Genomic DNA, 72,089 nt, shown 5'->3' with positions numbered 1-72,089 from the left:
CGCGAAAAGGGCACAGGACCATAAAGAACACGTGCGATATTCCACTTTCGGCGACGCACGCGACATCTTGGAGCAGAACAGGGTCGAGGCGGGGGTGGGGGGTCTGTTGGCGGCGCCGCGCTAAGTGGCGCTGACCCCAGCTCACCCCCACTTTACACCTCAACAGTCCTCCGCGCCAATCCCGCTACAATAAAATGTCAGAATTACGCCCGCACTTAAATTCCTAGCCTGCAAGGAATTCCCGTGAGCGCTATACGGCCTTTTAATGGTCATCCGCGCGGTGAGGTCTAACACTGCACGATGTGCGCAGAAAGCAACGCCCAGCTGTCTCTCCTTCCATGTTTCAACCCAGGAAATTCCTTGAAGAGTCGGGAACAGGTAAACGAAGTTCGCAGAAAGTATTCAAAAATCTTATGACGTTGCTGTATTTTACAAAATTTATAATTTAGGAAACTGCGGAACTCTGAATTTTTGAATGCTAGACTACCAAAAACCAAATTTTTGTTAACATCTGAAGGACTAAGCACTTGGGGCGTACCACTGGTTACTAAGATGCCAACGTGCCACATCTTAGTTGACCGCATTTTAGGTTCTGACAAGAGGATAGCAATTTTACTTGGAAAGATTTGCCCATTCTGTTAAATAACAATGAGTTGGGTGTTGAAAAGGTCATGAGGTTTAGTGTCGTGTAAGGACGCCTGCCCACACAGTTGGGCGGGTTATTTTAATTTATCTCACAGTGGATAGTTGATCTTTTTTAAATGGTCATCACGCCTGTCACGATTAGTGCATCAGTTTTACAATTCTAATACCATGTCCATACCTCTTTGAATTAAACTTCTAAATTGAGACACAGGCATTTAAGCACCTTTAATGTCCATGAGCACAAGCGTTAATCTACAGTACATCTACTTGTTCTCATAGTGGCTGTTACTCTCCGCGATTTATTCGTGGTCAGTCAGCCATAAGTATCAGGGAAATAACTTCTAGGTATTTTATCAGTTAATTAAAATTTGATATGGCATTTTATGTCATGAATATATTATACTTTTATTTAAGCGCGCATTAACGTGCCTGTAGATATGCATACTCCCACTGTATTATCCATTTTGATACATGGATAAGCAATCAGTATGTACTGTCATTGACAGACGGTCATTCCACTGTGTCTATGGACCACTGTCTCAAGAAAATTTTATTCTCGCTACGAATTTAATTCATTTTATGCAATGGCGTTGATAACCATGCCGTTGAGAACTCTGAAACCAATACCATCATCATTGTCGATGCCATCTCGTTGCTAGACAATTTCACAGAGCTGTTGAAGGGAATGAACTTCTTGCCGTTGCACAATGAAAACAGTGTAACGAACGAGTTGTCAAGATCGGGCACTCGTATTCGGGAGGAGCCGGACGTAAATTCTGGTCACTGAGAATTTGTAGCGCAGGCTACTTCATTGATGATCTCATTTGAGAAAGATGTTAACTCTTAGATTCCTTCCTATTTATTCCTGATATCTTCAAAATAAACATTTATATACACACTAAAAAGATCAATTAGTTGTTTCTAACTTATTGTACTTTTTAGTGGGTCTAGGAATGTTTATTTTGAAGGTATCAGGAAGTAATTGGAGAACAAAGATGCGCTTGAAGGTGTTTCCTGAAAGCTGTTTTCTTCCAGATCTATAATTCAGTGATACACCCGAAATAAGGAACGTACTGATAGGTCAGTTTCTGAAGGATAGCAAAAGTCACGTACCCCATCTGCGACTTTTACATTGGAGCAATAAATATAAACATTCTCACTGCAAATCACCAAGGACAGACGTTTCCATTTATTGGTTAGCTCCCGGAGACTCGTGGCCACTGAAACACTTAACATAAAAGTTTTCGGGGTATGATGCTGAGCCATAATATACAATAACTATCACTGGATACCACGCCAGTAGATTCAGAAGAAGGGCACTGTAACCGTGGTCGAAACGTCGATTTTATCCCGTGATTGTTATTGTACATTATGATGATTGTTGTTATAGAATATGATGCGACACCACATATAAAACTTTCATGTCAACTGACTATGGCCGCTGCATTGTACGCAATTATAACTGAAATAGTTGTTAAACCAGAAAGTCCTTTTACCGGTTTTCCAAAGATTTGTACATTCATAATCATTGTAGTTCACAGAGATGGCAGGGAAATAATCGGATATTAAATCAACTATATTAAAGCCACGAATGACACATAAACGTAAAACTAATCACACGTAGCGTACATAAATCCACAATTACAAATACTGCAGCTAGTTTTCATAGCGGTTTCATCTCTTCAACGGTTTCATCATTCCACACTGTGCTACACAAATATTATGCGCACATTTATTTTCCTGTCGACAAATTCCTAACCTGAAGTACCAATGCACTCCCTGTCCTATATAAACACTAACCCGAAGAACATCCTGAAATAATACGTGTCTCAGTCGTTTGCCAGTTTTACCGTCTCGTATTAAACGGGCACTGCTAAGTCTATTAATATTGCCTGATAAATAGTTCCTCAGTAAAATTATTCGGTGCTCCTATTCCGTCTTGTCTAGTTGCAGCACGCGGCTCGTCCCCACTGCGTGTAACTATTGTGTGTCCCAAAATTATCGATGTAAACTGCTAGTTGACTGGCTTGAAATTGTAACTGTCTGGAAGGATGGCGTCTTCGCATACTAGCATTAGAGTGCGGTAATTGCCCTCTGTGTTCTGCTAACAGAATAACATTTCCATTCATTGTGAGCAAGTAATACGGCGCACAAAGTTTGTTAAGCTTCCTGCGTCTTGAAGTTTACCACACCCATAGAATGCCTTCTCGGTGATATATCCCCGAGGCTACAGGTCGCCTGTCCATCGCACCTCTCCTGTCTTCAGTTCATTCAATATGTTGCAAGTGATATAATACATCATCGCCAGCTGCAAGTTTCCCTCTGATAATCTCGGATTGATCTCCAGAAGCGGTACTTCACAGTACAAACTTCCATAGTAGTAATGCAACAGTATAGCAATAAAATAAACGAGGACAGATAGCAGTATGAAAGATGTAAGAAGACTTTTTCCATTTCGTAAAGGGTTGGTACAGCAACCAATATGTGTGATATGAAGAAACAAGCAGTCTTGGTTGCAATGTAATATATTTTTTAATATTTCCCAATGAAGCGTTTTACCTTGACGTACGCATCTTCGGATTGTCTGATATTTGATAGCGATGGGTACATGGGATAACGCGCATAAAATATCCCAGCGGATAAATACCCGCTGGCAAAGCTTTAAAGACACTGCACGGTGTCCATGTTGCGGCATGCGGAGGAGCCCAATGCAAACCAAACGAGATCAGACCTATAGTAAAGCTTTACATCGTAAACATACCAGACGTTTAGTGCATATTCTTGTTGCAGACATCACGCAGTGTGTCATAATAATCAAAAGATTTCAACACTGTAGCCAAGACTGCTTGTTTCTTCAAATGTAAAAAGAGTTATGTCAGCGTTGCGGATAATTTCTGACTTACTCTAGTAGTTGAGGTACAGTTAACTTGATTAACTTCTGGATCCAAGTTCGTATTATGAGGCTTATTCCGGAAGTAAGATCCGATCGGTCACGAAGTGGAAAGCACAGTGAAAATCAAAAGTTTTTTATTTGCAATAGTTAGCCATACTTTCCAGCAACGTCTCCATGTAGTCGCCGCTCCGTCTGAGACATTTGTCGTAGCGTTGTACAAACTTCCCAATACCCTCGTCATAGAAGGCAGCCGCCCGCACTTTTCGCAGGCTCTTTACGCTGATCTGCAGTTCGTTGTCTGTTCCAAAACGTCGACTTCATAGACAGTGGTTCATGTCAGCAGAGGTGAAAATCAGAGGGAGCAAAGTCCGGGCTGTATGGAGGGCGATCAAACACTTCCCATCGAAAACGCTGCAGTGGCGTCCTCATTGCCCCTACAGGGAGTGTCTGAGAACTGTCATGAAGAAGGAAATGTACGACAGTTATTTTGTGTGGGATGCTTCAAATGATGCCAAATGTCTCACGGGCACTCATACCTGGCGGGAGACCCTGCTTTCTGGGCATCTTTACGCGTTCACTTGAGAGGTTCCATGCCCTCTTTTGCATGTCGCCTCTCACTTTCATGAATTTTATTGATGTTCTGTGTCATTGCACGGTAGTAACAGATCATATTAGCCGGCCGGAGTGGCCGAGCGGTTCTAGGGGCTTCAGTCTGGAACCGCGCGACCGCTACGGTCGCAGGTTCGAATCCTGCCTCGTGCATGGATGTGTGTGATGTCCTTAGGTTAGTTAGGTTTAAGTAGTTCTAAGTTCTAGGGGACTGATGACCACAGAAGTTAAGTCCCATAGTGCTCAGAGCCTTTTGAACCAGATCATATTATCCTAGGTGCCGGGGTGGAGAAGAGTTTGTACCTCATTAATTCAGACGAATTTTGCATGAGAACGAGACATGCTCTCGACCTCCTCCTTATCTACCAGCTAATTAATCACGAGCACAACGTGAACGGAAGGAAATGATGGTGGGCCCTGCTAGTTGGTAAAGTAAGGAGTGCACACTCACAATAATTTAATATAAATTGTAATATACTCAAAAAAAGAGAACTGTATCATAATAAACAACAGGAAATGGGATTCTACCTGTATCTATGAAATGATATGCGGATTAAATATTACAATGAGATGTATTATACATCAGGACATAAATGCACATGATTGTCGACACACAGTAAGTTAAAGGATAGGGTATACTGAAATACTGTATTGTGAGAGTAAGAGTTGGCTCGAGAACAAGGGGCTCCTACTCTCTGTGATGCAATAGATTGACGATAATGACTGGAGGTCCTAATGAATCAAATACTAATCTCCCGACTATAAAGCAGTATGGCAATTAGTAGTGAGAGCTCAAATGGGATCACATGGAGAAACAAGCTAGGTGGACTTGTAGCAAAGCGAGCTTGGGGTTCTGCTGATGGATTTAGTATAAAATTGATAGGGTCGTGCAATGCCGGAGCCGTAAAATACTGTACCAGTACTGAAATCTGCAGCACGTCGTCGGTAGGCAGCGTCCTGATGATGTAGGCGCCGACTTCTGCCGTGCAGCGACTCTGTGTCAACCCCTGGCTGCGAAGGCTGTCCGAGAATTCTAAGTTCTTCCGAAAATAGCGACCAAGTCGCAGGACCGCCCGACTCCGAGGAAGATCAGATCCCGAATCCACTGCCCGCGCAACGCAAGAGTGAAGCCAACATTGCTCTACTCCCTACCCTCCTCGAAAAACCGCGAATCAGCATTCAGTTCTGATTCCAAAATTGCCCCACACTGTCTCAGAGTATCATTCGCGCCAATAGTGACCGTTCCCTCCAATTTCGAGAAGGGCTTTATGACGTCAACTAGCCTCAGTTTAAGTTGACGAATGATGCCTCTGCTATTCAGCTGACGGCAATGAATTTGCCGTTTGACCGGCTACTAAAAGAACCTGCCTAGACAACCGGCCATCCGGTGCCAGACAGTCGCACTCAGCAGGGCACGGTTCAAACGGCTCTGAGCGCTATGGGACTTAACCTCTGAGGTCATCAGTCCCCTAGAACATAGAACTACTTAAACCTAACTAACCTAAGGACATCACACACATCCATGCCCGAGGCAGGATTCGAACCTGCGACTGTAGCGGTCGCGCGGTTCAAGACTGCCGGCCGGCAGGGCACGGTCCACAAGTATTCTCAGAATCAGGAGGGCAATGCAGTCAGTCGGTGCCAGAATCTTCGTTCCGGACGCGCCGGAACGGTAAACACATAAAGTGCGGTGACACGCAGACGTCTCGCAGGTCGTTTCGCCCTGCATGCAATAGGCGAAACTCGACCGACGTCAGTCGTTCCGCCAGGCGCTGAAGCCTATTGTACAAACGCCTCAGAATTCAGGGAATTACAGCCCCCAACCGGAAACGCAGTGTGCCGCGTCCTCCGATGCTCGCCTCGCACAAGCCACCCAGGGAAGTGAAACAACATGTTTAGGAATAGAGTGAAAAGTATTTTTTGAGCTCACAGTACAAATACTGTCATTACAATAACCTTATTCGGTCTGTTACTACCGTGCAATGACATAGAACATTAATAAAATTGATGAAAATTAGAGGCGACATGCGAAAGAAGGCATGGAACCTCTCATCACACTTTGCGCTCAGAACTGAAAAGACGTGACGCGATCAACGGGCATACTAGAGACGCTGTCCACGACACATATGCAAAGCTTTATCGGCGTTTCCCTGTGGTTTCCATTTCGCGATCGATCAGACCTTACTTCCGGAATACGTCTCGTAATTTCCAGAAAGACTCCTTCACTTTGTAGTGCTACAACGCGACGCAGCGGCAAAGAGGAGGTTTGACGCCAGCTCTCCGAGTCGTAACCTGGTGATCTCGGCGCAGCCAGTAACAAAAAGCGCGCTGCCAGAGTCGGCGAAACTCAAAGGCGGAGCGTGGCGACCTGCTACGGCGCGGCGCCGTGATCGGAGCGGAGGCGAAAAGAAGGCGAGACTGGAGCCTGGAGCTTGCCGGCGCGGCGCGGCGCCCGCTCTTGTGCCGGCCGCTCTGTATAGCGGCTGATTGGCACGCGCGGCGCGGGCGAGGCGAGGCGGCCGGCCTGTTTGCAGCGCCTTTGTGGCCGCTGTGTTTGGCCGCCGGCGCCGCTCAATGCGGCTCGTTGAGGCCAGCCCGGCACACTCCGCGGCGCTGATGAATGCGCAATTAACAATATGTGATGCGCCATTGTGGGCGGCGACGGCCCTTGTGCTCCCCTATGTCCATTTTGTTTCCTCTTCAGCTGGCTCACAAGCCATTGTGTAATGAGGCGTCACCTGAGAGAAGCGAGTATAGATATGCTCTGTAATGATCGGTACCTTTCCCTCCTCTTCTTCTCAGCTCGGTGTTGGCCAAACAGACGCCACACGTGTTCTCTCTGCCCGTGCACCACCAGCAATGACGGGTGTACCGAAGAAGGGCGCAAGGCGTGTGTGGCCCAAGTCTTCTAAAACCACAGGGCCCCATGTTGTAGGCTCTGAGCACTATGGGACTTCATATCTGAAGTCATCAGTCCCCTAGAACTTAGAACTACTTAAACCTAACTAACCTAAGGATATCACACACATCCATGCCCGAGGCAGGATTCGAACCTGCGACCGTAGCAGTCTCACCGTTCCGGACTGAAGCGCCTAGAACCGCACGGCCACCTTGGCCGGCTCCCATGTTGTGAAACGTCACACTCGCCCAAAACTCTTTCTATTGCATGCCCTGCATAAGATAAACACCATCTGGTATTTTGTAAAATTATCAGGAAGTCGTGACAAGATTTTCCGCAAATGATGAAATTACGCAAAGGAACGAGCTTTTTACGTTCTGGTGTTTTCCATTAAAGTTTTGGGACTTTCCTGTCTTCTCTTTCCTATGTCCGCATATAACGAGAAAGTTTCGTGTACGATACAGTCACTTCATGTAAGAAGTTTACTTCATCTTAGCCTAAAAGCCGGCCGCTGTTGACGATCGGTTCTAGGCGTTTCAGTCCAGAACCGCGCAGCTGCTACGGTCAAATGGTTCAAATGGCTCTGAGCACTATGGGACTTGACATCTGAGGTCATCAGTCCCCTAGAATTTAGAACTATTTAATCCTAACTAACCTAAGGACATTACACACATCCATGCCCGGGGCAGGATTCGAACCTGCTACCGTAACGGTCGCGCGGATCCAGACTGATGCTCCTAGAACTGCTGCTACGGTCAGAGGTTCGAATCCTGCCTCGGGCTTGCACCTGTTTGATGTTCGTGGTTAGTTAGGTTTAATTAGTTATATGTCTAGGTGACTGATGACCTCAGATGTCAAGTCCCATAATGCTTGGAGCCTTTTTTACGCTTAAAATAAACAGCGTAATTACGCCTGATGACGCTAGCATTGGCCACAATGACTATTAACGTATGATTTTTAACCTTTACTCGAGGGAGTAATGGGGGGGAGGAGATTAGTGTTTAACGTCCCGTCGACAACGAGGTCATTTGAGACGGAGCGCAAGCTCGGGTGAGGGAAGGATGGGGAAGGAAATCGGCCGTGCCCTTTCAAAGGAACCATCCCGGCATTTGCCTGAAGCGATTTAGGGAAATCACGGAAAACCTAAATCAGGATGGCCGGAGACGGGATTGAACCGTCGTCCTCCCGAATGCGAGTCCAGTGTGCTAACCACTGCGCCACCTCGCTCGGTTTCGAGGGAGTAATGCAACACATTTTTTTTCCCCTGAAGGCAGGTCGGTTTTCTTCAAGATTCCAGTATATCGTACTATTCCCCACTCCTTTGACTACAAGACTCTAATTTTCAACATAACCTCCGTTAAATACGACGGCCTTACGTCATCTTATTGGGAGAGCCTGTATGCCCACATGTTACCACTTTAGTAGTCGACGTCGGAGTCAACGTCTTGCGGCAGCAATAACCTCCCCATTATCCACGTATAGCTGCTCGTGGAGTGCACCTCTGATAGGACGTCTAAGGACTGACATCAGGGCTGTACTGTGGATGAGGAATAACTATCCAATAGAAAAAAAAAGTTCAAATGTGTGTGAATCGTATGGGACTTGACTGCTAAGGTCATCAGTCCCTAAGCTTAAACACTACTTAACCTAAATTATCCTAAGGACAAACACACACACCCATGCCCGAGGGAGGACTCGAACCTCCGCCGGGACCAGCGGCACAGTCCATGACTCCAGCGCGTGAGACCGCTCGGCTAATCCCGCGCGGCTTATCCAATTGAGTTTTGTGAGCTCCTCTCGGGTCAGTACCCTTGCATGAGGCCTTGCGTTGGCATGGAGAAGGACAAGTTCGTTTTCATTTTATGTGGTGATGAACACGCTCAAGTTGTTTCTTCGATGTCCTGAGGTAAGCACAACACACATCAGTGGTGTTTTACACCATAAGGCAAGACATCAAACAGAATAGCCACTTCACAGTCCCAGGAGACCATCGCCATGACTTTCCTGCTGAGGGTGTGGCTTCGAACGTTTCCTTCGGAGTAGTGGGGCGTGGAGCTCAAAAAATTGTTCAAATGGCTCTGAGCACTATGGGACCTAACATCTGTGGTCATCAGTCCCCTAGACTTAAAACTACTTAAACCTAAGGACATCACACACATCCACGCACGAGGCAGGATTCGAACCTGCGACCATAGCAGCAGCGCGGTTTAGGACTGAAGCGCCTAGAACCGATCGGCCACAACGACCAGCTGTTTTGTTTTCGGTTCGAAGTGATGAACCCATGTTCTCTGTGACGATGTTCGACAAAAAATTTCCACGACCAGCCTCGTAACGCGCAAGCAATTCCACGAAGATTCTCTTCGCTGCTCTTTACGGTCTTCTGTTAGGCGTCGAGGAACGCAGTGGGCACACACGTCGGAGTACCCCAGCGAGTGGACGAGTATGTCAGCACTACCAGCAGAAACGTCCAGTTGAACAGCGAGCTATCTCGTTGTGATCCGTCGATCACCACGAATGAGAGTGTGAGCAGGCTCCAGCAGTGCATGAGTCACAGCCGTGTGCTGTCGGCCGACCGGCGTGCGGGAGATTGATTGGATAGGACTGCGCGACCTTTTGCGATGATGGCAGAGCTTTTCCCTGCGACTCACAGTGCTTCTGTCACGGCCAGGTCTCCTTAGATATTCTGATGGCAACTGTGAATATCTGCGATGCTCTGGTTTTCCTCCAAAATAAACTTTTTGACACAGTGGCCGATTTACAAGCAGGCAAAGTAGGCTGGAGCCTCGGGGTGCAGATTTTAGGGGCGGAAAATTTGGGGCCATTTTCTTACTCTTACAGAAATTAAAAACATTCATATTTATATACCTAAATGTTATTAGGTCCACACAAACAATTCAGCCTGTGATCTGGTTCTCCACTTACTTAATTTTACCTACAATTTGCGTTGTCGCGTTTGGTTGCGGTGCGGGAACTACTGACATGACGGTTTGGCCGAACTGACTACGAACGCAGCCCGCCGCCGCGGGAGCCGAAGCGGTGTCTTGCTGTTGTAGGCAGGCATACGCCGCGTGGTGGCACTGAGTTCGACAGAGGTAGATACAGAGCGACTATACAAACGGGTCAGTTCCGTCCCGTATTTACTTCAGAAACAAATGAAAAGCCGACTTGGTTGGTTGCGTCCTGCAATTTCTAATACCATCTGGCCACGGTAACTTGACGATCTGCACGGTGGGTGGTGGGAGCGGGCTTGCACCCACATTAAAGCTGTCGAGGGGAGAGCAGTGGTAGGGGTAGGCAACATACAGTATCTCGCTTCCAACAGTGCTAGCACCATTACTCTCAACAACGCGTCCAGTACCACTTCGCATCTACGGACAGCTTAACAGTTTCCAGAGCTCTCAGACAAATGAAAATCTTCCTGCCAGTGCCGATTCTCTCTGCTTGTAAGAGCACAAGCGCAATCTTCAAATTATAATAGGCAAGTAACACCTACGAATATTTCTGTGGCACATTTTTCTGGTTGTGTGCTGTAATTTTTCAAAGTGTTCCATGGAATGTGTGAATAATTTCATAACACAACATCACCGGTACGTACAGACTTACAGTGGGTAAGTAATCATAATATGTTACAATATATCATCCGTGACGAATCAGTAAGACGTAATTTAAATGATAAACAGCTGTTTGGGAAGCACAGACATTTCGATTTGTTTGTTATATCATACTTAAATCAATTTATTGCACTTGTTTTAGGTAATTATTCAATGCCTGAATTCTGAACAAAGGATACTGCTAATTAGTTGATGGAAAAATTGTTACAATGAGTGATAGTGATAGGAGATAGCGACTTAGTGGAAATGAGTACAAAGAACAAAATGAAAAAAGGAGAACAAGGAAAAATTATCTTTAAAACGATAAAAATTGACAATTCTTTTCGTAGAAGTGGAAGCAATGTTGAAAGACCAGGAACTGCAACAACATGCACTGACACATTACAGTCCGGAAAAGATTAAACGGATCTGAACTCTGCGGCCCAACAATAGCAGTCATCTGTTGCACGATCTGCTTCTGGAAAAAACAACGAATATTTATTTTTTGGGCGAAGGGGCGATAGAGGAGTAGTCAGTCAGAATAAAGATTTAATACGCATCTCAGAATCAGACGCTAAGTACGACCAAGTGCAAAACAAAAGTAAATCGAAACAAAGATCCAGCTTTATTGGAAATCAACGATACCTTAAGGACGATTATTGCAAGGTACGGCTTCGATCAGTCAAGTCTTGCGACTTCTCTAAAAGTGAAACAACATATGTTGATCAGCATCGCTTCTTGCCAGTGAGTATTTTCCAAAGAAACATGAAAAATAACGAAGTGAATGAGCAAAATTGGCTGGTTTATTCTGAAATTGAAAGATCCATATATTGCGTGCTCTGGTTGGCATTCGGTCTACTGGAGAATAAGACTCAGTTTGAGGATGAAGGATTTAATGACTGGAAAAATGCTCACTATGAAAACTCGGTGCGTCATAAATCCAGTTTCCTTAGTTTGAAAGTTAGAAGTGACATTGATGGCAGTCAGGATAATTTACTGCAGGTCCTGATTGATGAAGAAGTTACTTGTTGGATAAACATTCTAGAGAGTGTTGTTGCCGTAGTGAAGCGTCTGTGTTTAAGAGGACTCGCTTTTAGAGGAAAATATGAACAGTTCGGTGATCCGCATAACGGAAATTGTTGTATGATTTTGGAACTGAAATCGATGCTTTTTTAGCCAGTCGTATTGAACGACTTGCGAATCAAGGAGTGGAACTACCAATTACTTGTTCCATTAAGTTTCGGGTGTGCGGGAGATCCCTTGCGGCTGCCCACCCGAAACTTAATGGAACAGTCTTTGCGCCGCCAAAACCTGAAGATTCATACCAATTAATTGTGAAATACCGTTTGCGATGAGTTTATTCTCTTCATGCGCCATAAAATCTTAAAACAGATTGGAGACGAGGTAAGAAGGGCGAAATATTTCTCTTTAATCATCGATTCAACACCAGATACAGCAAATGTGGACCAACGTAACCTCGTCATTAGATACGTTTTGGAAACAAATAAACCTTGTGAAAGATTTCTCTAGTTTTTACTGTCAGTGGACACAAAACTGAATAGATATCATCTAACATTATTTCGAAAGTTGAAACATTGGGAATAAACATTGAAGACTGTCGTAGACAATCATATACAGGAGAGTTTCGAAATGAATATATGGGTTTTAAGGCTTCATAGCATTTATTGCATTCACTTGACAGTAATAAATAATGCATCAACTGAAAGAGCAACTTTAATAGTTTTCTTTGTGTACCCGTGTGCAAAGGAAAGAATATGGAAAAACCAGGAATAGCTGAAGAACGTGTTAAATGAGTCAGAGTCTTCACGCGTAACTCTAAGAAATCAGTTCGGAAGGCTAGACGTGAATTAGCAATTCCAGTGACGTCTGTGTGAAGACTTTTAAGGAGCCGCTTACAACTTCATCCTTATAGTCTCTAAAGCCTACAGACTGCACTTTACGTGGCAACTTTGCAAACGACATGTTGCTGCATGACGACGAACATTTTCCGAGTCTTGTCGTCTTCATTGATGAGTCAACATTTCACCTAAGTGTGACGAATGGTGCTGAGATTGAACACTTATAAGAAAAACAGTCTGAGTTGCTCTTTCATTTTATGTATTATTTGTAAGTTGAATGTAGTAACTGTTACAAAACCTTAGAAACCGTATATTTATTTTGAAACCCCCTCTATAATACCGCGAACATGTGTGGTGTGTACAATGGCCTACAGGCTAAAATTCAAAGCCCAGCACCTTTTGCTGTTTTAATTCCTTTCCCTGTCCACTCTTTAAATTTAGTGGTAACTACGGCTACAGTATCTTTCACAGAAGCTTGTCGCTTCTAACTATCCCTTTATTTTTTAAGTGCAACACAACGCTGTGAAAATTAGTGACTGAAATCGGGAAACGAAAAACGCTGAAGAGAGTAAACCTGACACTTTGGTCAGCTGGAGGGAACATATGTATAAGTTTGAGAGATCCTTGGCACGAAGGATGATTATACAGAAAAGCCTGTAACGGGAAATGTGACGACGGGAATACTTCCGAATTTAGAAAAACTAGAAACAGCGGTAATGGTTGTTGTGTGGAATGCTTTTTTGGAAAGAATAAACAAAATAAATGCTTGCATTCATGCTTCTACCGTAGATTTGACCGTTATTGCCGATCTTTGCGAATCTATTTGCCAGTATTTCGTAACTAGACGAGAAAATTTTAAGTATTTCGAAGAAAAGGCCATGGAATTAAGCGTGTGGCAGGAGTAAACAAAAAACTTGGGAAAAAGACGGCCGAAAAGGACAGAAATTTACGATGAAACACCCAATGAAGAAATGAGATCGACTGGGAGTAATAATTTCAGAGTTAACGCACCTCTCGTCCGCACTCATAGACGCGTATCCGAATTAAAAGAACGGCAGGAGGTCTACAACGTGTTCAATGAAAAGTTTTCATTTCTGACAAATATGAGTGTATAGTGATGATCAGCCCATACTGAGAAAGGCCCTACTCTTGGAAGAAACGTATCCTTAGTTAAAGAATGCGTACATTTTCAGTGCCACCCTACTTCTGAAAGAATTCTGGTAAAACCAGATTCTGGACCAATGAAAAGTCTATCTTCGTTCCTGCAAAACACTTATCCAAACTTGGATTCAGCAATTCGCATTGGTCTGTGTACACCAGCGACAAATTGCCCTGGTGAGAGAAGCGTTTCTTGCTTAAAACGGCTGAAAAATTAGTACAACTAAAAACCAAAATTGCAAATTTCACTTTTTTTATTCAGTCTAGAACTGGTTTCGAGCCGAAGCTCATTTTCAAATGATCGAAAGAGATAGTCAAACTGGAATTTCGGAAAATTCTAAAACCATGTTAAAAATGTGCAAACGATCAGTTACATCGCTTACAGACAATATGATCTGAAAACGGTCCCGACCTGAAAATAGTGATCGAGAGAATAAAAAAAAGACAAATTTGCAACTTTGGCTGGTTTAATGTAAGCGTAGGCTTCCGCGGCCGCTGTCTTCTTCAATAAAATTCTTCAGGGTATACCCTGGTTTGTCATTCTACTGATTAACAGAAGTTGCTGACCTATAACTATTCCAGCGTGCTGGAAGTTCGGGTGAGAAATCATCTTAGCCAATAAAAACTAAACGCATTACGTCTTTTGTGCAGAGATTCAGAACTAATGAACAAAATTTCGTACGACGTTATAATTGGTGATTATGCGAATAGAAAGTCGCGCAAAAAGGTACTGTAAAACTTTCATAACTTAATTACGTGAAGTTCATCGTCTCAGACGGATTTTACCAGGTAACTGAATGTATTTTTTTAATCTGTAAGCAAGAGTAATAGAAAGTAAATAATTACGTTTGCCGAATGTACATTATTAGCTTAGAAATACACCAAAAAACTATATCTTGTGCGATGTTAACTAAATCGTTTGGTTGTAAAAATGATCTATGAACTGACACGTCGAGCCCCTAGTTAACAATCATACTAATTACGGGAATACGTGGTAGAATTAGGACAACAGGGCACAAATCATAAAGGTACCATTCATTGTAATTAATATAATTATGAAGTATGGTACCGAATTTTAGAGGTCGGTAGGGGCGACCTTTGAACGGGCTACTGGCGGCAAAAGTGTAACTCTGACACTGCTCTGGCAGCTCTCTGCTTGGAACGCACCTCTGTTACGGACACCGTTTTGAAGGTTACATGTAGTAGTGTCGTCACCAATCGGAATTTCGTGGAACTATGGGGTCTGAAGCGGGAATATTCCACAATGTTCCAAATTCTGCATTTTCTTAGCCGATATTGGCCGAGAAAAATATGTGTTGCATTACTTATTGAACACCACTGGTACAATGTGTCTCCATAGCTCAGATTGTTTTCCGCACCAGCAAGCGTTTTATGATGCCGTGAGTATATTTTAAATGATCACTATGTCTTGGACGACATGTTCTTCCTATTTACTCTTTCAGTTTACTCGCCTCCTTCAGACGTTCGTCAAAGACTTGGCTTAAGACGTCTGTTTCCTTAGATTGTACTTAATGGCGTTTTGAATCTGTTTATTGCAGCATTAGGGTGGCTCTTATTTTTCATGTCTGAATTTGTCTTTTTGTTGCCATCCAGTTTAGTTCCATTGTGGGAAAAATATTAGTAGTGTACAATCCATTTCTTAGTAGGGAAACGTAAATTCAATGAAAAACATAAATAAGCATAACATCTTTTTTTCACTGTGGGAAAAACTTCTACAGAGACAGGTGACTACCGACTAACTTGATTATTATAAACGTTTATAAAACAATCTATGACACTGCAATGCATATCGCTTATAAGGAAAATAAAATGAGAGAATCAAATTTTTATTGAAATTATGACGAAACTCAGACAAAGTTTGATGTCTATCTCACCTGGAACATTTACAGCTTCCTGTTTATTATTTAGGTATCGAGCGTTGGCAAAAACTACATTTCTCTACCACTACGACAAATATTTCTCAAAGAAGTTAAGTGATATCTGATAAAAATAGTTTTGCTGTATAAGCATAAAATTGTTCAAACGCGTCACTGATCATTTCTGGAATATGGTAGATTCCTGCTTGAACCCTTTTAATATTTTCGTGTAATAGTTCTCCATCACAGTTCGATCTATTGACTGTCTTCATATTGATAGAAAAAAACCAATAGAGCGTAGAATGCGTGGGAGACAGACGGAGAAGACAAATACCTTTAATGATATATCATTTTTTATTAAGCCACATGAGAAATTCCACTATCAACACCCTCATGTTTATAACGTTTTGAAGGACTGTTAAACCCAAATACGGATATTTGGCTACAGAGGTGGCAAGGAACGACGCTTCAGAGTAGGGTTGTTTGGGGAAGGAGGCCAGTCAACGAGGTCATCGGACTCATCGGATTAGGGAAGGACGGGGAAGGAAGTCGGCCGTGCCCTTTCAAAAGAACCATCCCGGCATTTTCCTGGTGCGATTTAGGGAAATCAAGGAAAACCTAAATCAGGATGGCTGGATGCAGGATTAAACCGTCGTCCCCCCGAATGCGAGTCCACTGTGCTAGCCACTGCGCCAACTCGCTTGATTTCAGTGGAGGTAGGGCCTACACACAGAAAAGGAAAATACAAGTATTTCATATTACGGTCTCTACTTTTGATGTTATTTCATATGCACGTTCAAGCAAGAAATAGCTTTCGCAATCCACTTTACGTGATATCCAGACGTACGCAAAGGTCGCAGTAGCCTTAGCTTGCGAGACCTCACTTAGTGAAAACTAACCAATATGCAGAGACGGCAGTAGATCTTCCATGCTGGCCATCGCGCCGGTGTGGGCATGGAGGTGCTCCACTTTACGTGATGGACCGCCTATGGTGCATCACGGATGGATACTGCACAAGTTCGCATTGCACTTCAATGCACAATTAATTTACACGGTCGCAAGCAGTAAGACTGCTCTTTTCCCAGGAAAGAGAAGGACGAGTGGAGTGGTCCGGGTTAGGCCGCAGGAACGGCGGCTCTGCCCTCTCTCTACCTGGTTTGCGGCTATTGACTCCTCACGTCACCTGACCAGTGTGACCTGTGATATGAGCTCACATTCACTCAAGGAGACCAAATTAGACTTTGTGTCTGTATTAGGAAATGAATAAATATGTCGTGCATAAGTAACATTATGCAAAGATGTTTGAAAGGCGCCTGTTGATTGAGCCACACTATCTTTTGTATTGACGGCGGGAGAGCTCTTTTCTATATTTTCCGATCGCTCGAAGGTCGATTTCGATATCCCTCTGCTACATGGGAAGAACTTACTTTTCACTGATGGTCTTCAGGGCCTGTAACTCGGCCGATGAATGATTAGGACGTGGTCATACCACGTGAGTACGTCTGATTCGAATGAAGGAAAGCTGCAAGTAATAAGTTGACGGTAGTACTGAGGCAGTCAAACTGTTGTGGTGAGACACGGGCAGTCCGCAGTGGCATTGCCATGTAGTGAAGACATTGTTCTTGTGAATTAGCCGGCGCTGAGCAGTTTTACGTATGAAGTGCATGTTATTGTGAGTTTGTGCAGGTTGGCAGCGCTGATCCGGAAAAGGCCGTTTCAACGTTGTTTGTACACAGCAAGTTGTGGCCTGATAATTCTGCTGCCTTTCGATTTAACAGAAGGAGTGCTTAATTTTGGAATTGGTACTGGGAGTGGCTGCAGTATTAATCTTGTGACAGCGAGCTATATATTTGAACTGATTTCGACAACCACACGCCGCTCCTATCAGTTTCGCTCTGCTCAGTCATCCGAGATAAGCTGTTACTGTTCTTTCCTTATGGCTTGGTGTGAATCCAGAGCAGTGCTCACCAAGCCAGTGGGCCGCTTGTGGCCTGAATCAAGTATGCGTGCGGTCTGCCGTATTCTCTAATAATATGCATGTAGTAACTAAAAGCCGAATCCAGAAATCTCAACCAACTTCGAGACCTTCTTAAGTGTGTCGTTTTCTTGCTCAGTAATAAACAAAAACGGTTACAGAGACAGTAATGTCTTACCATGTGCTTCAATTTAATTGACGTTGATGAATTCGGACGGGAGGTAAGTGAAGTTGGCCGTTTATCTCATGGCAGATGAGTTAGTATGGGGGCGGCTGTGGGTTAGAGGATGTGAGACGGGGGAATGTTATATTGTTTGTCTTCCTGTACTGACAACTCCCGGTCTTGTGCGAATCGTACCTGTCTGCTTTTCATACAGAGGTAACACGAATTCGTGAACATGCGTTGTAGAGATGATCATATTTGTAGGAAGGTATATAAAAATAATTTAGGACAGTTGTAGTGCAACGAAGTGCGATTCCCATATTTATGGAGCTTATAAAAAGGCTTTTTGTCAGCGGTTTGCTTCGGAGAAAATGGTACACTGCTGAGTTTTCATGGTTCCGTAGGCAACCGCAAATATTTTTCGACGAAGACGTTGACCGTGTTTTATGACAGAGGGGTATATGTTTTAACAGAGTACTTACTTTTGAAATAATAAACAGTTTACTCACTTTTTTCCACCTCTCTCGTTTTCTTTTGACTGGCTCCTGCAATTTACCAATCTAAGCACGGTGTGGGTTCGGGTTGTTATGTACCGGCGAACTCGTTCCACATACCAACGTCCCAGCCGGTTGTGACACAGTTTAATTGCTGCACTTAATTACAGTTTTGCTGTGATGCAGTAGTGTGGCAATTTCTACCGATCAGAGGGCACGTTGGCGTTAATGTTTCAAAGATAAACTGTCAGACCGAAAGAAACAACAAGGAACTACATTTGCAAGCGAAAAACTTTGTTTAAACACTGATATTGAAAAAAGTTATAATCTGCTCTGATCAGTCATAAAATTATGACCACCGACCCACTGTCGATATAAAGCCGTCCAGCCGATAGCAGCGTCACCTCACTGTTGGTAACACACGCACGGTGCATGTAGTATCAGTGAACCTGCTGTCTGTGTACAGAATGGGGAAGGCGCGCGATCTATCCGAGTTTGGCCGAGGGCAGATTGTGGTGGCCCGGAGGTTCGGCCCGAGCATTTCGATAACTGCATGACTTGTCATGGTTGTAAGTTCCTACGAGACCAAACTACTGAGGTGTTCGGCCCCGACTTGTCCTGTGTTCGTGGAGTGCTGTGGTGAGTGTCTTCAACAGGAGGAGAAACCAAAGTGAAACCACCTCCAGATGTCGTAGGTTGGGCGGCCACCTTTCATTAGAGATGTCGGACGTCGTACGCTGGGCAGACTAGAAAAGCAGGACAGGCGGCGAACTGAACTGGTACTAACATCAGACTTCAATGCTGGGCAGAGTAAAAGTGTGTCTGAAAACGCAGTGCACCCAACACTCTTAACGATGGGCCTCCGCAGCCGACGACCCTTGCGTGTGCTAGCGTTAAGACCATGACATCGGCAGCTACGACCGAAATGGGCTCGTGACCATTGGCTCTGCACGTTGGCGCGGTGGCAGGGCGTTGTATGATGTAATGAATCCCGATAGCTCCTTCAGAAGATTAGATTAGTACTTGTTCCATAGATCATGAATACGACACTTCGTAATGATGTGGAACGTCTCAGGTTAATAAAAGGTGTCTATACAAGATATTACATTAGACAAAATATTACATGACACTCAATCATTTTTTTTTTCAGATGTCTTCTTCTAGGAGAACAGCTCCTTGACAGCTGCACTGCGGGATGTAGACAAGTCGGCGCTTCTCCATTATGCTCTGGGGAACATTCAAGTGAGCATCTATAGGTCCACTGGAGCTCGTGCAAGGCCAAGGAGTATTATAGACTGGTCGCAGATCCCGTACACCCCGTCATGACGATCATGATTCCCGATGCCAGTGGCATTTTTCAAGAAGATAATGCACTATGACACAGGGCCAGGGGTGTGATGGTATGGTTTGAGAAACACAGTGGCGAGTTCCGAATTAGCCGGCCAGAGTGGCCGAGTGGTTCTAGGCGCCACAGTCTGGAAGTGCGCGACCGCTACGGTCGCAGGTTCGAATCCTGCCTCGGGCATGGATGTGTGTGATGTCCTTAGGTTAGGTAGGTTTAAGTAGTTCTAAGTTCTAGGGGAGTGATGACCTCAGCAGTTTAGTCCCATAGTGCTCAGAGCCATTTTTTAGTTCCGACTTACGTGCTAGGCCCCAACTTGCCAAATCTGAATGCGATCGAAGACATGTGGAAGGTGACTGAGCTTATCGCCCCCTCTCCGGAATTTACGGGGATTTGGTTACATGTGTGTGCAGACGTCGTCCCACTCCTCCAGCGACCTATCATGCCACCATGCGTCGCCACTGTTATCCATGCCAAAGGTGGAGAGACCTGTTATTAGGTCGTAATGTTATGACTGATCAGTGTATGAATGGTGGGCTCCATGTGGTTCCCAAGTTGTGCAGCGACCGTAAACCATAAAATTACCAAATATTCAGCAACCAGTCGCAAAATCATATTTTATTTATTGACTTTTGCAAATCGATTTAAACTGATTAACAGCCATCATCGGCGCTTTCAACCAATATGCGCCCTGAGCACTTTATGGTTGGCCTCTGCTTAAGACAGTGTTACTGCTCAGGGCGCATATTGCTTGAAAACACCGATGATGGCTGTTAATCAGTTTAAATCGATTTGCAAAAGTCAATAAATAAAACATGATTTTGCGACTGGTTGCTGCGTATTTAGTAATTTTATGATCAATGTATGTTTAAGTGAGGTAACAAGAATAATACATAAATAACTAACATCAGACGATTGAAAATAAAAAAAAAAAACTTTTACTAAACAATAACAGACTCACTGACAGCAGTGATGGTGTATATTAGAAATAGTCTGACCACTTCTTGGCGGGCAGCAGCATCGTTCATTACCAAATACAGGGTGTTCGGAAATTACCGTTACAAACTTCTAGGACCTGTAGAGGGGAGTGGGTATATCTCTATATTTTCAATAAGAACACATTCCCGAAAACGTACCGTTTCCGTGCTGCAGCCGTTTGAAAACATATTTGCTGGGTAGGTATGCAACAGGGTAGTCATGGCGGTGGGTGCTTACGTCGGATCGGCTGATGTCATTTGGCTTGTGTCCTACTTCTCTGACCTGATTCGAGCCTCATTCACGTTTCTGTGAATTTTAAAATAACATGGTTGAGTACACGTTTGCAGAATACACTGACATGATCCATCTGTATGGCGAAGTTCACAATAATGGAAGAGCTGCTCGTGGCCTTTAACAAGACCGTTATGCACAACGTCCGACTCCATCGCATACCCTCTTCCGGACAGTTAAACAAAGGCTTCCATAAAGGGATACCTTCACCGTCAGCAGACGTGCCTGTGGCGCTCCAAGGAGATGCCGCGCACCCGATCTGTTAATTAAGTTGTTTGGGAATACTGAGTAAGTTTCCTTTCTTTCGTTCTGTTTATTTGGTCATGAAATAAGTGGATTTGTAGAAGAAGCGGTATACTGGTTTACGCCTAATAAATTAATCGTAAAACTAGTCGTATTACCAGTATGGTTTCGAACGATTATAGCACTGGAACGCCGGCCGATGTGGCCGAGCGGTTCCAGGCGCGTCTGTCTGGAACCGCGCGCCCGCTACGGTTGCAGGTTCGAATCCTGCCTCGGGCATGGATGTATGTGATGTCCTGAGGTTAGTTAGGTTTAAGTAGTTCTAAGTTTTAGGGGGCTGATGACCTCAGATGTTACGTCCCATAGTGCTCAGAGCCATTTGAACCAAACGTACTCACCACGCTCTACAAATCCTGAAAGCCTGTAATGGAAATTTCTGAACTCCCACTACCTTCAGTGTCCATTTTTCCCGCCTTGTCACTTTATCCCACCTTCACCTACCAGGCCACCAGTCATGCACCTGTAAAAAAAAAAATAATAATTACGCAACTTTATTTTTTCAAGCTGATAATTAAAACTTTAGGACTACCTTCGTATTACTATGCTGAATGAGAATCAGACTGTAGAACCGAATTTTTCAGTGCCTGAGAGGCTGTGATTGAAGACACCGGTGCTATCCAGCGCTCATGTTACGAACACTCGCCCATTCACGTACACTCCGTGTCGAATCACCTGTCGGAGCTGTTCTTGTGACGATCCAGCGACAGCGACAGCAGGGAGGCGCGAGTGCCCTCTGCCAGCCAGCGGCCGAGGCGCGGCGTTGCGGTCAGCCGCGGGTCGCCGTAATTAAAAGTAATTGCTGTCAGTGGTGGCTGGCGCTGTCTCCCGCGGCGGTCTCCGCCATTAGCGCGCCGACATCAATCACCGCCGATGTGGGTGGCGCCTCGCCTGCCACTGTGCGCCGCAACATCTTGCACTCGGGTGCGAATCTCCCGCCGCAGGCGCCATTACCCTCCACCCTTTGTTCAGCTCAAGCTTTCGTATGTATTCTGTACGGTGTAAAAATAAACTGTCTGAGGCTGCCGAGGAATGTTCTCATCCTGCCAGTGCGTATAGCTTTCACTTCACATGCACATTTGTTTTTCGAAGTAGTCTCCCTTTAGTGTATGCACTTTAACCAACGTTTTCGCAGTGACTGCACTGGCTCTCTGAAGTGTGACTCTGGGAGGTCCAAACGGTATCTATCTACAGTTGGCCTAAAGTAGCCTGGACCAAAACAAGGGTAATGGAATGCAATACGATTAAATATGGCAATGTTTGGCCAATTAGATTAGGAAATGAGACACTAAAAGTAGTGTTTGAGTCTTATTGTTTGAGCAGCAAAGTGATTACTGATAGTTCAGATAAAATGGATGCAAAACTCCTGAAAAAGAGATGTTTATTAACTCGAATAAAAATTTGAGTGCTAGGAAGTGTTTTGTGAAGGAATTGTTTGGATTCAAAAAATGGTTCAAATGGCTCTAAGCACTATGGGACTTAACATCTAATGTCATCAATCCCCTAGAGTTAGAACTACTTAAACCTAACTAACTTAGGGACAGCACACACATCCACGCCCGAGACAGGATTCGAACCTGCGGCCGGCCGGAGTGGCCGAGCGGTTCTAGGCGCTACAGTCTGGAACCGCTCGACCGCTACGGTCGCAGGTTAGAATCCTGCTTCGGGCGTAGGTGTGTGTGTGGTGTCCTTAGGTTAGTTAGGTTTAGGTACTTCTAAGTTCTAGGGGACTGAGACCTCAGAAGTTAAGTCCCATAGTGCTGAGAGCCATTTGAACCAATTTTTTTCGAACCTGCGACCGTAGCAGCAGCGAGGTTCCGGACTGAAACGCCTAGAACCGCTCGCCCACAGCGGACGGCTATTGTTTGCAATTTGCCCTTATATGGAAGTGGGACATCAACGATAAACAGTTCAGACGAGAAGAGAAGCTTTTCAAACGTTATATTATAGGTGAATGCTGGAAAGCTGAATATTATGAGAGATGCCAAACCATTTTTCCTGTCTCATTTATTCTCTTTAATTTCCCTCTCAGATGGTGTCAAGAGGAAGGTGCCTGAGTATCAGGGGCTTTAGTTAAATCAGCTTATGGGCCTTACTCCATTTGCCACGTTTTCCAAGGTCCGCTGGTGGATATAATGTGTGGGATAGGTGCCCAGGACAGAGGAGTTCTCTGGGGCTTCTTCTGCCGAGTTCCAGGAAGGTCGAGCTCAGGTGACAATGGCAGCGTCGGAAGCGTTCTGTAGCAAAGGTGTCCTCAGCAGACCGACGCCACCACGTTTCTCTAGGCCGGATGAAAGGCAACGAGGCCTGCATAGACCGCTGAGTATACCGACAACGTGCTGCACTAATTGGCTTACAATCGGAGACTGGCGCCCCGAGACAGCATGGAATCTGCCAGCACAACGCCGTGGCCCCTGTGCTAGGGCGGTCAGACATTACACTGGTTTTCTCAGAATCGTGACTCGGTGATAGCAGACTGTCCTTCAAACCATCGTCTCACGCTGGCGCAGTATTTTGCTATGTCGGTTATTCTTCCCACAGCACCGTCTTCAAGTACGCACTTTAAAAGAGCAAGCTGACTGGCAGACAGTCGGCGACACTTGCTAAAGTAACAAGGCGCCGCTAATTTTTGGGCCGCAAGCCTCTCATTTGCAATAGGATTTTTGGTGGTACTTAGGAGGCGCGGTTGTGCGGCAGTTCGTATCCGGGTGACTGACTTTCAGATACTCGAAGGGCCATTATTAGCATCCATCCGGCTTTGTGGGGTCGGCGCATCTTAATTTTTCGTAATTTGTATAGAGAAATGAATTCTGTCACGGGTCTTTATTCCGGAGAGAGATGTGGAGTACAGACCAGACGTCTGGCTAAGAATTTTCACTGTCTGAGTAGCCCAGGCATATTTTTGTAAGTGCCGGGCCGGACCACTGGTCAACATAATTCTGTTTCGACATCGAGACTTGCCGGAACTTTGTCCACGGCCGCAGCTCGTCGGGGAGGTCAACAGTCCTGACGCAGCCTGCGATGCGGCCCATCGCTGATAGCTGACTCCACACGTATCGAGCACGGCGTTTAGTGAAGTATTTGGCAACTACGGCAAAGTAGAGGTCAGTCAAGCTATTTTTGGCGCCCTCAAAGCCAGACCTCCCCGCCCTGTGTCCACAGTGGATCTAACTCACATGTGGGGATCTGTGGATGAATTATATTACTCGATCACTATTCCCCAAGTCAGTGGATTAGCAACCTGTTAGGATAATCAGCCCACTCAAAACAGAGGCAAGAGAACTTAATGATTTGGAAAGCTTCCAACTCAACTTCGCCATCTAATTATTCACAGAAACTTGTTTCACTTGTCATGTATTTGAAGAGCCACGTATTGTCATAATATTTGAAGGTTGAATTCATTTGTTCTTTAACATTCTTTTGCATTCAGATATGCTTGGGCAGAGTAGGTAGAATCACAATTCTTGAGCGTGGTGTGTGTCTCTACAACATTAGGATACAGATTTTACTGAGATCAGGGGATTAATTCATCTCGCCACAAGGCATCCTTTCAATAAGATGAAGAGGTTGCATAACTAATGAGGGGGTAAGTTCAGAATTTAGCTGGAGAGAAAAGAAATTATGCCATTACTTGATTAAAAAATTGGTCACTTGGTAGGAAATATCCTGAGGCAATTGGACGTAAGTGTATGGGGTGAAATTGAGAGAGAGGGAGGCGAATTGTAAAGGAGGGGGGGCACTAAGACCTGACTACGGTAAGTGTGGTAAAGTAAATACAGTTATGCAGAGATCAATACTCTTGCATATAACAAGAGTTGCATGGAGAGCTTGCATCAAACCAGTCTTCGGACTGAAGACGACAATGAACCTATGTTGGATTCAAAACGTTTGCCAAAAACAAGTTTTTTAGATACAGGTATAGGAGGAATTGAGTGGATGCCAAGTATAGCGAAAAGGCAAGACGTTGCAACAATTTGTGCTTCAAAGCCCTTAGATTTCCTATTTTCATAGTACATATGTAGGATGGTGTATTATCCAGATGTTGTTCTGTAGTACTGATCGCTCCAACATTTCTGATGCGGTCGACCACTCGCTGGTACGCGTTATCTTTTAAATATCCGCAAAGAAACAATGCCGGCGACGTCAAATCCAACTACCTACCGGCACAATTAATACGGCCACCTCTGCCGATCCACCGACCTGTGTAAACACGGTCTGTTACGTCCCCTGCTTCAGTTGCGTAATGCGCTGGGCAACAGTCATGCTGAAATCACATACGTTGTCGAACGTCCAGGGCAACGTCATGTATTAGTACCGGTAGTTCCTGTTTCAAAAACTTTCGATATCTGCGTTCATTCAACGCACCGTTGATAAAATACGGACTAATGAGTCAGTCCCCACGATGACAAACCATACGTCACCCGATAAAGGACATTGACTATCAACTTGCCGTAACCAGTGGGGTTTGTCTACACTCCAGCAATGAATTTTATGCTGGTTAACCATGGTTAACTCTATCATGGTCTGTGATTATAAACTCATCGAAAACAGCACATCGACAAAAAACATGGGGGTCGTTTGCACTTGGTGACGTCCTATAACACCTTTCCTTCGTTTCCTTTTGCCGGTCTACACGCTGCCATCAGACATAAAGGTGTTCACAACCTTGTAAAAGCAGCCTCTACGTTTCTCCAACATTATACATAAATCACGATCATTTCAGTTTCTTATTATGTGGTTGCAACTTTCATCGTCCTCTTGCGCGTCTGTTCGCCAAGTGATAGGTAGGTGTGCAGGCAATATATTCTGCCGAAGTATTGTAACGTTTAGATCCGCTATCTGTTCTATGTCTGCACGATACGTGAGCTACGGTCGCAGTTTATTGCCTGTTATGATACGTCGTAGTTCGCAGCACGGCTATGGTGGCGCGTCGAGTAGTCCCCTGTTCGACGTGTCGGAGGAATACAACGTTGGGAATCGAGTTTGCAATTGGAATTTATGAACTACTGGCCTGTCCTACCCTCGCAGCAAAGAGGTGGCGTCCCATGTGACATTGGATATTCAAGGGCCATTGAGTAATATGTTGTAAATTACAATTGTGTACCCTATTTCTATGCCTCCGATTACAGGGCCATCTGTGGCGAAACGAAGAAAATGCTTCAGACAAAACGTATGTAGATTTTGTCGTAGAATCGTAATGTGCAATAAAAAGGTTGCCCCCCGCCATTCACACACGGGGTGAGGTGGAGGGTCGAATGTGGTGTCACTGAATGTGTCCTGCGAGTCATACAAATTAGAATTACAACTTTTTGCGATTCGATGTGTAGTTTTCTAGATATTTCAATGCCTTTAGTTCAAATGAACACCATATATTCGGAGAAGAGTTATGCGATTTGTAGCGTTTATTTTCTGAGTCTGAGAGCGTCGCAGAAATGCTCAACAAGCTGAATCTGGGGGACTGTGCAACAGACGATGTGCATTGCGGCGAGAAAATTACGAGAGTGCATCTTCCAAAATGAGTCGAAAACTCTACTAGGATCGCCAACAATCAGCCCGCAGGGTGATAATGGCGCTACAGTTACAAAAAGTCGGATCTGTAGTGAGGGATACCGTTTAGCATCCCTGAATGGAACAGAAGAGGGGGGAGGGGAGATTGAACTGACCTACTATGTACTCTCAGCCACACATAGCACAGTGGCTTGCTGAGTACATCAGGATGACAATTATTGAACTATCTGAAAAAAATACCTAAATTAGTTACAAACTATGGAGTGCACATACTTTATTCAACATGTAAAAGTTACTACAGGTATTCGAATTTATGTCAGACAAAACGTATGTAGATTTCGTCGTAGAATCGTAATCTGCAACAAAAAGGTTGTTCCCAACCATTCACGTACAGGGTGGGGCGGCGGGTCGAATGTAGTGTCGATAAGCCTGCAATCATCGTTGATGATGTGGCGCAGATAAATAGCGAAATTCTGCATGACCCGCTGAAGTTTGGAAGATCGATGTCGTTGATGATCTCCTGAATGACTGTTTTTAGCTCAGGAATGGTTTTGGGGTTATTGCTGTACACCATGTCTTCAATATAGCCCCCAGAAAAGAGTCGCATGTAATCAGATCCGGAGGATATGGTGGCCAATCGGGACCCATGCCAGTGGCCTCTGGGTACCCGGAGCCACAGTGCGGTCCCCAAAGTGCTCCTCCAGGACATCAAACACACTCTTAATTCGATGAGGTCGAGCTCCGTTTTGCGTGAACTACATACTGTCGACATCAGGGTCACTTTGGATAATGAGGATGAAATCATCTTCCAAAACCTTCACGTACCGTTCGGTAGTCACCGTGCTATCAAGGAACATAGCACCTATTATTCCGTGACTGGACATCGCACATCACACAGTCGCCTGCTGAGGTTTAAGAGACTTCTTGATCACGAAATGCGGGTTCTCAGTCCCCCAAATGCGACAATATTGCTTATTGACGATCCCGTACAAATGAAAGTGGGCCTCGTCGCTAAACCAAACCATTCTATTTCCCATCGTGCCCCGCGGCCAGCCGTGCAGTTTGAACGTCCTAAAGCAAACCGTTCAGAAGTTGTGACGACTTTATTTCATATAGTTCAACAATTGTCACCCTGTATGTGCATGTATGTGTAAAATGTGAATTGCACACAACATCAATCTGTAGAGACAACGAAACATATTGCCGCTGCAGTGGTCGTATCGCACCTAATGTGAAGCGTAAGGAAGAGACAAACTGTAACTATTCTGTATTTTTTTTATTGTTCTGCATTCTTTTCCTACATTCGTATCTGCACAGCGTGTAATGTAAACTATTCATTTTCTTCCTACCTATTTTCACAAGGCATTGTGGGTAACCGTGGAACCCTGGGTCATGCTCTGTAACAACTGAAGGAGTACTTCAGAAGTATGGTAGAATTTAAAAATATAGAAATAAAACTAAGAAATTATGGGAATAAATGCTGCCTGCCTTGTACTATAATAGTCATTTACACTTTTAAAAAAATTCGCACAGAACTTGCGACGTACAGTGACAATAAAATATAAAAATAAAAAAATTAAGAAAAAAGCTTTTGTGGGATACTTTTTAATGCAACAAAATTTGATGTGTACGTTTCAGAATAATAAATTTCTTTTGGCGGCGTGTGCCTTGTATGACGATAATGCACCTTTATGTAAGCTTGTTTATTGACTGTTATTACTGGTGTGTAATCTTTATAGTGTGGCTGTAATTTGCTTTAACTTCAGAATTGGACTGCTTTAATTTCTGTACAAATTTGTTACAAGTGAATTCTATAATTTATCTAATATAAATGCGAACAGTAACAACTCTTAGCGCGCTACCAGTTATCGGACATAAGAGGAAGCTTGCTTGCCTGTCACGACACCCGACCTCAGTACAGTTCCAGACGAGAGTGTGTGTGGTCGCACGTAATCATGGCAACATGATGCTAAATGTTATTTTTATTAATGACATGTTGATTGGTTGTGTTCTACACGCTGGTAGAGGTTACATTTCCGAACTATTTAAATTTTCAGCGTTGTCAAAATATCTTGTGAGGTACAGGTAAAATATTATATTTACATATTTCTTTACTACTGGCAAAGAAAATAGGTTTATAAAGGAAATGTGTGCCCATATCGTATTGCAGATCCGAAAATGACAACAAAGTACTGTTTAAACTGGTCATCAATTCAAAATCAACATTTAAATGCGATCTTGGCTCTGAAGTATTTCTTCGAATATTACAATCTGCATATATCCCCCTGATAAGAATGTCTGGAGTACATAAAGGTCATTGATTTTTGTAGTGCAGGAAGCAGTTACCAGTAATATCGGGAATCTCCAGCACGGAGTGGGTGTGACCACACCGTCTTGTGACGGCGCCAGAGACCGCTGTTGGCAGTGGCGGCCATCTAGCTCGCCAACAGCGGTCACAACTTGTGAGGCGGCGACGGGCCGTTGTTGGCGTGCTAGTCGAACTTGCCTTCCATTGATGTGGCTGGCTAGGGATTGGCTACAGTCAACCTCTGAAAGAGGCAGAGCAAGCCTAGAAATAGTGGGCAGCCACCAAACAAAACTAATTCTAAAGAGGAAAGCGCCATGTGACCGCAAGCAGAGTGAATGCAGAAACACTGTACTGCAATAGTCTGCACGAGGGGTGGCCAGTAACGCGGACATCGTTGAACTGGGGTAGCAGACGGTGTTCTTTTGTCCGTGCCCGTGAGAAGATGCCAGCTCGTAGTTAGTGAGGAGGCACGGTGGCCGGCCGGAGTGGCCGAGCGGTTCTAGACGCTTCAGTCTGGAACCGCGCGACCGCTATGGTCGCAGGTTCGAATCCTGCCTCGGGCATGGATGTGTGTGATGTCCTTAGGTTAGTTAGGTGTAAGTAGTTCTAAGTTCTAGGGGAATGATGACCTCAGATGTTAAGTCCCATAGTGCTCAGAGCCATTTGAACATTTTTTTGAGGCACGGTGAAATTGGTTAAGCCATGACAGTACAGAGCACAAAGTGACATGAGATTTCGTGAGCCATACTTTCCATTGGTAAGCTGTTGCAATTGTCAGAGTTTGGCCGAACACATTACTCTGTGACGATGTATGCTGGGATATGTGAAGTCAGTCTGATTCAGTTTGTTGTTGTATGAAAGGACAGCAGGGCCGTAAGGAATGTGAATATGCCAACGCTGTTGTCAAGCTGTTTCTGCACAGCGTGACCATGGTGGTACAGTGTTACATTATGACTGTGAAATTGTAAATATGGCGAAGCTGTTGGTCAAGGAATGTGCACTAGCAATGAGTTATTGTCTTTTGTTTAGCAGAATTTTCTTGGTTTATCTGCATTTTCTTTTAATCGATGTAGGCGTTCCTGTTCAGTGTGGTTTTGTTGTCTGAGGTCAGGTGTTTGTAATAATATGTTGTGAATAATTGTAACGAGTCACTGGATTGTCTGGCTTTATTTTAGTGCTCCCTTGTAGAGTTGTTAATGAACAGAAGAGAGTATTTTTTTTTTTTTTTTTGTTTGCTGCTAGATCATAAAGCTGATCGCGGACAGAAAGTCACTCTACTCTGGAACAATTTTGTATAGGCATTCTGGGTCGAAGTAAGATTGCATTTTATTTAAGTAGTGTATGGACGTATTTTAGCGTAAGTTATGTTGTATATTAATGTTGCTCATTGTGTGATGTGCTTATCGTTGAGGTTGAGGTGACATATTCTTTTGATGTTCTGTGGCATTAGATTGTTGAAATTATTATTCTCAAAATTGAAACTAAAGAAAAAGCTTTATTGCTGTATATTGTTTGGGAAAGGGTGTATTAGTCATGAGCCTAAGGTTGCACAGCCTCAGCAAAACTCCACTCCACCCAAATCCTGTGCTACATTTTATAAACTTCCTCCCAAAAAACAGGTACAGCATCCAACTGATTGACTGCTAATTAGTGCGGCTAGTGGACAGATAACTTTTGGGCCATGGTGAACTGTTTTTCATTCAGTTCTCACCGATGCTCAACACTTCACTGTGTAATTTTACAGTGTACTTTTTCCTCAATCTTAGGTATTTAACTGTTTCCTTTTTGGGATGCTGTTCCTGCAGAAGGTTACAAATTACTAGAGGTGCTATCTGAAGGTCTTCACATGGCTGCAGTAACGTTATACACATAACACTGCTGCAGGCACTCACAAGGTCAAGTCAAGCCACGAGAAAAAATGTGACGTATTAATCACAGAATGGAGGTAGCGTATTATATCTCGTTTTCAGTAAGATAATATTTTCGTGTACAAAAACATATAGTGCAGTATGTCCTAAAAAGTTTACTGCTAAAGCTCTAGATGTAAATGATGAATGCTGAATAGTTAATACCAAATACGGACCTACTATAGTACTGCCACAACCCAATTTGATCAATTAAGTATAATGAATCTGAATCACTCTTACTGTAACGTGAATTTAAGACGAGACACAGGTGGCTCGAAAACTGAAATCCATTTACATTACGTTTAGAATGTCCTACAGAAACTACGTGTAGTAGTAGCAGAAGATGCTACGTAGTAGGCCTAAAATGTGAGTCCCGTTTAGTTTCCTATGTGTATCTGAAGCACATGTGCTCTAGAAGAAAGAAAGCTGAATGTAACAATTTCAAAACATTAAGTATGTTTAGAAACTTACAAATAATCATTGAAAAGGACTGGGATATAATCTGCGTCTGTTAACTAACATGCACAGTTTCTTCAGAAAGGAACTGCGAAACAGATGATATTCACACGTGAGGGAATAAACGCTGATAAATAATGTTTGGGTGAAGCAGGTTATTGAATGTGTTCTCTGATCCCCTGACATTTTCTACGTAGCAGTTACTTTATTTCTCAGCGAGAACATATTTTCAGTGATTGGTTACATCATCTGTGAAACGAGTGATTCTGATTTACATACTTGTTGAGTCATTCGTATGTTGACGTTAGTTTGGTTCTCTTCTACCTGCAACGTAAACCTAAAGGAAAAGAATTCGATTTCTCCTAGCTTCACGCTTATTCACGATAAGAAACTTAACCAGACTAGTTCCTGTCCTGTCAGAAACCATATTTTGACAAACACGTGGAAATGACGAAAAAGCGAAAAAAGTCTACAGACTGGATGCACGGGAGGCATTCTTTTCATTATATACAAAGAAATACAGAAGAATGCTGAAATTGTAAACTCTGTTAACGGGGAACTACAACCAGTAAGTTATCTTCCCATCAATCCTACACAACACGGCAATCTGTAGGGCGAGTTCGTCGCCTAGCCGGGCGTTGAACTCACCTCAACGGCATCAGCTCACAGGTACCTGCTGTGTGCCATCTGCTCGGCAATGAATTTAATGTTAGCAGGGTACTTAACGCAGCAGCGTCTTCTCAGCATACCAAGTGGATGGGGCTATTGTTCGGCGTCAAGCCTACGTTTATATTCTAACCAGCCAGTCGCGGCAACGTACCCCACAGTCCCAGATGAAGGAATACGGCTTTCTCTGCGAGTCTATTAAACTCGGTAAGGAACTGCCTACGCCCCTGGCATTACCGCAATCCATCATTCACAATATGGCGCTGAAATGAGTTCTTCCCTGGCTAACGGACTCCCTCTGGCGGAAGACAGACACAGCAGCATTTGTGCAGTCGAAGAGAATGATACTTTCAGTAACGCCACGGTGAACTCATTTCACTCTCACTTTTTCTCTTTATCTAAAGGTATCGAAATTTACTGGAAAGGAGAAATAGTCGCTGTGAAATGTTTGACCTCTGCAGGTGACCTGTCAGTGCTGAACAACAACGAAGATGAAGCGAAAGTAGTGCTATACGGACTGCATGAAATTTCTTGTAAAGCCAAACTCCAAATCTTACGAAAAACCTCAGTATATGGACGCCACATCAAGAGGAAAACTCTCACCGAGAATATGATATGGAAAAATCTTATAGGTCACTCATTTCAAATGCTTAGGAGGATCCTTGCAACCCACATGACTAAACAGTCTCCAACACAGAAAGAATATGCAAAGTGCAAATGGGGCAGAAACTAACATGAAATCACTACAACAAGAGATATCACCATGAAAAACTACGAAACTAAAACACGGTTGTTTTAGCAGAAGCCTTCACGCAGCAGAAATAACAGAAATTAGAGGGATGACGAAAAATCGCTACATCGAGAAACATGAACGGGAGATTCTTCGAAAAATTCACGGCTTTGCTCTCCCACACGGAACATGATTGAGACGACCTACAAAGGAACTCTACGGGAAAAAGGACAACATCACAGAAAAGTTAGGAAAAGACGCCTAGCCGGCCGTTGTCGCCGTGCGGTTCTAGGAGCTTCAGTCTGGAGCCGCGTGACCGCTACGGTCACAGGTTCGAATCCTGCCTCGGGCATGGATGTTTGTGATGTTCGTAGGTTAGTTAGGTTTAAGTAGTTGTAATTTCTAGGGGACTGATGACCACAGATGTGAAGTCCCATAGTGCTCAGAGCCATTTATTTTGAAAAGACGCCTACAGCTCTGCAGTCACGTTTGCAGGTGGGTGAAACCAGACTTACTAAGAAAATTTTCAACCTTGTAAATGCAAGAAAATTATAGAGCAGTTGAATGAAAGAATCGCAGGAAGACCTGGATCGATTGAAAATCGCAGAAGAAGAAACTAAGGACAGAAAACAGCTCAGAAATACAAAGAAAAACAAGAAAACTGAAAGAGTGTCAAGAAAAGAAACAAGAAGGAAAAATGGATAGAGGAAAGGGAGGAAAAACACATTGAATTAATTAAGATGTTTTGGAAAGAACCAAACTCATGTCCAGAAGCTCTCCTAAAGAGGAATACTATATCGACATATAACGTGTTTGTCTACACCGATTTTCCAGTCGCTAAATGTCCACCGGAACACGTCCAACTTCTCTAATCGTTCTTGTATAAAAAATATTGAAATGCATAGTCTTTCATTTCTTGCATCGTTAGATTCCTGAAATTATTACCATCGAAAGAGAAACTGAGTGCAATGGCATAACACTCGTACGCACACTGGTGTTGATTACAACACTTTTTATAAATCTACATTCTCACTTTGCGTCTCTATGAACTCCCTAAGACTGCAGGCCATGTGAGAGGTGCATTCAAAAAGTAACGACAATTTTGTAATTTCGTGTGTTTTATTAGTCCGATTCGTGAGATTTTTTCATTATTGTGCTGCTAAATATGTATTAAAAGTATTTGTACAATGTTAGCCAAACTGGATTTTTAGTCTGAAGTTAGGTGCCTACAAGATTACACTTGTTTTGGTAGCAACGGAGATTTTTTAGTTCGTATAACAATGAACCAGAAAATTGTGTTAATATATTCCAGCAAGTTTAAAAAAAGTTAAAACATCGTTTTGGTTAGTTTGTCATGAGTAAAACAAGGGTTTCAGTGTAGTATAAGGTGTCCGGAGGAGGCTGGGAAGAGGTTGAGTATGACGAGCACCCTGGAAGCCACAGCCCTTCATCAACAATTGATACCATGGAAAAGTGAAAGAAAAAGTGAAAATATCTCAGAATCACATCCAGAGAACTCGCTGATGATGTTAACATATAACTAACCCATGCTATGAAACTTTTTCGTATGTTTTTGGCATGAAACCTGTGTCAGCAAAATATGTTCCAGTGTTGTTGAATTTCCAACACACTAAACGGTGGCGAGAACAAGTTGCTCACGAGTTGCTAGATGAAGTCAACAACGATGTAGAGCTACTGAAACATGTTGTAACAGATGGGGAAACATGGATTTTCTGATATGACATCGGACCTAAGGCTTGGTAGTCCCGGTGAAGATATTCTGAAACGCCACACTGAAAAAATCTCGAAAGTCAGATTTGATGGTTCTGCTCAGTGTGCTCCTCGATTCTAATGGCGGTGGGACCTGAGTTCGCGCCAAAATGTCGAACAATCATTAAGGCGTAGTCTGCTACTTACAAGTTCAATGCCGTTTGCTCGAAGCAACGGAAGAAAAAGCACCTGCATTTGTGACGAAACAATTTACGGTTTCTTGCACTACGATAATGTGCAGACTCGCACTTCTTTGTTCGTTCTTTAATATTTGCCAAAACGATACTATAACGATACCCCAGCTTCCATAGTCACTAGACGTTGCTCCATACGATTATTTTCTTTTCCAAAAATTGTAGAAAATTTTAAAGGGTTGTGGTTTATCTGACTCAGGTGATGTTGAAAAGGCATCGCTAGGGAGCCTAAAGCTATCCAAAATATCACCCTCCAAAGTTTTTTCACCTATTGGAAAAAGCGCTGGCGTAAGTGTATTATATCGAATGGGCACTATTTTGAAGGGGATACCACTGAGGTAAACGAATCACATAAATAATTTTTTTTCCAAAAACAGAAGTTCCGTTGTCATTTGAAAGCACGTCGTACAGCGCGTCCCAAGATTTGAAAGCCACAATTATAAAGACAGTAGAAGATTATAAACTGAGTATTTCTAGATTAGGAACCAGCGGTCGGAAATGAAAGTCCACTAAGGAGCTATGAGAGTAACTAAAAACAGCGGGAACCAATTTCTGAAGCAAACAAACTTTGAATGTGCGGTCATCCTTCCCCTTTTGATACACAATAACTTTATTTAAAAAATACCCCGTCCATGTGCACGTAACTTAAAAGCCTGTTTTTTGTTTGGAAAATACGAGAATCTTCTTCCTGTCTCCTCTTGAGATCGCAAAAGACTTCAGGTACTTCAGTCGCCACAGTGCCACCCAGCGCAAGTTGGCCGCCATCCTCCACATATTGTAGCGAGTCGCACACTTCATATATGCTGCTTAAAGCGTCGGCCATGCTGCTGTGTATACGCTTGAAATGATGAACTTTAAAACGCGGAGATGCGGACTGCCGAACGAGCAACCCTATCAGTTTTTCTGTGGCGGGTCAATACCCACACAACGCCTGATTATCAGTCACAAGGACAAATTTCCTAAGCTCTAGGTAGAACTTAATCTTCTCCAAGGCGGAGAGAACTGCTAAACCTTCCCACTTACACACTGAGTAACTTAATTCAGTGGGAGATAAGCAGCGCGAAGCTTAGACGACGCAACTCTGCTCCGTCTGATATTCTTAGAGAAGTACTGCCGGTATCCCAGAATTGAAAATCTTCGATAATAAAGAGCCTGCCGAAATCAATCCGGTATAACTAACACAGGAGGGTTGGTAAGAGCTTCTTTAATTACCTCGAAGGAAGCTTGATGACTCTTCCCCCAAAGGAAGGTCTTACCTTGCTTGCGCAAGCTATTCAAGGGCACCGCCGATTGGCCAAAATCAGGAACAGTCTTCTTAAAGAAAGAAAGAAATTCGCCATTCCAATAAATCCCGCCATTCCTTTCTTGTTCTTGAGGTAGAGCCGGGGGGGGGGGGGGGGGGGGACATCAAGCAAGGAATATATCCGCTCCGGATCAATGCTGATAACTTGAACCGAAGCCAGGTGATCCAGAAAGGGTATATAAGGATGGACCAAGGTACTCATACAGGATTGACATTAATCCCGGCCTTCCTAAGCAGAACTTCTTCGAGGTGGTCCAAATGCTCTGAAAACGTGGCACTGTAAACCACCACATCATCAAGATAAATTACAGAACGATTTGAACTTAAGACCTCCCAAAACTAGGACAAAAAGACGAGACAACATGGCCGCGCCCGTAGACAGTCCGAAAGGAATCGATTAAAAACGTAAAGGTTCCAATGGGTGAGAAAGGCAGTTACTTGTTTGGAATCTTCGGTCAGTGGTATCTGATGACAACTTCGATTGAGGTCCAGTACAGAGAACCAAAGGGTTCCCGCGAACCAGGTGAAGCAATTCTGATGGTCGGGCAACGAAACTGATTCCAAGAAAACTTTTGGTTGAGTGCCCAATAATCGACGACTGGCCGATAATCGCAACAAGAAAAATGGGTGAAGCGTGGGGAGAAGTCCCAGAACATGCTATTAATTAACCAACGCAAAATCTTCATGTTGGGTGGGGAAAGTCTCTGAGGCGCCTGGCGAAAAGGAATATCGTCAACCAAGCGAATCTTATATCGAACCTTAGTAGTGACGTCTAATTTATTTGTGAGGACATCGGGAAATCGGGATAACATACTCATCTGTTGCCTAGCCTTGCCATGTTCCAAATTACCACTGGCAAAGTCAGAGGACCCCAACTGCGCATTATTGACCGGTTGAGAGCGCCAATACGAACAAATGCTATCCTTTCAATTCGGCAGAATTTGAAATAAAAGGTGCGAGCTAGATAATGAAGAACCAGATCGGTATGCTCAATGAAATCACAGCTCAGTATCAAAATAACTGACAAATTCTTAGCAACGACGAAGTTGGCAGGCCATATAAATCCCGATATGCCTATCTTGCCCGAAACTCTCCTACCAGATGTAAGTCTTGTCCACTAACCACAAGTCATCTCTGAGGTAGGGGCACAGATGATGCATTTTACACAAATTACCTTACGTGAGGTAGCAGCTATAGTCCAGTAGTGAAACAGAATTCCCGCAATCCAAAAGAGCACATACAGGTTCATCATTAAGTGGGCAAACTCATAAGGAAGCATCAGACATTGCACTGCTCTAATGTAGGAGCAGTTCGTAACAGGAAGACGGATATATCTTCCCGCCGGTGTCCTATGTCATCAGATGTTCAGACGCACGCTCCTCCTCACTGGACATGACCACACAAATTGTCTACTATCACCACACATGAAACAGACTTTCGGTTAACCTCGTTGATCGCAAAGCCCACTGCCACCCAGTTGTTCACCTCAGACGGAGTAAATAGGCGACCTACCGCCTCCCGTACCTCACCAGCAATTCTGATCCCTTCCATGTTGGTAACTGCGATATCTAATTCCGTGAATGTGGTAGGTTTCCTAGAAAAAGCCACACGTGAGCGCTCCTCAGACTTCATGTCTTCTAATATTGTCCTAACCACATCACGTTCAACTTACTTGCAACCCCACAGCTAGCCACCGCAGTGCAGATCTCATCGATGTATTTATGCAACATCTCGTGCTGATATTGCACATGCCAAAAATGCTAGCGCTCCGTCTCATGCCTGATCCAGGGTGACAACTTCGATTAAATAATGCGCTGTCTCAGATCATGAAGGGATCCTTCACTCTGTATAATTTCAGCGAAAATCTTGCTTAAAATCCTGTAAGTTAAAGCATAAAGAAACAAGAATAATGGGATGTGAAATGCACGATGGAGCAGCATGAAATTCAAACAGAATCGTCAACCTTAACAAAAAAAATGGTTCATATGGCTCTGAGCGACTTAACTTCTGAGGTCATCAGTCGCCTAGAACTTAGAACTAATTAAACCTAACTAACCTAAGGACATCACACACATCCATGCCCGAGGCAGGATTCGAACCTGCGACTGTAGCGGTCGCTCGGCTCCAGACTGTAGCGCCTAGAACCGCACGGCCACTTCGGCCGGCCAGCCTTAACACAAATTCAACATGTTAAGCCTGGTTGATAGAAAGTTCATTAATCCCTTGTAGTAGGTGCAAAATGGGGTATGGCAACACAGCAGAAGCATCAAAGGAGATGTTTACTGTTCCCTCAGTTACCTTTACCGACGGCACGGATTTTCAGCTGCATCGTCCCTCTTGCACATTTGTTAGGTCATCTAACGCAAGAACACTCAAATCTACCTCTGCCTCCCTAACCTGTCTAATTAAGCTATGAGTGGCAGAACTTTCATTAGACTTCGGGGATGCCTGCTTTAAATCGATTCAACCAGTGTGTTGGCTGCACTTGAATCCCACATCTACATATACATCTGTATGGATACTCTGCAAATCACATTTGAGTGCCTGGCAGAGGGTTCATCGAACCACCTATATACTTGTTTGCTCATAGGCTGACCGTCCCATAAGAAGTTCACGTTATCTCGCAGTCCTGCCAACGTTACTGCACCATCACTTCGCACAACACCTACCTCACCAGTGGAGCCGAGGCTGAGGTCGAAGGCTTTCCAAAAGGTGCCGCACAAATAAGCAGCCAATGCAGGCACTGCGCCCTCACCCGATTGCAGACTAATTCACACCTGACACAAAAAGGTAGTCTTTCTTGAGGTAGCTCATCCCTGGGCACGGCCTGGTTTCCATGCCGACGATTGCTACCTGTAAAATAGTACGTAATTAACCAAATACAGCTTACAGTAAACGTGAATAACGTAGTAGCTGAGAACGCTGCTGCAAGAAGGGAAAGGATGGTCACTACTCCCTCTGGATCTTTCCTGAAAAAGGAAAACAACAACCCTCAGCTACCAATTGCTAACTAGGAATTTGGAGCGGAAGATTTGGGATTGGGTTACCCCATTGGAAGGAGTGGGGTCCCCACACAACTGCTTCAGCATTGATCATCTGTAATACATAGCTTGCCTTTATTTTATTCAGACGAGTTTAAAAAACAATCAACGATCAAATTGGCTGAGCAGACTTTACAGAATGACTCTTAAGCAACTGTCACTAATTATGAGACACCAGCTACTAACTATACACCAAGAATATAAATTTTTAAAAACAATGAACTACAGTTAGCAAAATTCATAGAGCAGTTTTTTTTAACGAAATGACCTTTAAGCAACTGCCTCAGTTATGAACCCATCTTCAATAGACGGAAAAGGTACAGAATTTTAAAAACAATAGTTACCGAATAGTTAGCTACAGTTAACCAGAATGCCGTGATCAGATTTTAAACTAATAATTTTTAAACAGGTGCTATTAATTACAAACCCACCGTCATTACGTAAACAACAAAGCAAAGAATTTAAGATAACAATTAACAGTGACTGAAAAGCAAATAAGTTAGCCAAATTCACTAAACAGATTTTAAGCAACTGTCTTACAAAGGGCGTTCACTAATTATGAACCCACTGTCATTTTATTCACACGAGGTACAGAATTTTAAAGACAATAAACATTCACTGAATAATCAGCTGTAGTTAGCCAAAAATCATATTTTAAGCAAATGCCTTGAGAACTGTTGCTGTTAATTATGAACCCAGTGTCATTCAGTAGACAGTAATATATAGAATTAAAAAAAAGTTAAAAGTCACTAAATAGACATCTGCAGCTAACCAAAATTCACTGATCAGTTTTTAACCAAAGCAGTTGTTGTTAAATGTCAGTGGTGGTTGCATAACTCCACAAGAAGGGAGGGGGAGGGGGAGTAGTGAGAGGTAAGGACATACACGGAAGTTGCTTAAGCTGGATAGGACGGCCGCCGTCTTTCCAATCCTTAAACCTGCAAGAGACAGGACCGCCTTCACCAGTCTCGAAACGGCCAAATGCCTTGCAAGTTGCTGGTGAGTTTTTCAAAATGTCAAGCCCACTCAAGGCAACTACTTCGCAGGGAAGGCAATAACCAACAGTCAAAACCAGGCTCGGCCTCTCCACAGGAGCCGATTCCTTTTCTCTCGTGTGCCATCCAGAAATCCAAACCTTTCGTACTCTGGCCGACTCGCTCCTCACGCCACACACGCACTGCCCAAAACCTTCCTATTTCGTGGCTTTTGTCCCACCGACGTACCTCCAAAGTAATCCAGACAAAAATCGTCAACGAAAGAGCGAAATCTATAAAAGGCCGAGCCCGCACGGCTTAATTGTAATATCTGCCGATATTTACTGCTTGATCTCTGACATATAAATGCCACATTTCCACTTGCGCGCTTTATCTTTCCTGTTCGCTCTGCGCTTTCGGGTACTGATAGTTTTTTTCAGGCCTGTTAATCTTCATGGCAACTGAATAAATTCCTTTACTTGACTGCCTAACTGGTTCACGAACGTAAAACCTATAAAACAGAATCTATAGCTGTTATTCAAGTACTGTGGTAGAATTTAGCCCCCTAGAAGCAAGAGAATAGAGAATATCATACTTTACTTTTTATTGCCTTGTTGGAAATAATGATCGCCGCTGTCTCCTTTTCAGCGCCGGATGTTAAACGCCTGAAAGCTCAGAGGCCGTGGTCCGCGGAGCGGGTCCTGCGCCAGCTGCTTTTCCTGTAAATCAGACGTCCGTGGGGTATTGTGGCCGACGTGGGGCGGTGCCGGGCCCGCCTTCTGCTTGTACGGAACAAGGAGCGCACTGCTGAGATAACCGTGGCCGCAAGCGCCGAGGTACTGGCGTTACGTTACCGGTGCCTGCAACTGCCTCTGGAGGCTTCCAAACAGACCTGCCAGTAATAAGAGAAGCGTTTAATTAATTGCGTATCACATAATGCCCATGACGGAGGGCTAATGCACAGAATTACTTTGGTATAAATCACCCGAGGGTCGCACGCCCCCCATTAGTATAAGCTCTGCGTACGACTGAGTATTAATTATAATTCCAGACTCGAACTAAAATATAAAATAGAGCAACGTAGTTCACGATAAATCTCCTGCGCTGATTCCTGCGTCTAATTCATCAACGAACACGTGTACCAATATTATTCTCTGGGAAAATAACACGTCTCATCCTTGACGTTGTGTACGCTGTCAAGCGATACTGATCGCGCATTCTCCACACTTGGCAGGTCGTTCTAAGTTACCACTGCCCACGAACAAATTGATCGTGTAATACTGCTCGGAGAAGTATGGCGATAGTTACTCCCATCGACTCAAGGAAATAAAATTAATCAGCAGAACAAGCTTGTAACATTCTCAGGCATTATCTGAGAGTGGTTTCAGTTCTTTATATCACGTGGCAGGTGCGCGTTCTGTTTAATTGCGTTGGTGTACTGAAACAAGCTAGTGAAACAGCATCTAAAGACTCGTTTCGAAAAGTCGTCTTCATCCGGTGCGCTACAGATTGTAAATTGGTGGAAAGTCCGGCATGGATTCGTCGACATCGAAAGGGAGGAAAGCAGATGGAGAATGAAATAACAACTGTCACCACCGAAATGTCGCTGCTTGGTTCGTTCCCTAGGCATCACGTGACGAGGTACTATGATTAAAACACTCTACTTCGTATTCGGTTTCGGAGGCTACAAGTACTGGTTCGGTCATTCTACTCGTACTTTACGTCTTTCATGGCTTCACAAACTCACTTCGGCCCAAAGTGGGTCCATGGACGCGATCACAGTCAACCTCTTTCTCTGTTTTCTAATGGTCATGATAATGCTCCGGTTCTGATGACCGCGATGCTGACAAGACAAGGCCATTGACTCCATCTCTGTTCTTCTCTCTCAGCTTTCCTTTTCTGCAAGAGGAGATGCTCTAGGCATTTGTGTCTAATGCGTGTTCTTATCTGAAAAGGGAAAACAGACCAAAAACTAAAAAGATGAAGCAATTAATGTTTTATAACTTACAGGTTTTCAAAATAATTAAAGTTTTAAAATATTAACTGTACAAAACGCAGAAAACCCAATGACAAATTAATTTACATCATTGATCAGTTATTACTATCGTTAACTAGAAGACATCTTTCCCTCACTACATTTTTATGCACGTAACTGTATAGGGAACCACACCTGACGTTATCCTGTAGAAACTGTTAATCTTTGACTGCATTTTAATCTGCGGAATATGTATGTGGCTTTTCGTGTTGTCAAATTCAAGCATTTGGTAAAGTAATATCCTAGCACAAACACTATCCTAAAGTACAGGCCTGAAGTATTCATTTATGTTACCGTCGCAAAGATTGTATGTACTCCAGTAGCTTGACTGAGAACAGAATATGCACTATGTAACAAAAATCTCTGAATATGTTCGAAGAAAGCTTTTCATTGGATTCTGACACACTGAATGCATTTTTGTTTTTGTTTTTGCTTTCTCCGCGACGCATACTTATTCGTAACAGTTACTGCCAAATTATTATTCCAGAGGTTTACAAGAGTGGTGACGAGTTTTAGTCCTTTTGTGAAATTCTACCACCTTGCAGTAACATATACTAAGTGTGGGCAAGCAATCTATTCCATGTGAACAGAGCCCACACCATTATGGAGCCACCAACAGCTTGCACAGTGCCTTGTTGACAACTTGGGTCCACGGCATCGTGGGGTCTGCGCCACACTCGAACCTTGCCATCACCTTGTATCAACTGAAGTCCGGACTCAGACCAGACTACCATTCCCAATCAGTTAGGGTCCAACCGATATGACCACCAGCCCAGGAGAGGCGCTGTAGGCGATGTCGTGATGTTAGCAAAGGCACTCGCGACGATCATATGCTGCCATAGCCCATTAACGCCAAATTTCGCCGTGCTGTCCTAACGGATACGTTCGTCGTACGCTCCGCATTGATTTCTGCGGTTATTTCACGCTGTGTCGCTTGTGTGGTAGCACTGACAACTCTATGGAAACGCCGCTGCTCTCAGTAGTTATGTGCAGGCCGTCGGCCATTGTGTCGTCCGTGGTGAGAGGAGTACCAGAAATGTGGTATTCTCGGCACGCTCCTGACACTGTGGATTTCGGAATATTGCATTACCTAACGATTTCCGAAATGTAAGGTCTCATGCGTCATGCTAGTCCGCCTTCAATGTTCTTCTTTCGTAATTTAATATTTCAACCAGTGTAGTTTTAGATATTTTCGCAGAACTAGTCAAAAATCTGACAATTCGAGGAGTATTTCAATATCTTAAATGTGCGCGGATGAAAACCTTACAAGTCCACGTAAATCAGGGGAATGTCCTGACAAGACCAGGGAATGCTATGACGAAATGTTATGATGTAATGATTCCTAACCTGTGTAGGTCTGTTCGCACTATATTGTCGTCACCGGTGAAGCTGAATGAGAAAAGGAAGAAGTTTGGTCGCATTAGTGATGCTTCACAGCGTATAAAACTGCAGTCACATGAAACAGGAGAGCCATGTATGAACAAAACAGTTGTTTTTATACTGTCAGCGATGAAAATAAGAGGTATCTTATTAATAACATGAACCAACTTGGCCGCCCGGAGTGGCCGCGTGGTTTGAGGCGCCATGTCACGGATTGCGCGACCGCTCCCGCCGGAGGTTCAAGTCCTCCCTCGGGCGTGGGTGTGTGTGTTGTTCTTAGCATAAGTTAGTTTGAATAGTGTGTAAGTTTAGGGACCGAAGACCTTAGCAGTTGGTCTCTTAGGCCGCGCGACCGCTACGGTCGCAGGTTCGAATCCTGCCTCGGGCATGGATGTGCGTGATGTCCTTAGGTTAGTTAGGTGTAAGTAGTTCTAAGTTCTAGGGGACTGATGACCACAGCAGTTAAGTCCCATAGTGCTCAGAGCCATTTGAACCATTTTTTTGGTCTCTTAGGAATTCACATACATTTGAACATTTTGAACATTTCAACCAATTTGAAAATCAGTTTGGCGAAGAAAAAATGTACCTACCATGTTCTTTTAATATAAAGAAAGTTCAGTATGTTCAAGGAGAATTTTAAGTATTAGACTGTACCTGCACGATATTCAGTTCAGATTTCAACATAAGTTTTTTATATCCACTATCTGATACTTGTGGTTCCTGCGATGAGTAACTAGCCAATAAGAAAAATTCGGAGAAGGAACTGACTTTAACGTCGTCTGATGGAAATAAAGTAAGTCTTCATTCTGGACTTCGACCCAATGAAACAGCACATGAATTGCATCTTAGAAAGCAAAAATTGTTCTGCGACAGGAAGAAAAAAGTAAAGAATGAATATCAAAAAAGTCCATCAAAGGTTGCAATAATGATGGACTGCAGCAAGACTTTCCATAGTCCAAATATAAAGACAAATGAACTTTATTATAGATGTAAGTATTTATTGTCACTGTTCATGTATTGGCAACAGGGGATAGGTGTTTTTTACATAATCGAGAGATCACAGGAGCAGACTGAGTTTCATCGTTCATTTTTCATTTTCTACGCAATTTTGTAGATCCAGAAGTCAAACATCTGGAGATCTTTTGTGACTCTCTAGGAGAGCAATACAAGAACACGACAATATTTACATTCTTTCACAATTTAGTTCACACAGAAAAACGATTGGACATTTTGAAGATGACATTCCTCATAAGAAGTCATTCATACCTAGTATGTGACAGAAATATAGATAAGATTCACCACGCTTACGTATGTCAAATGCCGAAGGACCGGTGTCAGGTTTTCTAGAATTCACGCACACTTCGCCGTTTGTTGTCATCTATGTTGAGGAGCAGCCAGAAATAATCAAAGGATCGACAGCGCATGTCGATAACACAACATAAAAGAAGAAATTCCAATCCAGGCCAACAGGGGAACTGGAAGTCACACACCATAACGCAGCACTGGTTCGGATTAGAAACAGCTACAATGGAGCGTATGAGCAAGCTTTGTTACTTCTTGCAGGAAAGAAAAGGCGAGTTACCAACTTGAAAGGCTTCAAATGGCTCTGAGCACTATGGGACTTAACATCTAAGGTCATCAGTCCCCTAGAACTTAGAACTACTTAAACCTAACTAACCTAACGACATCACACACATCCATGCCCGAGGCAGGATTCGAACCTGCGACCGTAGCAGTCGCGCGGTTCCGGACTCAAGCGCCTATAACCGCTCGGCCAGCCCGGACGGCCAACTTGAAAGAAGATGAATTCAACCTCCTATCTGCTCGATATCAAGCTATGGTAATTCATTTACAACCATATGTATTGAAGCTTTTATTTCTTAAAGTAAGTGTTTTTAGTATTAGGCATGTAACTATTTGTAATTTTTGACAACATTTCTACTGGAGAACAACGGTTTTGCTTAGTCATTTAAAACGAACACGAAGAGTCTTCAACGCAAGAAACCTTTATTTTTGCGGTTACCCGTTCCAGCCGCAGTTTCTGACCATCTTCAGACCTCATACCATACCGGTAGGCGGTGGCACTGATCGGAGCAGGCGTTACGAACTCCACGAACATCAGCTGCTCTATTTCGGTGTTCTGATTGCTTTACTGGGGATCCTAAAATATCTACTCAGAAATACAGAGATTTGTAGGACTTGCAAAGGTTTTGCCGTAGTGGCAAGCGTATTTCTATCGTCTTCTGCATTAGTTCCGCCTACTGAAAAAAGACAGAGTATTTAATAATGTATTATTAGAAGATTACATTAGATAATTTGTTGTAATGAGAATTTAAGTAAGTGTAAAGTATTTGAAATCTTGTAGCTTCATGCACTGTATTACTGACTTGTCAAATGTTTCCTCTGTACAAGTTGCATTCGTGATAAATATGCATCGTATATTTGTAAACCTTAATCAGATCTGTGTAATTTCAGCAGTACAGTTTCTCCGGAATACATGTTATTGCCTTAAACAAAAATAAAGAATATAACTTAAAAAACCAAAATTTTGTAAGTTTTGAAACTTTAAATTTCGTCCGCTGAAAAAAGATGTGAATTGTGACTTATCAAATTTACCTCCTACACTCTTCACTTCGGAAGTTTCTTCACATGAATCACTTGAGTACAAATGACAGCTGGGCCTTATATGATTTATATCTTGTGTACGTAATACTACTGCCATCTGTATATGTGCATATCTCTATCCCATGACTTTCGTCACCTCAGTTTAAGTTTTGTAACTTTCCCTATTTATAAATTTAGCCCAAATTTACCTCCCACTCTATAGAAGTCTACGTATTACCAAAACTATGTCCCCACAAACTGTTATACAACTTAAACTCATACGCTAACCTTTGACTAAACAGAATCTAATTTGAACTGAACTGTATCTGATTTGAGTACAACTAGTTTTTATATTATACGCGCAACTGAAGTAAGACAATTATCTAGCCCTAATCCAATTTCCACTTTTCTCGCGTCTTGAAAATATTGTTACTGATTTCTCGAAAGCACAGCAGCAAACAGGCAGCGGCTAAGCTAGATTTCTGTTTCTTAATGCACATTCAAACTGTAGCGTACTGTAAAGCGTAATGATAAGCTGTGGGGTGGGGAGAGTTACTATTGCTACGAAATGATATTCCAGGGCAACGGTTTTAGAATGAAGTACGTATTCAAAAAAAGACAGAGTAAAACTTCACGTGATCTTCACACATAACACTGGTCTGATCAACAAACATGCTTAACAAAGTGAACAATGATTTAAAAAGAGGACAATGTTAACAGAGAATTTCTATAAAATTCAAACAGCTTAACCTTTTAATATGTTATTGCGTGACTCACTTACGTGGTGTGGTCTTCCTCTCAGCTCAGAGAAAATTAACTAGGTGACAACAACCATTCCTAGTTGCTCAGTGCCGCAGTCTTACCTCAAACTTCTTCGCTTCAAAAATAACAACATTATTCAAAATTTATATCCTTTTCGCCTTCCAATACGTACATCATATTCATTCTTGCTGTCCTTTACAATAAACCTTTGTTCATTTAACAGGTACGGCACATGTCACACAGCACTATTGAATATTTCCAACACCTATCATACTTATATTAAGAATGAAACAGACTGCGCGGAGGCAAAGATTATTTAACAGTAACGCAACTTGCTATCTCTCTGGCGTGCGCATCTATTATATAGAAAAATCAAAATGACATTACCACCTTACAGTTTATATGCCTACCATCTTTCAAATGTATTGAAAGAATATACGATGAGGTACACAAGTTGAAAACATTGTTACAGAGAAGGAAGAGACAGTAGATGAGAGTGACTTCGATGGCATGATACCGCGAAAACAATCTGACGGAACACGGAGGGAAATCATTCCAAACAACGCCCCTGGAGTAGGCGACGTTCCCTCAGACTAACTGACGTTCTTGGAAAGTCATTATAAAAGTATCCCATGTGGCACGCAAGATATATTACCTAGCGAAATACCCTTATACTTAAGAAGAAATAAACATTGCAATTAGAGAATGCTGGAGCAGCATCGGATGCAGCATCGGATAAATATTCAGGACTCATTACATCGAACTGGGGAAAAAGAAAATTTATAGTATTACTTGACTAAAAGAAAGGACCGGTCAACAGGACACATTTTGAGGCCTCATGGAATCGTGAATTTGGTAATGAAGGGAAGTGCGGAGGGTTGAAAATTGTGGAGCGAGATCAAGCCTTGACTGCAGTAAGCGGGATGAATTGGACGTGGGTCGCCGTAGTTTGCCAGATACGTAGAGACCTCCACAGAACAGACCAGTGTGGCGAGCTGCATCAGTAGAGAACACAACAACTTTTTCAACACCTACTGTAATTAACACGTTGCTGTTTTGTGCGTGTCATTTGTAAGAAATATAAAGCCCTTGTGATCTGTGCTCCAGAGTTGGATAACAGCTACAGTTGCAGTGCGCTGCGATCACTGATCCCATAGACGCGTGGGTGTCTTATAACCTGTAAAATTGTCTCCGAGATTTCACCTGCAACGTTGAAAACAACATTAATGCACCTATGTTGAAGCTCACATCCCGCAAAGTACATCTCCATATAAATATAGTATTGGTAGTACACGGTGGCAAGCTCTTATCGTCCCTAACTGTTCTCAGGTTTTATTTTTCTAGTACTTACTTCCTAATTTTTGATGTAATTTATTTACCCGCTCCTGCCTTCAGGAGAATTTATGGTGTTCCGTTCTTTTGTTACCCATGTGGTTGAATTTTGTATAACATGAACTCTCTCTCCCTCGTGAATACCAGGCTAAATACTTTTCACAAGCCGCATCTCGTTAAGGTGCGCCGGAACGGCAGGTGTGTTAGATTAAGTGTCCTTACTTTATTCATGAAAAGTAACAGACAGTATGGGGGGAATGCTGATCGATTAAGGACATCGTTAGATGTACGACGCACATTGGTAACTTATTAATGATTTCCGAGGCAGGTAATATACAACTGACCCATCTGCCCGAAAAATGAATTAGATAGCGTCGAAAAGTTGGCTGCTTGACTGTTAGAACTGAACAAGTTTTCAGAGAGGCTAGTGTAAATCGCAGAAGTAGCTGTTGTACAGTAGTCCTTGTGACAATGGGAACAAGGATTCACACCGAGAAATCTTCGTGAAATGCCTGTGCTCAGTGACCTTCTCGAATCAAAAGCGCGAGACGAACGGCAGATGTCCGCCATTCATGTGGCCATCCGAGTGTCGTAATACGAATAAGTACTAGCCCTCGTTCGGGGTCGACGAGAATACCGAACACCGGCGTCGACCTATATAGGAAGCGTGTGATTACGGACGACCTACAGTAACAGAAGCGGCCTCTGGCGCGAGGAAGACACGCGTACCTATTGACAGGCGACCGGTGCGTCATCATGCAGACCTGCGCCGCGGTGCCACCTGTGCTCAACGGAGTCTACACTGAGGGGTTCCTCCCTGGCTCCAGTACACAGCAAGTGCCCCCTTTCCAGGAAAGACTAGCTGCTTCCCAAAGCCTGACGCGTGACCAGACTTTACTTTCAACTGCCACAAATAATAATGCACTAATAGGTAAGCATCTTTCTTATTTCCTTTTATTTTTAGATCTGATGATGGTCAAATATTACTGAAAACTATCGTAAAAACAGATATGTAACCGAGGCGGTAAAATAAAACGAAGGTAACTTGCCTTTCGATGGCACTCTCATCATCTCCCCTAGCGGAAAGAACGCGGGAAATGAGGACGTCCATGCGAAACTGAACACCTTTTAACTGTCAGTCGTCCGGTATGCATGTTAATATTGAAAGGTGAGACCCGCGAAAGCCAAGCAACAGAAATTTCGCGCCGCGCATGGTAGCCGTGCGGTCTAAGGCGTCTCGTCACACACAGTTCGTGCGGCTCCCCCCGTCGGAGGTTCGAGCCCTCCCTTGGGCATGGCCGTGTGTGTTGTCCTTAGCGTAAGTTAGTTTAAGTGAGATTACGTAGTGCGTAAGCCTAGGGGCCGATGACCTCAGCAGTTTGGTCCCATAGTACTTACCACAAATTTCCAATTTTACAGAAATTTAGCAACCTTCTACATCTACATCTACATTTATACTCCGAAAGCCAGCCAACGGTGTGTGGCGGAGGACACTTTACGTGCCACTGTCATTACCTCCCTTTACTGTTCCAGTCGCGTATGGTTCGCGGAAAGAACGACTGCCGGAAAGCCTCCGTGCACGCTCGAATCTCTCTAATTTTACATTCTCACATTGGGGCGAAAATGTGGCTTTAATCTTGAATGACCATTCACACGAGTAATATGGATCATAAAGGAAGGTATTGGGCCCGTGGCTCCGCAGCATAGCTCCACGTACTTTTTGTGAATTCTGTACTGACAGCAAGTTTTTATCGTCAGAAAACTCGGTGAATACACACATCTTTTAAATGAAAGGCCAAAGACCTTTAGAAACATGTACGAGAGTAATAAACGTTTTCATTACAAGTCCCATAACACATCTACTGCATTCGGAACAGGTTTCCTTCACATGGCCAGAAACAATGTCCCCCCCCCCCCCCCCCCACACACAAAGCATTTAATGTATTTCCAGAAATGGAAGACGATATTTTGTCCCCTGACCAATCTCATCGGAGAAAACAAAAGTAAGACACGTAGATCCCATGCTCAAACACTTCTCTGCTTTAGATATATACACTGACAAAAAAAAAAAAAAGCCAACATCATGAAACAGGAAACGTAATGAAATTTGGGAATACATTTGTCAGGGCAAATATTTAAGTGATTAACTTTGCAAGATCACAGGTTAATGTAAGCACTTGAAAATGCGTTGCAAATATGAAAAGCTGGTACATCAATAACCGTCAGAATGTTGAAAGCAAGCATGAAAACGAGCATAGAGTGTGTCGTACAGCTGTCATACGTCAGTTTCTGGGAGGGAATTCCATGCCTGTAGCACTCGGTCATTCAATACAGGGAGGGTCAATGTTGGTTGTGGATGACTCTGGAATTGTCGTCCGATAATGCCACATAAGAGCGCGACTGGAGACAGATCAGGTCATCGAACAGGCCGAGGTAACATGTCGACACTCTTAGAGCATTTTGGGTTATTCTGTCGGAAAACACCTCCTGGAATGCTGTTCACAAATGGCAGGACTACAGTTCGAATCACCAGAATTATCCTTGGGATGATCACCAGAATACTCCTGGTGCCGTAAGGAAATTGTAACCCAGACCATAACTTCAAGTGTAGGTCCAGTGTGTCTAGCCCGCACACGGGTTAGTTGGTAACGAACAACCGGAAATCGCTGGCACAGAGGCAGACCCAGGTTTCGTCAGAAAACACAACTCCCTCTCCGACTCTCGCATGACACCACTACAATCGCAAACAGCGGTGTTTGGGGTCTGTGGAACACACGTTAAAGGACATCTGGCTCGGAGATGTCCTTGAAATAACCGATTTGTAAGAGTTAGTTGTGTCACTGTGGTGCCAACTGCTGCAGACGCAGTACGAGGTACTACAGAAAGACGCCGAACAACACGGTCTTCCGTCCCCGTATGTGAAATTCCAGAACCAGGTCTTCTCGTGACCGTATCTTCCCGCGACAACCGCTTCCAGCACTTACGTACAATGGCTACATTCCTGCTAAGTCTTTCTGCAGTATCGCGGAAGGAACGTCCAGCTTCTCGTAGCCCTATTACACGACGTCGTTCTAACTCAGTGAGCTGTTGATAACGGCGTCTTCGTAGTCTTGAAGGCATTCTTGACTAACATCAACTCACTATGTCGAATATCAAAGGTAACTAACACACACGACCGTTACAGAGCGTATTTAAAGCAAATCTGATTTGCAACCTCACAGTTGTACTTCTAGCGCCCCTCTTAAGCGACTGGCACGAAGTTCGAATAGACGTCATCTTTCAGATGTAGAACCCGCCTACCAAATTTTGTTGAACTCGCAAAACACCTTCTTTGTGTTGGAATGTTTTACAGTCAGTGCAGATGAAGTAAGAGTATATTTCCTTGAATAGGAACAGTAAGGGGAAAGTGATAAACTTGTTTCTACTCAGAGCCCCATGTAATTTGGATAAGCAACTCAGGTACGTTGCATATGCCAGAAGGTGTCTTGGGATGCCAGCCATCCTCTCTTTCGGGACATAGCACATCTTGAGAATTTATTTTATAGAGTATTGTACCAATCTTTTAATCCACGACCCTCGTTATTTGAGAGACAGAAGGTCCACTGTTCACATCGCCAGAGATTATTGTTACTGAACCCACCCTCCACATGTTTAAGTTAAGTTTGTGATAGTTGCCATGCACTAGCGTTTTTCCAAATTGTAATAAGCTATGATTTTGTAATCTTTAATCCCCCTCCTTTACATGGTTTGCACTCTTTTCACAAGCTGCGACATTGTCGCAGCTTTCAATATACAATATACAATGAGTTCCTTTAATTTACGTCCATGGTCACCAACTTTTTGTTAACAGATTACCGGTTTCGGTCTATATTGACCATCATCAGATCTGATGATGGTCATTATAGACCGAAACCGGTAATATGATGATGTTCAATATAGACCGAAACCGGTAATCTGTTGACAAAAAGCTTGTGACCATAGACGTTTGCACTCTTAATAACATTTTCGGTTCAGTTGAACACCTGAGCTGTAACTATCTTTGTAGAATCCTCTGCTGATTGTATACTGGCGGTAATTGAGTCTTAACTGGGCTCTGACGTGTTTTTCGATTGCAATACCGCCTCTTCTTGGTTCTTGCTGCTGAGTTCCTTCATTTATAACTTAACATTTCATGAAAGCAAATATACGACTGCAGCAGATAGCGGGTCGGGGAGACCTTTCGTCCGGCGTTCGTGCGACAAGAAAGACAACCAACATCGTCTTATCCTCCGGTCCTCTGCGACCTGACAAAGGATAGCATTACGGAAGTGCTTATCGACTTGCGCACAGACCAGGGCATCATTTACGGCTATTTCTCCGCTTACGCACAACGAGAATTCTCGAGTCACTGCCGTCTTCCCTTCAAATACACCATCTTAGGAATACAGAATTAAAAATAAATTGATAAAACGCTGCTGCTGCTTTGTGCTGGAACTGCCGCCGTTCTGCATCATTATCTTAGGCAGCTGCTTCTGATTACTAGGCTGCCAACCACATCAAAACATAGATTTATTTATAGTCCGACTAAAATTACTTGATAGTTGACGCTTCACGCGTTGGTGCTGGTTTCCTCCCATCAGAGCGCTCAACGTCACGCCCGAAACGTTTGCCGTTGCCTGAAAGCAACAACCAATGTTTATTTCGCTTCCAGTGCCTTGTCCGGCTTTCTTTCTTAATGTGTCTGGATCCCGACCATGGGTCTAGCCTTTTCATTTCTTAATTCATCATACATGTACACATGATAACCACAGCAAAAACAACACACACACACACACACACACACACACACACACATGAACATGCAAATATGCTAATGAAATACACAAGTTTCATACAAACCACTAACAAAACACTACTGCATCCTTTCGCATAAGACGCAATTCAGCGTCCTCCGGACGACAATGCGTGATGTCGAATTTTTGAAGGTCGCAAAACATTTTTGCGATTGGGTCACCATAGTCATTTTCATCATCGTATTGAATTTTTCATTTGCTCTTATTTCTTCCTTCCTTTTTTCGATTGGAATCTGCTTGTGTCGCCTACAATCTGCAACCAAGTGCTATCTTGGGCTGGTCATCGGTTGTGAACGCGGCAGTTCGAGCAGCCTGTGTGAAGACAGTTTCATGTAACCAATGATAGCGAGAAATTACAGTTTGCTTTTAGGTCTGAAACTGAAATTTTTCTGTCTTGAGTTTGCTCGTTGAGGATAGCTTTTTATAGCCGTGAACAAAGCGACAGGGATTTTAGTTATGCCGCAAATTTTTTACCGCCATTTTCCCTGGTTTATTGCACATCACGAAGCTGTGGTTAGCTTAGGACACGAATTTAAATTCAGGGCTACAAAACACGTCGTCTGCCGCAGTCTAGTCACTGGTCAGTTTGAAAATCAACTGTCGATAGAGCATACAGTATTTACGTCACTTCACGGCGGCCGCTTCCAGCATTGCTCCGCGTTTCTGAAACCACTCGCCGTGTCCTTGTGTGGCCTATAACCTAGCGGGAGCTGGCAGCCGATGTGGCAACGCCGTTGTGGCAAGTGACAAGACGTCAACTATCAACTAATTTTAATCGCACTATAATCATACGTGAAGTGTTGTTCCCCATACTGCTTCATATATGGATATTAGTTTTCCAACGCTGAAGGAATACTTCTCGTCGTGGGATTACTACGAATGAAAAGTAGAGTTAGTTACCTCTTTAACATAGAATCATTCGAAAACGAAGCGGTAACTTCGTTAGAGGAGGGCCACAGTCCTTTGAAAGGAACCACAATAGCATTCGCCTGAAGTAACACAAAGAAACCATGCACAGTTTGTGTTTGGGTGGCCTGACATGGGTCTCAATCAAACTCCACACCACTACTAGAATCTTAACCATTGAGAAATTGAAAGCTGTTGTGACAGTTTATACATTTCAAGAATTATAGTAAGTACTTAGTAGGGTGCATAATATTTTGATACACTTTCATTTAGAGTGTTAGTTGCACAATGCCTCAACACTTAAACCAAACTTTCAGTGGGTTCGTCTCTTTAAATTTACTTTGAATTCGGCAAACCATTGGTACAAAAAAGATAAAGAGTAAGTAGTTCTTCTCTGAATGATTATTTACTAGCAGTTCCCACTTTCGTACGACTGTTCTTGCTTTCTGTGGATCTGACAGAAAAATTTTGACAGAAAAGGAGCTTTGAAGTCCTAAGATCTCAGATATTGTTTCTCAGGACTGGGAGCAGACAGAATCGTGGATTTGGCTTAAATTACGCGGCTTCTCTGACACAGGTGGCAGCACTTAACGGCTCACACAACTCCAGAGGTTGCCGATGATTTTGACACTAGAAAAGCTGGATTTTTCTTCGTAAGAAAATGGAGTAAACCGGATTAAATTCATCGCCAGTTGCGCAAAACCTATGATTATGGTTTCCTAAACGTGATGAATGTGGATTTGTGGTTGTGACACTTCATTGAAGGATCCCCGATTGATTATGAAAAATATTGCCTCTGTAGTTGATATTTCCGTGGGATCTGTGCACGCGCTCATACATGATAACCAGAAAATACAGAAAGTTTCTCCCAAGATGGATGCTACGAATGCTGACGAGTGACTCAAGGTTGCGCTTGTGGCATTTTCCAAGCGATGATGACACGTGATGACGCTATGAGTAGGATTTTCTGTTCCACAATTACGACTATGGATGGCAGTAGGTGCTATTTGTGAACCCTGAAGTGAAGCACCAGTCAGCTCCACCACCATCACAGGTGTTACAGGTAAAGAATACCGCTGAAAAACTGTTGGTGAATTTGTGTGCGGGCAGCAATGATGTGTCGAGTGTTCCAAAGGACACTTGGGTATAGATGTGAGCTACCGGTGTATTTTGCGACGGCTATGGCATAATTATGATTCATTGTGTCCGCAAGAACACTCAAGAAACAGGTGAGAGCTCCCAAGATGTCACGAAGAACAAGCTCTTCCCAGCACTGCGAAAAAAAATGGCCGAAAACACTGCACATCGTGCACTTTTCAGATAGACGATTTCCCAGCGCGTCGACAGACGCAATGCACGACTTTCTTCTTGAAAACAACTTTGAAGTGGTTGCTCGTAATTCTTACTCACCCACACCTTGCTCCTGGCGATGTCTGACTTTTCCGACGGTGAAATAATGACTACGTGGTTGCGTAGTTTCCAATCGCTCCGCTGTTACATCAGATACCTCCTGTAGTCAAAACAGGCTCCTAAAGATGCTTTCGCAGTGGCCATGGACTCATGGCGCTGAAGTACTGAAAGATGTGTACGACTGCAAGGAAGTGAGGTGAAAATGACAAAAGTTTAAAACTATTTTGTGAAAAGGAAATCTGATGTCTTCAGAAATAGAAAACAACTAGTATACAAACTGTTTCAGAATGAATATACAGGCTTATTTATTACATTCAAGTTAAATTATAAATAATACTTCAAATCAAGAAGCAACTCAAAACAGTTCTGTTTGTATAACTTTCTTCCAAAGGAAGAGTGTAGAACGACCAACAGTAAACGAGTGAGAGTCATTCTGATGGTGCTCCAAGAAATCATTTCGTAAGGGTAGCCGTGAATTAGCAATTCCAATGACGTTTGCGAAGAGACTTTTTAAGGACACACAATTACGTGTTTATCGTCTGCACTTGTTGCAAGTCGTAAAGCTTACAGACTACTGTTTACATGTCAACTTTGTAAACGAAATGCTCCTGCATGACGATGAGGATTTTCTGGATCGTATTGTCTTCAGTGATGAATCGGCATTTCACCTATGTGCAAATGTGAACAAACATAACGTACGCACCTGGGAGTCAGCAGCTACCCACGAGATGGTTCAGCTGCGTCGAGACTCCCGTAAATTCAATGTTTTTTGTGCAGTATCCAGGCAGTAAGTTTGAATTGCCTCTTACTCGGGAGTATACACACATGAAAAAAAGTCTTGCATCACCTCGGTTCCGGAAGTTCCGGAACTTCTACAGAAAATTGGAATAGAGATCAACTTAAACATCATTTCAGCCCCTTTTATTGCTCATGAAAACCATTTCATGTCGAACCACCATAGAACGAGACATTCAGAGGTGGTGCTCCAGATTTCTGTACACATCGGAGTCTGCAATACCTTGTAGTACGTCCTCTTGCATTGATGAATGCCTGTATTCGTCATGCCATACTATCCACAAGTTCATCAAGGCACTGCTGGTCCACATTACCCCACTCATCAATGGATATTCGGCGTAGATCCCTCAGAGTGGTTGGTGGGTCACGTCGTCCATAAACAGCCCTTTTCAATCTATCCCAGGCATGTATAATAGGGTTCATTTCTGGATAACATGCTGGTCACTCTAGTCGAGCGGTGTCGTTATCCTGAAGGGAGTCATTCACAAGATGTGCACGACGGGGGCGCGAATTGTCGTTCATGAAGACGAATGCCTCGCGAATATGCTGCCGATATGGTTGCACTATCGGTTGGAGGATGGCCTTCACGTATCGTACAGCTGTTACGGCGCCTTCCATATCACCAGCGGCGTACATCGGCCCCATATAATGCCACCCGAAAACAGCAGGGAACCTCCACCTTGCTGCACTCGCTGGACAGTGTGTCTAAGGCGTTCAGCCTGACTGGGTTGCCTCAAAACGCGTCTCCGACGATTGTCTGGTTAAAGGCATATGCGACACTCATCGGTGAAGAGAACGTGTTGCCAGTACTGAGCGGTCCATTCGGCATGTTGTTGGGCCCGTCTGTACCGCGCTGCATGGTGTCGTCGTTGCAAAGATGGACCTCGCCATGCAAAAATTTTTTGGTATATATGTGAAATTTGTTTTAAGCGGTTTTTATTTGTATAGGAGTTAAATTTTAAAATTGTAAGGAGTAGATCACTACTGTTTACTGTTTCAGGAGATCCACAATGGCACTTAACACAGGAGGAACGCATTGAAATTATGTTAATGGCTGGTCGACAAAGCACCAGGGTGATTGCTATCGACATCATGAGAGAAATGACATTTCATACATGACAGTATCCAAGTTCTTGGACAAATTTCGCGCAACAGGTTATGTGGTGGACCAACTGTGCAGCGGACGTCCGAGAACAGCCACCCACAACGAGACTACGTCAGCTATTGTGGCATCGTTTGCAATAAGTCCACATAGCAGTACGCGCCGGTTATCATCAATATCCGGTGTCAGTCAGCGCGTTCAATCCTGCGTGTATTGCAGACACACCAGTGGCACCTGTACAAACCACAGTTTCAACATCTCTCGTAGGATGATCTTGATCGTTGTGTGCAGTTTGGAGAATAGGCTCTGGATCAGTGTAACAGAAATCCAAACTTCATACGGCAGTTGATGTTTAGTGAGGAAGGCAATTTTTATGTGCAAGGAGAAGTAAACAACCAGAATCGTTATTAGTCAGATGCAAGCCTCTTGCGGGACAATACCTCTAAAGGTGCTAGTGGTGAAAAACTGAGAATTTGGTTTGAGATTTGGGACACGATAATCGTGGGTCCAGAGTTCATTGATAGAACGTTGAATGAGGAGTGGTATCTTAGAATGCTTCATGATTATGTGCTTCCAAAGCTGTTAAATCCGCAGGGTGATTTGCCAACATTATTCCAACAAGTCAAGTTAGACAGTTTCTGAATGAACTGTTTGGAGGTAACTCGATAGGTAGGTGAGGTCCTATCGAATGGACACCACGGTCTCCTGTACTTACACTTCGTGACTTGTACCTATGAGGACATTTGAAAAAATTGGGTGATAGGAAAAAATCAACAATGTAGCCCATCTTCGCTGGCGTATTGAGGAAACGTTTGCCTCTGTTGACCCACGAAGCCCGCGACGTTTGTAGCAGGAGTGGCAAAAAGGACTCCGATTGTGTGTACAGCGCGATGGAGGTCATATTTAGCATTTACTGTAATGCTGACTCTGACAAGTGACTCAAATTTTAACAGGTCATAACTCCTACATAAATAAAAATATTTTAAATCATATTTCACACCTGTATTCATGAGAAAAAGGAAGTTTAATATGATGTGCGTCATAACTCCCTTCCAGTTTGAAACACGTAACCTAAATCCAAGAGGGAGGCTTCAAGGTGGAAACAAATACTCCATACTAGCCGCCATTATGATTCCCCACACCGGTCGACCTTTATAGGGGTGTATCAGACTTTTATCTCACCGTCTGTTACTACAGACACACTGATCACACTGCGAGAAGAGCACGCCTGTCCACTCGATGTGTTACGAATGGCGCTCACATTGAACACTTGTAAGAAGAACTACTTAAGTTGTTCTTTCATTTGATTTGATATTTATAATTGTAAGTTGAATTTACTAAATGCTACGAAACTTTAAACATCGTATATTCATCTTAAAACACCTGTATTTCGTAATATTTACTGGACTATGTGTGAATAACAACTACCATTGTTCAGACTCCCTCTTACTGTATTTTTCCCCATAAGTATATCGACAACTGAATCTGCGATATGAGTGCTGATCCTGGAAACACGATGTATGGTAGCAACAGTGCAAGTATCTTCATTGTTGATCTTGGACAAATAGAAATTGCCACTCTCCCACCACGACGACTACAAAGTGACTTTCTCCCTGGCGACTTTTTCCGCCTCCGGGGCGGGGGCAGAGGCCACGCCGCGCTCACACGCGAGGCGGCAGCAGGCAGCGCGCGCGGGCCGGGCTCCTCTTCATACAGGCGCGGTGCTGCCATCTCTTGCCCCGAGTGTGAAACCTCCTTCTCGTTACTGGCCATCGAAGTGCGATATTATTAACTAAGGTACTAAAGTGGTATGCGCTACTTAAAAATGTGGTGCATAAATAGTGCACACATGTGAAGGAACGTAATGCCCGTCCTTAAAGGTACACACTACTTGTATGTTCCAATTGGCTGACCTGGAACTGACTCCGAAACGGTGTCTTGATTCCTATGATCTGCCACTGTGTTTATCCGAAAGCAGACGTACTGAATCCCATCAGCACCCATCTTTCTTTCCCATTGAGTACGTGTTGATTCCCATAAGCTATCAACAGTGCACTAATATTTCCCTTCCCATTTAAGCGGATTAGGGGTGTATGCATGCGGGGGAATGGGCAAAAAATTATGGATTTTTTATATTCTCATAATGTTGGTACAGTAGAAGCAAAGTTACAATTATCAAGCATAATTAATAAAATTATGTAGGTGGGAAAAACTTGTAGTAAATATTTTGAAAATATTCGCACCGGGTAATGGTCGAATTAAACAAGTTTACCATTTGTCAAATGGTTCAAATGGCTCTGAGCACTATGGGACTCAACTTCTGAGGTCATTAGTCTCCTAGAACTTAGAACTAGTTAAACCTAACTAACCTAAGGACATCACACAAATCCATGCCCGAGGCAGGATTCGAACCTGCGACCGTAGCGGTCACGCGGTTCCAGACTGCAGCGCCTAGAACCGCTCGGCCACTTCGGCCGGCTACCATTTGTCCTTTTGTGTATTTCTGTTTGTCCTGCATTACTTTGAGAGGAGTTTTCTTCCCATTTCAACGCAGATTGCAGTATGAACACCCTCTAATGTTTCCACCTGATGGAATTTTTGGGATGGGAAGAGTAAAACTGAACGTTCTGTTTAGAGTGGAATACCCCAGAGCAGTTAGCAGTCCGTTCAGAATGACTACTAAAGTCAGCCCACATAGTTGGTGGAACATCACTATATGCAAGAACATAGGTATGAAGTAAATAATCAGATAAGTCATCCATGTGTTCATTGTTAGACTTGCGGGACATTAAGTCTTCGAAGAAGCGGTCTTCGATTTGGTCAGGGGGCAGGCTGTAAATATAATTTTTCAGAAGTCTTCCGATTTCAGAGTCCTTTGACTTAAAATCAGTTGATAATCCCAATGGTTGAATCTTCCTTCATCATGTCTGCCCGAGATGAAATTTGCAGCCTTTTGTACTCGTTTGGAGCCAAACGCAAGCAATTATCTGGTGAATTGCCGCCTCAAAGACAACGTATTTAATGTCCGGGTTGATGTTATTTGCAATCAAGGACAAAGCTTCCTTATAAGTATAATTTTTTTGTTTGGGAGCAAAAAAATAGTAGTGGGAAATAGTTTTTTTTTCATTTACCCCATGAATTATAAATATTTGATGGAAAAGCTTAGGTCAGCTGTTCAGAGTCCCAAATGGGTCAAATGGCTCTGAGCACTATGGGACTCAACTGCTGAGGTCATTAGTCCCCTAGAACTTAGAACTACTTAAACCTAACTAACCTAAGGACATCACAAACATCCATGCCCGAGGCAGGATTCGAACCTGCGGCCGTAGCGGTCTTGCGGTTCCAGACTGCAGCGCCTTTAACCGCACGGCCACTTCGGCCGGCTCAGAGTCCCATCTATAAATAAATACGTCTTTCAGAAAATTCAGACTGCCTTGGCGCGAGAAACCCACTATATTCTCTTCAGAGTGCTTCACAAATAAAAAATTTTCTTCCCTGTTTATGTAGAAAACATTACTCGCCTGTGGTTCATGTACTTCTGGTATTTTATTGGGCAGTTTCGGAAGTCTGCGTAATTGAGTGGCATTAACATTTATCCTTATTCGAACAAAACCCTCAGTTATGAGAGCGTCATTATCACCGTTAGCTAACTCACAGAGTATAATTTTAGAGGGACGGTCACGGAAATTTTCTTCAGCCTTTTCTTCGCAGTACGACTGACTCTCTACCGGTTTAATACACTAGAGTCATCCGTTTCACGGGTATGGTCTAGTTTTGAACAAAAAATGCAGTTTAAAGAACTTAATTGCACAAAACAGTTATATGTTCTCTTCGTACATTTGATCTCTCAATACCATAGTTGAAACTTTTATGGAAACAGAATTTGTAACTATCAACAACAGTTTCTCGCTCTTTTCACTTTTCATTATATCAGCCTGTATCGCTCATACAAGTCTGATTTATCTGTCCCCGTGGCAAAAGCTAGCGGAAACAGCACGGATATTATTGTTCAGCGAAGTTATCAAAAGCGTGAATCAAGTCGTTCGCTATTCTACCGCAGGGGGACGCGAAACGGCAGTGGCGGTCCAATGACGCTCGTAATTCATTATTCCAGATATTAATCAAGATAATCAATTATGGACACTGACCACTTTCCATTCGTCACAAATCTGAAAGACAGTCTCCAACATGTTAAATTACCCAACGAATAGAAAAGTAAAGAGTCATAGCAAAGCCCATCATTTTCTTTATCAGAACTATCAGGCTACATGATAAAAAATAAGGCAAACTGAAATAATTGTTTTACTTACGTCTGCAGACAATATTGCCGTATCTTAGACTAATATACACGGACAGTGGAGAATAATACTAATTACGAAAACAGACGTGAGCGAAAATGTGCAGTGACCTGAAGCGAAAACGTTCCAATAAACATGGGATTGCAAACTATCCATTTGCGAAAGAACCGTGAATGTGGTATTACGACCCTCCACTGACTTCAGCATAAAAATTGCCCTCATTAAAATAAAGTGTATTTGAATATTTCAGTAACAAACTTTCCGATCTAGCCACCATATAACTGGGCTCCAGATTCACCTACGACATACCTTAACAAGGGATAAACTACCGCTTCACCACGTTACATGTTACTATTCTGTCTAGCGTACTGCAGTTAAAGAAAGTGCTCCATGTGCCATTCTCACCTTTGGATACAAAACTACACCGTTTCTGCAGTGACTTACTAATGCCTTCTAACAAGGATCATTTTGTAAATATTGAGAAGACAGTATAGTTCGCTACTCCGGTTTTTCTATCGGAACAAATGGAGTGCTTCACTTCTGAAATGACTTCAGGCAAGGCACAAGGCCTGTTCGATCTATAGACCTTGGACCATATTGATGGGGGGAAGAAGAAATGGAGGGAGAGAGGGGACTCGAATAGATGGAGAGAGGGGGGGAGGAGGAGAAGATGAACTGATAAGATGGAGAAAGTGATGGACAGGGAGACGTGATGGACAAGGAGAGCGGAACGAGGGGAGAGAGAGAGAGAGAGAGAGAGAGAGAGAGAGAGAGAGAGAGAGAGAGATAGAGAGAGAGAGAGAGAGAGAGGAGGGGGGGGGGGGAGGGAACTGTAGGGTTCGCTAGTGCGTATACTTTGACCCATGTCAGTTTTCGCTGTCAATTGTAATTTACATGTATTATAATTAATAATGAAATGTGGCGCAGGTGGAAGTATTACAGTGACTAATGTTGAATAATTCGACGTAAGTCTAATGATGGTTATGATGGTAAGTAGGTTCTGTGCGAGTGATTACTAACATTCAGACGTAATTAATATAAGCCTTCTTAATTCCATCTTTATACGGTTGTGGGACCTTCCTGTTCTGCGTAAAATGTCGAATCAAAACACCTTCATCTGTCTAAATTTCCATCTGTTATTTTATCATTTGAGCTACCAGTTTCAGCGCTACATTGCGCCATCATCAGACTCTCTGACCGAAATGTAGGAAGAACCCCACCTCTGGCCAAGTCAAAAGAAGGGCCAGTGTTCAGTGACTGCTACCCATAGATTTCTCTTTAAAACACGCAATCCCTTCGATCATCACTTTCCGGTCATCACTTGCCGATTATCGGCAAGGAATCGTTTTGTTTAGAAGAACTCTGTGAATACCAGTCACTAAATGCTAGCCACTATTTCGACTGGAGCAGAGATGAGATTCTTCCTCTACGTGAGTCGGGGTCCTGAAGATGGCGTAATTTAGTGCCGTAAGAGATTGCTCAAATAAAATAGCAACCTGAAATTTAGACGGCTGAGTGCGTTTTGATTAGACACTTTAATTAATATAATATCATACAGCAGGTACAAGGCGTTGGCTGACTTGTGTATTCACAGATTTAAATTAGTTAATTAATACGAATGGGCTGTCGAAGTGCTGTCGAATTCAGATTCCGAATGTTGACGTGTTGTGGAATTCAAATAAAATAAAATTAGCGAATCCTTAACTTTTAGGAATTTTCTACACGTGCTTTCCCTATACTAGAAACTTTCCTTTACTTGCTTTTAAGGTTTACATATCTAATTCTAAAATTTGTAACATCAATCAGAAACCACTGGAACTATGTTAAATTTGGCATGTATTTATTAATTTTAGCACAGAGAAAACGGTTAAATGTACGTTTCATAATAAATATTTCCTTTTGCAAAGAAGTGTGCAGTACTTTACAGTTTTCCTGATAACTTACAACTGGATCTTGGACTTGCACCAGTACACTGGGCCCCTGCATTTCCCAGGCCGTCCTCTTACTTGATGAGCTAACTAGCCAAGAATCACCAATCACAACTTCCCTTTATATATTTTGTTCAACTTCGCAGCTTTGGAAAGCAGGAGACACCCAGTGGCAAAATTGAAGTTGATGTCAGGGCACGTCGTAAGTCGTGGCTGGAGAGCTGAGTCGGCGTGAGCGCTGCCTGCAGAGTGCCGTCGTCCAATTTAAAGGGCCGAAACTACATACAGTTAGAATCTTTCAAGAAAATTCAAATCAGCCTTTAGTGCTCCTAACGCTGAGAGGTGGTTTGAGTCTCCATATCTCGTGCTGTTGAAACCAAGTTTCGAATGTATCCTAGAAAAATAACTTTCCAGAAAAGTTCCATTTGTGCACCCGGTTTGGCTGCGTGGCGTTCTGGATAATTATCAGGAGACAGTCGTTTAGCGATGTTACACTAGATCAGAGCAGTGTCCTTAAGATCAGCATAACGGGCAACTCAGGTACAAGGTGTGACAAAAAAAGTGAGGCATCCAGAAATGGAGCAGGAGAACGATTGAAACTTCACTTACTGAGAGGGTATGTGAACGTAAACTTCGACGCCGAATCGGTCACGAGGCTTCTCTAGGCTTTGAGGGTTAGGCAACTCCTTCGACATCCCTAGGTCGAGTTGGCCTACCTTCAGGCGCTAGAGTAGACGCGAGACTGAACTGGGTCGAAGTTTCTGACAGGTACGTTGCAACAATGGGTGGCGCCGAGAGTATTGCCGAACTGGCTGGCCTTCGAGGGACGCTTTGCCATGTTGTTCACGCATGTGTTAACGTCGAATTGTTCTGTGATCCCCCTCAGGAGGGCGCTAAAAAGGAGGTATAAAGAAACTTAAAAACAGTTATCTGCTTCGGATCACGCTCACATTTCGTCGAATTGTTTTGAACGGTCTCTAGCAATTCCACCCTTTATGGCCCATCAAAGCTACGCTCGAAACGGGTGCGATGGCGTTTCACAGAGTATGGCTGAAATGTCCCGAGGGTAGCAGCAGCGGCCAATTTGTTAAGAATGTCGTCCCGTCGCTCATCGCGCTGTGAACGGTCGTTTTCCACCGCGAAATGTGTGGGGGGCAACGCACCAAGGGAAGGGGTGGTTTCATTGACGCCCTTTATGTCACTCCCTGAGGACTTTTCGTGTTTCTGAGAAGCGATGTGTCTGGTAAGTTTTCCTTGGCTGCACATAGGAAAACCGCTTGACTTCACGCTGAGTGTCGCGGTTCTTACCTCCAACGCAGAGGTGTCAGACGAAGGGAATTGTGACGGTCTTGCCGTCGTGTGACACGTCCAGGGTGCCATTGAGCGGGATACTGATGAAATTCGGCGGCAATGTGACATCATCAATCCATCTTATGGCACACATGAACTTCTGAGCCATGGCCTCTTTTTTCGCACGTGTCGTTACTGTTTGAAGCGTCACCGACCTATAGGGCGAAGTCGCAGAGTGCCACACTTTCACACCGTTGCGGAGGAAGGTAGTAGGGGCGTTTGAGCCAATTTCAAACTTACGTGCAACAATGAGAGACAATTATGGGATTTAGAAAAAGTGATCCTTTAATATTATAGCGCAGTGTATTTGCAAATCATTTAGAAGACAAAGTAAGAGACACAAAAGAGTACAGAGGATATGGCATAAGTTCACACCATTTCTTGGCGATATATCAAAAATATATGTACACCAAATGGGGAAAGAAGAAAAAGCTGACAGAAAAAATGAAGGAAAAAATCTAAAAAGTGAATCTACTTAGTGAACAAAGCATACACTATGTGATCAAAAGTATCTGGACACCTGGCTGAAAATGACTTACAGGTACGTGGCACCCTCCATCGGTAATGCTGGAATTCAATATGATGTTGGCTCACCCTTAGCCTTGATGACAGCTTCCACTCTCGCAGGCATACGTTCAATTAGGTGTTAGGTTTCTTGGGGAGTGGCAGCCCATTCTTCACGGAGTGCTGCACTGAGGAGAGATATTGACGTCGGTCGGTGAGGCCTGGCGCGAAGTCGGCGTTCGAAAACATCCCAAAGGTGTTATATGGGGTTCAGGTCAGGACTCTGCTCAGGCCAGTCCATTACAGGGATTTACTGTAGTGTAACCAATCCGCTACAGGCAGTGCACCTGCTGGCAGAAGACGTTCACCGAGCATTCACCATACCCCACACCCTGCCGTCGGATCGCCACATTATGTGCCGTGATTCGTCGCTTCACACGACGTTTTTCCAATGTTCAATCGTCCAATGTTTACGCTTCTTACGCCAAGCGAGGGGTCGTTTGATATTTACCGGCGTGATGTGTGGCTTACGAGCAGCCACTCGGCCACGAAATCCCAGTTTTCGCACTTCCCACCTACCTGTCATAGTGCTTACAGTGGGTCCTGATGCAGTTTGGAATTCCTGTGTGATGGTCTGGATAGGTGTCTGCCTATTACACATTACGGCCCTCTTCAACTGTCGGCGGTCTCTGTTACTCAACAGAAGAGGTCGGCCTGTAAGATTTTGTGCTGTACGTCTCCTTTCACGTTTCTATTTCACTATCATAGCGGAAACAGTGGACGTACAGATGTTTAGGAGTGTGGAAATGTCGCGTACGGACCTGTAACACAAGTGACATCCAATCACTTGACCACGTTCGAAGTCCGTGAGTCCCGCGGAGCTCCCCAATCTGCTCTCTCACGACGTCTAATGACTACTGAGGTCGTTGATGTGGAGTACCTGGCAGTAGGCGGCAACAAAATGCACCTAATATGAAAAACATTTGTTTTGGGGGGGTGTCCGGATACTTTTGATCACATAGTGTATGTGATCTGTAACCGAAGAGGTTTAATCAAGAACTAGAGAAGAACGAAGAAACGGAAGAAATAGGGAAGGAACGGAAAAATATAGAAACTGCAGTTGAGAAAGCTGCTGCTGAAGCTTTAGGAAAAAATGAAGAACATGAGAAAGAAGAAAGGGTTGAAAATTTGGACAACAGAACTAGATAAAGTTATACGGAAAAACCAAGACGCATCTCTTAAGTAACTCAATCAACCAACAGAGGAGAATCATCAGTTTTACAAACAAGAAAGAAATGCAGCAAATCGAGCAGTGAGACGAGGTCATCAAGAATTGTGGGATAGGCTTATCAGTGTAACAGAAGACGATATTCAAGGGGGGCAAATGATAGCTCATAAAACAATGAAAATGCTAAATCAAACAGGAAAAGTAATCACTGAAATAAAAAATAACATTTAACAAACGAACTGGATAGAAAATTACAAGAACCTGTGTGAAAAAAATTGCTCCACATTGAATCTGAAACAAGCTGTATAGACGATTTATGGGTGGATGAATTAAGACATGCCCACAACACCACAGAAAAAAGGAAAGCTTTGGTATGGATGCTACAAACGCTGAACTGCTGAAAAATGGAGGTATCCTACTACAAAAAGAGATTACTACATTTATTTAATATGTGCCGGAGCAAGGGAACTATTCCAAAACCATTGTCATAAGCAACATTAAAAAAAGGAGACCGCAGTAGCTGCTAGATCTGTAGAGGAATCAGCACACAAGACTTATGCAAGAATAGTGGATGAGAGGTTATAGGTTATTGGTGACAGTTTATTAAGCGAAGAACAAATGGGGTGGGTCGAGAACAGATGCAGTATTTATAATAAAGCAAATAATCGGAAAAACAGAGTGAGTACAATGGGGAAACCCGTCTAACGTTCGTTGGTTTTAGTAAGGCACTGACAGAAAGAAAATGTGGAGAATCATGAGGAAAAGGGGATATCCATGACACATAATAAACGTTTTAAAAAGTCTCTGCGCACACAGGACAATAATTTTAGATATAAATGGGAAACTAACACAGCCTACCGCCACAAACAAAGGAGCAAGATAAGGGTGCAGCATTTGACCCTCAGGTTTCAATATTTCATTAGATGAAGCAATTCGGAAATGGAAGGATATTTTTAACGGAGGAATTAAGATTAATAGTAATTCCCCTTGAACTGTCTTTTATATGCAGACGACGCACCAATGCTGGCGACTAATGAAGATGACCTACAAAGGGGAATACCTTTGTTAGGCAAGGTTTGTGGAGAGTACCATTTGACGATTTCAGAAAAGAAGGGAAAATCAGTGCCTTTCATAGTGAAATATCCTTTACGACCAAAATTTGTGATCAACAGTAAAACAATTGAACAATAGAACAGATCTTATATTTTAGTGATTTAGGTTGTGACGTCACATGTGTGTGACTAAGAGACAGAGAAGAAATTAGTGAAGTTTGGGAATGTGTGTAACGATGAACAGATGCCTAAAAAGCAAAACTAGGGAAGAAACAAGATTGTAATTTTATAAGACGATAGCAGTTGCAATGCTTGTTTACGGATGTGAATCATGAGTTATAAGCAAAATTCAAGGAAGTCGCATACAAGCAACGGAGATGAGGTTTCGAAGAGATGCAAAGAAACGCACAAGAGCCAACAGATTTCGAAATTCGGAAATTGGGGAAGAGCTGAATATATTTAACATCCTCAACAAAATACAACAAAACAGAAGAAACTGGGAAGAAACTCTCAGAGGATGAGTGGAGAAAGATTACCTCTCCAGTTAAGAGATTTTAGCCAGTTGGGAGATAAAGTCAAGAAAGGCCTAGGGAGCGATGGGAAAACGAAAAAAATGACCTAACTTTGCAGTGAAGATGATGGTGATGAATTCAATTGAAATATTCCATCCCTTGAGTACCTTTCTACAATCAAGACAAACGAAGTTTCCCAAACTGTGTTTCCCAAAACACCCTTGTTTTCCGGTAAGTTAATGATAACATAGCGTATTTTTCGACATTATGACAGTACTAATCATTTTTCAAAAAAAATATTATGTTTTCTATGTTATTCGTTATGATTTAAAATTGAAATAATCGCTGAACGAAATAAGTTTATCTCGGTTTTTACAATTTCATAGACCTTCAAAGTAAACAAGGTGTTCCATAGAAGTCCCAGGATTCTTAGTGTTCGGTCATAGGAAAAGTTTGGGGATCTCTGATCTAGAGTAAAAAATTAATTTCTGCCCTTACTACCTGCTCAGAATGTTGTAGGTGTATTACTGTGACATACATTACATTTTCCACAATATTTTCCTCGCTGATTGTCTCTTGTTAACATGCGTACGAAATTAGCGACAAGTCGTAGCGGATACGTTGTTTATTCTCTGTTGTATTACAGTCGCAGTTATAAACTGTGAAACTGGGTATTTTGTCCGCAGCTCTATTTGCAGCAGATAGCAACGAGTACCTTCGACGTATGCATCATGATTTACTCGTACGTATCAGGACGTTTCAGACGAGCAAAGATCTTGCTCCATAAAGATGAACGTGGATTCTAAAAACATAGATCTTACGAAACTCAGCTCTATCTGTTCGTCAATGAGATCCAAAGAAATGTAGATACATGTACTCAGGTGTTCCTTACTTGAGGAAGCCATTCGACACAGTTCCGCACTGTAGGGAACAAAACATGAGCTTACCGAATATAGGACCAGGCATCTGAGCCCATTCTGGACTTCCTTTCAGATAGAATTCAACAAGTCGTACTTAGCGGAGCAAAATCGACAGATTTCTTGATTCCTCCATCACTTCATAGTGGAACGATTTCATATGCAACCCTTTCACTGAGCACTTTGTCTGATCGGCCGTCTCCCATATGTGCGTAATTTTCAGTTGGTGTCCGCCTGCTTAGTTGGGTGGTAACGTGGTCGCCTCCCATGCAAGCGGGCCCGGGTTCGGTTTCCGGCCGGGTTGGAGATTTTTCCGCTCGTGGAGTGGGTGTTCATCCTCATCACCGGAGCGCAAGTCACCCACTGTGGCGTCGGCTGACATAAGACTTGCTCTTGGCTGCCGAACTTCCCCGGATGGGGCTTCCCGGCCAACGATGACATACGCTCATTTCCATTTCCTTTTTTCAGGTGGTGCGAATATACACGACTGTAGCTGTTTATCGTTATCACTAAGAAAAAATTAAGATGCGAATACAGTACTGTCGTGTTATTTGTTCCTCTCTCTAACCTTTACAGAGAAATACTTTTTTTTTTCCTAAAAGTTACTTAATTAGGACAAAGAGCTGCGCGAAGTTCTTACGTTAGTAGAGCATCAAAGTGTCGCATCTTTAAAAAAAAATTGAAATATAAATAAGCGTTGAATTTTATAAATGTGTCTAATGTCACTTGTTTTTCATGATTTGCAAAAAAATGGTTCAAATGGCTCTGAGCACTATGGGACTTAACATCTATGGTCATCAGTCCCCTAGAACTTAGAACTACTTAAACCTAACTAACCTAAGGACAGCACACAACACCCAGTCATCACGAGGCAGAGAAAATCCCTGACCCCGACGGGAATCGAACCCGGGAACCCAGGCGTGGGAAGCGAGAACGCTACCGCACGAATATGGGCTGCGGACCATGATTTACACATCAGTACAACTTCTCTGGGCTGTCTTCCTCATTGATGTTCCTGGGATTGTGACGTAAAATTGCATTCGATTAAGCGCAAGGCGTTATCACCACCTGATCTCCTTACACGACCTCTCTTTGTCAGTCGTCAGTGATGAACGCCTAGAAAGTCGTTGATGAGTTTCTGCTGAAAATCAGATACTGAAATTTTTCTTCCCTTGAGTTTTATATAACGCATGCGCGATCAGCAAAGGCACACCCACCAAATGAAAGAATAATTTTTGTATCATATTACAGCTTTTCGTACACATTCTACTGAACTTGGCATCATGTCGATCCTGTTGACGGCCTCCATGTTTTCACTGTAGCTCACGATGCAAGCTGGTATTCTTTTTGCTCCATTTCTGCTTCTTTCACTTTTGTCTGTCTCTATAATTTCGCTTTTTTGAAGAAATGAAAGTATCTTCAGTTTCCGTTTGTCCTGCCACTGGAGAGCAAGAAGTTTGTATGTTGACTTGTTTTAAGTTTTTCCATAGCATGCAAGCCTTTACCGTTTCTCCTTACAGTTCCATGTTCATTAGTGATTCTGTCATGCATTAATAAAATAACGAGGAACCGGTCTACCAGTTATTAACGCACACTGTATGACGAATATTAAGGTAGCGTTCTAATAAAGTAAGAACAATGCTTCCAGATATTTCAAAATTTATACCAAAATCAGTTTCTTTTTTTTACTTCCGTTGCTGTATCCACATAGACAATAAAGTCAAGAATATATCCAATTTCATAATCATAGAACACAAAAAGCTCTACACAAAATCTATCTCGTTTGGATGGACTTGTTTGAAGAAGACACGACCTTCGTAGAGAACTAAACTTTCGTCAGTGCACAAATTTAAAAAAGGATGGAAAACATCTGGAAATGTTTTTCTTAGATGGTTCACAGTTCACCTTATTTTGTCATTTCCTGGGTCCTCATTGTTATCAACAAAGTGTAACATTCTTAGTAACAGAAGGTAATATCTCTTGGCATGACTGGCGCAAACAATGGCGTAGAAAGTGACGGATCTTTGGTCCAATAACTATTTATTTCATTTTTTCTCAGTTGAGCCACCAGAAAATTAGCGCCAAGTAAGCAGAAAACACTGTTTGTGTTTTCCCAACGTCGCAATCTTGATTTTTCAGTGGCGTCGTTGCAAAGGTGCTCGCAATGTAAATTACATTGTACAGATTTGTAGTTTACTATTTCTTGATTAAAAAGCTTGGAAGCAGTCATTTACGGTAGATGAATCAACTAAACTGACAATTTTGCAACTGGACTTACTGTCATTGAAATTATACACTTTGGGTCCAAATCAGAGTCTTTCCATCTAAAATCATACGTTTTGTTTCTTTTAGCAGATTGGTGAGGCATATGCTCAGGTTCTTCTTCGGTATAGAGCAACGGCCTTGCCGCAGTGGCTACACCGGTTCCCGTAAGATCACTGAAGCTAAGCTCTGTCGAGCGTGGCCGGCACTTGGATGGGTGACCATCCGGGTGTCCATGCGCTGTTGCCTTCTTTCTGGGTGCACTCAGCCTCGTGATGCCAATTGAGGAGCTACTCGACCGAGTAGCAGCGGCTCCGGTCAAAGAAAACCATCATAACGACCGGGAGAGCGGTGTGCTGACCAAATGCAAAAATGGTTCAAATGGCTCTGAGCACTATGGGACTTAACTACTGAGGTCATCAGTCCCCTAGAACTTAGAACTACTTAAACCTAACTAACCTAAGGACATCACACACATCCATGTCCGAGGCAGGATTCGAACCTGCGACCGTAGCGGTCACGCGGTTCCAAACTGAAGCGCTTAGAACCGCACGGCCACACCGGCCGGCTGACCAAATGACTACCTATCTGAATCCTCAGCTGAGCATGATACAGCGGTCGGATGGGCCACTTGTGGCCTGAAGACGGAGTGAGTGCTTCTCCGGTATCGGGGGAAGAAGCGATGGTAATATGAAAATCTGGATCAGCATTTGCTGATGCAGTGTTTACTGGTTCACTAATATTTTGAATATCTATAGTGATGGATTCACCTACAGACTCATCGGCATCACTGTCTGTCAAGCCATTAGCAGATGGAATGGGCATGGTGAGGTCTTCGTCGTCACTTTGATTTAAAAGACTCAGCAGCTCATCTTCTGTGAACGAACAGTAACAATATGTCATTGTATTCGATAACACGGAAAGAGTAGCACACAAACCGGGTATTATTA

At 43.3% G+C, this 72,089-nt stretch overlaps 1 pseudogene; it reads left to right on the top strand.

Annotated features, from left to right (window-relative positions):
* Positions 1–71,270: 71,270 nt before the first annotated feature.
* Positions 71,271–71,388, top strand: LOC126476932 (5S ribosomal RNA; annotated as a pseudogene).
* The last annotated feature ends 701 nt before the right edge of the window (positions 71,389–72,089 follow it).

The sequence above is a fragment of the Schistocerca serialis genome, chromosome 4 (genome assembly GCF_023864345.2).
Source record: "Schistocerca serialis cubense isolate TAMUIC-IGC-003099 chromosome 4, iqSchSeri2.2, whole genome shotgun sequence".
Taxonomy (NCBI): Eukaryota; Metazoa; Arthropoda; class Insecta; order Orthoptera; family Acrididae; genus Schistocerca; species Schistocerca serialis.
The sequence above is the reverse complement of the archived record's forward strand: the minus strand, read 5'-3'. Positions and strand labels throughout refer to the sequence as shown.